Consider the following 72,089-nt stretch of genomic DNA (forward strand, 5'->3'; position numbering starts at 1 on the left):
AGATAGATAGAGAGAGAGAGGGGGGAGCAGAGATAGAGAGAGAGAGAGGGGGAGCAGAGATAGATAGAGAGAGAGAGGGGGGAGCAGAGATAGAGAGAGAGAGAGGGGGAGCAGAGATAGACAGAGAGAGAGGGGGAGCAGAGATAGACAGAGAGAGAGGGGGAGCAGAGATAGACAGAGAGAGAGGGGGAGCAGAGATAGACAGAGAGAGAGGGGGGAGCAGAGATAGACAGAGAGAGAGGGGGGAGCAGAGATAGACAGAGAGAGAGAGGGGGGAGCAGAGATAGACAGAGAGAGAGGGGGAGCAGAGATAGACAGAGAGAGAGGGGGAGCAGAGATAGATAGAGAGAGAGAGGGGGGAGCAGAGATAGACAGAGAGAGAGGGGGGGGAGCAGAGATAGATAGAGAGAGAGAGGGGGGAGCAGAGATAGACAGAGAGAGAGAGGGGGGAGCAGAGATAGACAGAGAGAGAGAGGGGGGAGCAGAGATAGATAGAGAGAGAGAGGGGGGAGCAGAGATAGATAGAGAGAGAGGGGGAGCAGAGATAGACAGAGAGAGAGAGGGGGGAGCAGAGATAGAGAGAGAGAGAGGGGGAGCAGAGATAGACAGAGAGAGAGGGGGAGCAGAGATAGATAGAGAGAGAGAGGGGGGAGCAGAGATAGATAGAGAGAGAGGGGGGAGCAGAGATAGATAGAGAGAGAGGGGGGAGCAGAGATAGACAGAGAGAGAGGGGGGAGCAGAGATAGATAGAGAGAGAGAGGGGGGAGCAGAGATAGATAGAGAGAGAGAGGGGGGAGCAGAGATAGATAGAGAGAGAGAGGGGGGAGCAGAGATAGATGGAGAGAGAGGGGGGAGCAGAGATAGACAGAGAGAGAGGGGGGAGCAGAGATAGAGAGAGAGAGAGGGGGGAGCAGAGATAGATAGAGAGAGAGGGGGGAGCAGAGATAGACAGAGAGAGAGGGGGGAGCAGAGATAGAGAGAGAGAGAGGGGGGAGCAGAGATAGACAGAGAGAGAGGGGGGAGCAGAGATAGATAGAGAGAGAGGGGGGAGCAGAGATAGATAGAGAGAGAGGGGGAGCAGAGATAGATAGAGAGAGAGGGGGAGCAGAGATAGATAGAGAGAGGGGGGGAGCAGAGATAGATAGAGAGAGAGGGGGGAGCAGAGATAGACAGAGAGAGAGGGGGGAGCAGAGATAGACAGAGAGAGAGGGGGGAGCAGTGATAGACAGAGAGAGAGAGGGGGAGCAGAGATAGATAGAGAGAGAGGGGGGAGCAGAGATAGAGAGAGAGAGAGAGGGGGAGCAGAGATAGATAGAGAGAGAGGGGGGAGCAGAGATAGAGAGAGAGAGAGGGGGGAGCAGAGATAGACAGAGAGAGAGAGGGGGAGCAGAGATAGATAGAGAGAGAGGGGGAGCAGAGATAGATAGAGAGAGAGGGGGGAGCAGAGATAGATAGAGAGAGAGGGGGGAGCAGAGATAGAGAGAGAGAGAGGGGGGAGCAGAGATAGACAGAGAGAGAGAGGGGGAGCAGAGATAGATAGAGAGAGAGGGGGAGCAGAGATAGATAGAGAGAGAGGGGGGAGCAGAGATAGAGAGAGAGAGAGGGGGGAGCAGAGATAGATAGAGAGAGAGGGGGGAGCAGAGATAGACAGAGAGAGAGGGGGGAGTAGAGATAGACAGAGAGAGAGGGGGGAGCAGAGATAGATAGAGAGAGAGGGGGGAGCAGAGATAGAGAGAGAGAGAGGGGGGAGCAGAGATAGATAGAGAGAGAGGGGGGAGCAGAGATAGACAGAGAGAGAGGGGGGAGTAGAGATAGACAGAGAGAGAGGGGGGAGCAGAGATAGACAGAGAGAGAGGGGGGAGTAGAGATAGACAGAGAGAGAGGGGGGAGCAGAGATAGACAGAGAGAGAGGGGGGAGCAGAGATAGATAGAGAGAGAGGGGGGAGCAGAGATAGAGAGAGAGAGAGGGGGGAGCAGAGATAGACAGAGAGAGAGGGGGGAGCAGAGATAGATAGAGAGAGAGGGGGGAGCAGAGATAGAGAGAGAGAGAGGGGGGAGCAGAGATAGATAGAGAGAGAGGGGGGAGCAGAGATAGACAGAGAGAGAGGGGGGAGCAGAGATAGACAGAGAGAGAGGGGGGAGCAGAGATAGATGGAGAGGGGGGAGTAGAGATAGATAGAGAGAGAGGGGGGAGCAGAGATAGATAGAGAGAGAGGGGGGAGCAGAGATAGACAGAGAGAGAGGGGGGAGCAGAGATAGATAGAGAGAGAGGGGGGAGCAGAGATAGACAGAGAGAGAGGGGGGAGCAGAGATAGATGGAGAGGGGGGAGTAGAGATAGATAGAGAGAGAGGGGGGAGCAGAGATAGACAGAGAGAGAGGGGGGAGCAGAGATAGATAGAGAGAGAGGGGGGAGCAGAGATAGACAGAGAGAGGGGGGAGCAGAGATAGATAGAGAGAGAGGGGGGAGCAGAGATAGACAGAGAGAGAGGGGGGAGCAGAGATAGACAGAGAGAGAGGGGGGAGCAGAGATAGACAGAGAGAGAGGGGGGAGCAGAGATAGATAGAGAGAGAGGGGGGAGCAGAGATAGACAGAGAGAGAGGGGGGAGCAGAGATAGAGAGAGGGGGGAGCAGAGATAGACAGAGAGAGAGGGGGGAGTAGAGATAGACAGAGAGAGAGGGGGGAGCAGAGATAGACAGAGAGAGAGGGGGGAGCAGAGATAGACAGAGAGAGAGGGGGAGCAGAGATAGATAGAGAGAGAGGGGGGAGCAGAGATAGACAGAGAGAGAGGGGGGAGCAGAGATAGACAGAGAGAGAGGGGGGAGCAGAGATAGACAGAGAGAGAGGGGGGAGCAGAGATAGACAGAGAGAGAGGGGGGAGCAGAGATAGACAGAGAGAGAGGGGGGAGCAGAGATAGATGGAGAGGGGGGGGGAGCAGAGATAGACAGAGAGAGAGGGGGGAGCAGAGATAGATGGAGAGGGGGGGGGAGCAGAGATAGATGGAGAGGGAGGGGGGAGCAGAGATAGATAGAGAGAGAGAGGGGAGCAGAGATAGATGGAGAGGGAGGGAGACGGAGAGGAGGCTGCGGTGTTTGATAAAATGATGCACAGAGAGAGAGGGAGAGATGTGCAGAGAGGCTGAGATACAAAGTGAGATGTCGAGATGAATAGAAAGGGGGGGCTTCGGGAAGACAGAGTGACAAAGTTTCAGAGAGAGTGTGAAAGACAGAGAGAATGAGAGAAAAGGGGAAAGATGCTGCCATTTTGAGAGGCTGGGTGATGCGCGACAATAAGCACATGGAACCAAGGCTTCGGTATTGAAGGCTTTAATAGAGTAACAATGGAACTACTAACACGAATACACCAGTTCAGACTGAAGGGGTCCTGCCGGAGCAGGGGGTCTTATACCTCGCCACCGGAGGCGGGACCCCCCCTGGAATGTGCCATGATAACTCTTATAACAGGTAAACACCCTAACCCAACAACATTGTACAACCCCCACAGTAACAACACCCTAGCCCAACAGTAACATAGTAACAACCCCCAGTGGTGAACCAACGATGGTTCACCACATTCACCCCTCCTTTAAGAACAAAAGGTGGCGGGGTGCACGAAAAACAGGTCATATAAACAGACAAATCACAGGATTCACAAGTCCAGACGGTCTGGAGGACCGCACCGACGCTGCGATCTCCTCAACACCGGTTGCGAAACCGGAGCAGGTGCTTGTGGTGGCGCTCTTTCCAAAGCAACGTCTGGCTGTCCCCTCAAGGACTCCCGGGCCGGCCGGCCCTGGTGAGGCGATGGTGCAGGGGATCCTGGAACGTTTGGTGGTAGTGGTGGTGGTGGTGATGATGGTGGCGCCGATCTCCGAGTCTCAGGCAAGCTGTACATGGGAGTAAAAGTGTTATGCACTGGTCCCGGTGCTGACCGCGCCACGTCTGGGGAAGTAATGAGGAGTAGTGGATTCGTGACTGGGGGAATAGGAGCGACAGGAGTTGCTACGTCCCCTGCGGGCGCCAGGTCTCTAATGGAGACAGTGTCCTCTCGCCCGTCAGGATATGCCACATAGGCATACTGAGGGTTGGCGTGGAGGAGTTGGACCGGTTCGACCAAGGGGTCGGACTTGCGAGCCCTCACATGTCGCCGCAGAAGGACGGGTCCTGGGTACGTCAACCAGGCTGGCAATGAGGTTCCCGAGGACGACTTCCGAGGGAATGAGAACATCCTCTCGTGGGGAGTAGCATTGGTTGCCGTACACAGGAGGGAGCGGATAGAATGGAGCGCATTTGGAAGGACCTCCTGCCAACGGGAGACTGGAAGGCCCCTGGATTTCAGTGCCAGTAGGACAGCCTTCCAGACTGTAGCATTCTCCCTTTCCACCTGTCCGTTACCCCTAGGGTTGTAGCTCGTGGTTCTACTAGAGGCAATCCCGAATGAGAGCAGGAATTGCCTCAAGTCGTTGCTCATGAACGACGAGCCCCTGTCGCTATGAATGTAGCAGGGGTACCCGAACAGGGTAAAAAGTTCACTGAAAACCTTGATGACGGTGGCAGTCGACGTGTCCGCACAGGGGACAACAAACGGAAACCGGGAATACTCGTCTATTATGTTGAGGAAATAGACATTCCGGTCCGTTGAGGGAAGGGGGCCCTTAAAATCCACACTCAGCCTCTCAAAAGGGCGAGTGGTCTTGACCAATTGTGCCCGGTCTGGTCGATAAAAGTGTGGTTTGCATTCTGCGCAAACCCGACAGCTTCTAGTCACTGACCTGACATCCTCCACCGAGTAAGGCAGGTTGCGGGCTTTGACGAAGTGGTAGAGTCTGGTGACTCCAGGATGACACAGATCATTGTGGAGAGCCTTCAAGCGGTCCTCCTGCATGATGGCGCATGTTCCGCGCGAGAGGGCATCCGAGGGCTCATTGAGCTTCCCTGGACAATACATAATATCGTAATTATAGGTGGAGAGCTCAATTCTCCACCGCAAGATCTTATCGTTCTTGATCTTGCCCCTCTGCGTGTTACTGAACATAAACGCCACGGATCGTTGATCCGTGATCAGGGTGAACCGCTTCCCTGCCAGGTAATGGCGCCAGTGTCTGACTGCCTCCACAATGGCCTGAGCCTCCTTCTCCACTGCTGAGTGCCGAATTTCTGGGCCTTGAAGGGTGCGGGAAAAGAACGCGACGGGCCTGCCTGCCTGGTTTAGTGTGGCGGCTAGGGCGAAGTCAGATGCATCACTCTCCACCTGGAAAGGAATGGATTCATCCACCGCGTGCATCGTGGCTTTCGAGATGTCGCTCTTCAAAACCTTGAAGGCCAATTGGGCCTCCGGCATAAGTGGGAAGGTCGTGGACTTAATGAGCGGACGAGCTTTGTCCGCGTAGTTGGGGACCCACTGTGCATAATACGAAAAGAACCCGAGGCATCTCCTCAGTGCTTTCGTGCTAGCGGGCAAGGGAAGTTCAGTGAGTGGGCGCATACGGTCTGGATCAGGGCCAATGACCCCGTTTTCCACCACGTATCCGAGGATGGCTAACCTACGCGTACGGAATACGCACTTCTCCCTGTTATAGGTCAGATTCAGGCGAGATGCAGTGCGCAGAAAGTGTTGGAGATTCGTGTCGTGGTCCTGCTGGTCATGGCCGCAGATGGTGACGTTATCCAGGTACGGGAAGGTAGCCCGCAACCCGTTCTGGTCCACCATTCGGTCCATAGCACGCTGGAAGACCGAGACCCCATTGGTGACACCAAATGGAACCCTGAGGAATTGGTATAGACGACCGCCTCAAAAGCCGTATATTGTCGGTCCTCTGGGCGGATGGGGAGTTGATGGTAGGCGGACTTAAGGTCTATGGTAGAAAACACTCGGTACTGCGCAATCTGATTGACCATATCAGAAATGCGCGGGAGAGGATACGCATCCAGCTGTGTATAACGATTAATGGTCTGACTATAGTCGATGACCATCCGAGGTTTGTTCCCGCTTTTGACTACCACGACCTGCGCTCTCCACGGACTAGCACTGGCCTGTATGATCCCTTCCTTGAGGAGCCGCTGAACCTCAGATCTAATAAAGATCCGGTCCTCAGCGCTGTAACGCCTACTTTTAGTAGCGATGGGCTTGCAGCCAGGAACCAGATTTTTAAAAAGGGATGGTGTAGTAATTTTCAGGGTGGATAGATTGCATGCGGGGCGCTTTGGGCAATTTGGAGGCTGCGGCTGATTCCCTACTGCCAGTGAAGGGAGTGGCCCACCGTACTGTAGGATCACACTCTTCATGTGGGCCATAAAGTTTAGTCCGAGGAGAATTGGCGCGCAAAGGTGAGGTAACACAAGGAGCCTGTATTGCTCGTAAATTGTGCCCTGTACCTCAAGAGTCACCATACATCGTCCTTGGATCGGTACAGACCGGGACCGTGATGCCATGGAAATTGTCTGCTTGGCAGGGAGAACCCGGAGTCCACACCTTTTAGCAGTTTCAGGGTGTATGAAACTTTCGGTGCTCCCACTGTCAAACAGACAATTCACAGTTCTACCACTAACCTTTACATCCATCATAGAATGTTCGAGTCTGTAGTGCCTGGTCTGATCCAGGGAGATCGACGCCACCGTTGGCCCCTGGGCGCCACTGCATGCTGCCGATGTGGATGCTGAGGACCCCTGCTGGTCGCTCCTAGTCGTCGTGGACCATGATGGCCGCCCCCATGAATCGCACGTGGGCGAGGGCGCCAAGCGCAGCGACTCCTGGTGGTCTTCCTCCTCCTCCGTCAGCCACAATGGCGCCGTCCTGGATTCGCACGTGGTCGGACCTCGTGGGTACTGCGATGCTGAAGGAGATTGTCTCCGTTCTGGAGGGTTACAAGCTGCACTGCCGTTTTTAGACTTAGACCAAGCTGCACTGCCGTTTTTAGGTTTGGACCTGCAGACTTTGCCGTAGTGGCCTTTTTTACCGCACTGGCTGCAGATTGCCGTTCTTGCCGGACACTGTTGCCGTGGATGCTTGGCCCCACCACAAAAATAGCATCGCTGGCCACCTGGAGCTGCCGCCGTCGTCGAATCGATCTGGGAGCGCGGGTTAGCGGGGCGAGGAGGGAGCTGAGCTTGCTCCAACCACGTTGACTGCACGTGGTCCTCGGGGTACAGCGCCAAGCTCTTCGACGCCGCCTCCAACCTCACGGCCATCTCCATTGCCTGGGTCAAGTTGAGTTTCCCCTTTTCCAGCAATTTAAGCCTGATGTACGAGGACCCTACCCCTGCTACGAACGCGTCTCGGGCGAGGTCGTACATATACTGTTCGGCTGATACGTCCTTACAATCGCAACCCCTGGCAAGCTGCAGGAGCTCATTGGCATAGTCCTCCATGGTTTCGCCCGACTGCCGACGTCGTGTAGCGAGGAGGTAACGAGCATGTATCTCGTTGGGTGGCTTCGTGTATCTTTTTTTTAGGAGCTCGACAGCACCCAGGTAAGTGGGAGCTGCACGAATGGCTAGGTAAATCGTGTCGCTTACCCTCGCGTGGAGGACCTGGAGTTTATCACTGTCTGTAGTGATAGCTACCGAGGCTGCCAGGTAGTCCTCAAAGCACTTCCACCAATGGTCGAATGTGTTAGCTGCACCGACCGCACGTGGGTCCAGCGTCAGACGATCCGGTTTTAGAATCTGTTCCATATTCTCTGTTTTTTTTCTTTTCTTGTTGTACAGCTGTGAGTTTTCTGTTTACTCTATTAAATTGATGCGCGACAATAAGCACATGGAACCAAGGCTTCGGTATTGAAGGCTTTAATAGAGTAACAATGGAACTACTAACACGAATACACCAGTTCAGACTGAAGGGGTCCTGCCGGAGCAGGGGGTCTTATACCTCGCCACCGGAGGCGGGACCCCCCTGGAATGTGCCATGATAACTCTTATAACAGGTAAACACCCTAACCCAACAACATTGTACAACCCCCACAGTAACAACACCCTAGCCCAACAGTAACATAGTAACAACCCCCAGTGGTGAACCAACGATGGTTCACCACACTGGGGTACAAAGGATGGGGAGAGACCGGGATTGGAAAGATGTGGAGAAACAGTTCTGAGGATGGGGTAGCTGCACAGACAGAGCTTCAGGGAGAGGGATTGAAATCTGTGGGATTACATTGGAGCAGGGATCACTGGGAATACCCCCTCCCCCTGACACACAGACCACTAACCCTCAGTGTAAAAGCCCCACCAGTCTATCTGTGTATAAAAATGAACGACAAAGACACAGGGACTTTTATTAATATTTTTCTCCCTGGGTATAGCCTCTTATCCGTGGATTCCTCACGGCAAAACGATTCGCTCCCTGCATTGTCAAAGTTTCAAACGGAATTCTCCTTGGAAGAGAGAAAGAGAAGATAATGTGAAATTTGATTAGACACAAAACAAAAGCTGATTAAAAACAATAAAAGGCACAGCAAGATCCCAGGACTTGCTGAAATTCACAATCTCACTGGGGGAGGGTGGGGGAAACATTCATTTTCACCTCCTCATTATTAAACCCTGACAAAATGGGAACACGTTTCAAATGAAATAAACTTCCAAATGCCTCGTGACTGTCCCGATATTTAATTTATTAAACACATCAAAGCATTCTGTGGGGGAGCGGGTGGGGGCTTTACTCCAGAGAAAGGCCAGTGAGGCAACACAGGAGCCCCCAATGAAGTTCCCACTTCTATCAGTCACCTCTCCACTCCGCCCCTCTGTTTCTCCCTCTCTGTCTCTTACACACTTCCCCCAGATCTATATCTGTCCAATACCCCGTCTCTGCTCCTGTCTCTGGATAACCTGCCCTGATCTCTGCTCTGTTCCTCTATCTCAGGATGAATCTGGATTGAAATGCTCTCTCTAACTTTCTGTCTGGCCGTTCAAAATAAAACCTCGCAATTAAAAGAGAAATGAGAGGGGGGCGGGGGCAGGAAAATCCACAATCCCACCCTGAAGCGGCTGCTGCACATTTTATTGAACCAATGAATCCAGACACTCAAACCTCGTTGGGGAATTAAGCGAATGCAAAAGTGCTCCTGAGATTTAGGCCGTGAAGTGAGGCCTAGTCACAGAGGCTGCGTTATACCTCAGCTCGAAAGAACACATCTCCCTCTTCCCCCCCCCCCGAGTTAACCAGAACAATCCTCTCCATCCACACCCACAAGTCCCAGCGCCCTGTCTAAAAACACAAGCAGGACTCTGGGATTGAGAACAAGCCTTTCCCCCAGGCCCAGGAATTTGAATTTCAGCTAACCTGCACATCTTTGGACACTAAGGGGGCAATTTAGCATAGCCAATCCACTCAACCTACACATCTTTAAAAACTAAGGGGCAATTTAACATGCCAATCCACCTAACCTGCACATCTTTGGACACTAAGGGGGCAATTTAGCATAGCCAATCCACTCAACCTACACATCTTTAAAAACTAAGGGGCAATTTAACATGCCAATCCACCTAACCTGCACATCTTTGGACACCAAGGGGGCAATTTAGCATGGCCAATCCACCTAACCTGCACATCTTTGGACACCAAGGGGGCAATTTAGCATGGCCAATCCACCTAACCTGCACATCTTTGGACACTAAGGAGCAATTTAGCATGGCCAATCCACCTAACCTGCGCATCTTTGGACACTAGAGGGGCAATTTAGCATGGCCAATCCACCTCACCTGCACATCTTTGGACACTAGAGGGGCAATTTAGCATGGTCAATCCACCCAACCGACATATCTTTGGACATTAAGGGGCAATTTAGAATGGCCAATCGACCCAACCTACTCATCTTTGGACACTAAGGGACAATTTATCATGGCCAATCCACCTAACCTGCACATTTTAGAACACGAAGGGGCAATTTAGCACGGCCAATCCACCAAACCCATACGTCTTTCGGAATGTGGGAGGAAATGGGAGCACCCGGAGGAAACCCACACAGACACGGGGGGAGAGTGTGCAAACTCCACACAAACATTGACTCAAGCCAGGAATCGAACCCGGGTCCCTGGCGCTGTGAGGCAGCAGTGCTAACCGCCGTTTCATTGGCTCAGGAGAGCGCGGGAGGTTGTATCGTGGCCACTGGCGGGCCACGGATTCATCAGACTGGCCAATCCCTTGGCTCAAGTCTAGCGGGTGGTGGGCTTTGGCACCTCCCTGCGACCACACCTTGTTGAACTGTAACCCAGTGACGGTGTTGGCCAGAGGATAGGGAACAAGAGGTCCCTTCACTGAATGAATTTGTTTATCGCACTGAACAAAGAACAAAGAACAAAGAACAATACAGCACAGGAACAGGCCCTTCGGCCCTCCAAGCCCGCGCCGCTCCCTGGTCCAAACTAGACCATTCTTTTGTATCCCTCCATTCCCACTCCGTTCATATGGCTGTCTAGATAAGTCTTAAACGTTCCCAGTGTGTCCGCCTCCACCACCTTGCCTGGCAGCGCATTCCAGGCCCCCACCACCCTCTGTGTAAAATACGTCCTTCTGATATCTGTGTTAAACCTCCCCCCCTTCACCTTGAACCTATGACCCCTCGTGAACATCACCACCGACCTGGGGAAAAGCTTCCCACCGTTCACCCTATCTATGCCTTTCATAATTTTATACACCTCTATTAAGTCTCCCCTCATCCTCCGTCTTTCCAGGGAGAACAACCCCAGTTTACCCAATCTCCTCATAACTAAGCCCCTCCATACCAGGTAACATCCTGGTAAACCTCCTCTGTACTCTCTCCAAAGCCCCCACGTCCTTCTGGTAGTGTGGCGACCAGAACTGGACGCAGTATTCCAGATGCGGCCGAACCAACGTTCTATACATCTGCAACATCAGACCCCAACTTTTATACTCTATGCCCCGTCCTATAAAGGCAAGCATGCCATATGCCTTCTTCACCACCTTCTCCACCTGTGACGTCACTTTCAAGGATCTGTGGACTTGCACACCCAGGTCCCTCTGTGTATCTACACCCTTTATGGTTCTGCCATTTATCATATAGCTCCTCCCTACATTATTTCTACCAAAATGCATCACTTCGCATTTATCAGGATTGAACTCCATCTGCCATTTCTTTGCCCAAATTTCCAGCCTATCTATATCCTTACATAGAACATAGAACAGTACAGCACAGAACAGGCCCTTCGGCCCACGATGTTGTGCCGAGCTTTATCTGAAACCAAGATCAAGCTATCCCACTCCCTATCATCCTGGTGTGCTCCATGTGCCTATCCAATAACCGCTTAAATGTTTCTAAAGTGTCTGACTCCACTATCACTGCAGGCAGTCCATTCCACACCCCAACCACTCTCTGCGTAAAGAACCTACCTCTGATATCCGTCCTGTATCTCCCACCACGAACCCTATAGTTATGCCCCCTTGTAATAGCTCCATCCACCCGAGGAAATAGTCTTTGAACGTTCACTCTATCTCTCCCCTTCATCATTTTATACACCTCTATTAAGTCTCCCCTCAGCCTCCTCCGCTCCAGAGAGAACAGCCCTAGCTCCCTCAACCTTTCCTCATATGACCTACCCTCCAAACCAGGCAGCATCCTGGTAAATCTCCTCTGCACTCTTTCCAGCGCTTCCACATCCTTCTTATAGTGAGGTGACCAGAACTGCACACAATATTCCAAATGTGGTCTCACCAAGGTCCTGTACAGTTGCAGCATAACCCCACGGCTCTTAAACTCCAACCCCCTGTTAATAAAAGCTAACACACTATAGGCCTTCTTCACAGCTCTATCCACTTGACTGGCAACCTTTAGAGATCTGTGGATATGGACCCCAAGATCTCTCTGTTCCTCCACAGTCTTCAGAACGCTACCTTTGACCCTATAATCCACATTTAAATTTGTCCTACCAAAATGAATCACCTCACATTTACCAGGGTTAAACTCCATTTGCCATTTTTCAGCCCAGCTTTGCATCCTATCTATGTCTCTTTGCAGCCTACAACAGCCCTCCACCTCATCCACTACTCCACCAATCTTGGTGTCATCAGCAAATTTACTGATCCACCCTTCAGCCCCCTCCTCTAAGTCATTAATAAAAATCACAAAGAGCAGAGGACCAAGCACTGATCCCTGCGGCACACCGCTAGCAACCTGCCTCCAATCCGAAAATTTTCCATCGACCACCACCCTCTGTCTTCGGTCAGACAGCCAGTTACCTATCCAATCGGCCAACTTTCCCTCTATCCCACACCTCCTCACTTTCATCATAAGCCGACCATGGGGGACCTTATCAAACGCCTTACTAAAATCCATGTATATGACATCAACTGCCCTACCTTCATCAACACACTTAGTTACCTCCTCAAAAAATTCTATCAAATTTGTGAGGCACGACTTGCCCTTCACGAATCCGTGCTGACTATCTCGGATTAATCCGCATCTTTCTAAATGGTCGTAAATCCCATCCCTAAGGACCCTTTCCATCAATTTACCAACCACCGAAGTAAGACTAACCGGTCTATAATTACCAGGGTCATTTCTATTCCCTTTCTTAAACAGAGGAACAACATTCGCCATTCTCCAGTCCTCTGGCACCATCCCCGTGGACAGCGAGGACCCAAAGATCAACGCCAAAGGCTCTGCAATCTCATCCCTTGCCTCCCACAGAATCCTAGGATACATTTCATCAGGCCCAGGGGACTTATCGACCTTCAGTTTATTCAAAACTGCCAAGACATCCTCCCTCCGAACATCTATTTCCTCCAGCCTATTAGCCTGTAACACCTTCTCTTCCTCAAAAACATGGCCCCTCTCCTTGGTGAACACTGAAGAAAAGTATTCATTCATCACCTCGCCTATCTCTACTGACTCCATACACAAGTTCCCACTACTGTCCTTGACCGGCCCTAACCTCACCCTGGTCATTCTTTTATTCCTCACATAAGAGTAAAAAGCCTTGGGGTTTTCCTTGATCCGACCCGCCAAGGACTTCTCATGTCCCCTCCTAGCTCTCCTAAGCCCCTTTTTCAGCTCATTCCTTGCTAACTTGTAACCCTCAATCGAGCCATCTGAACCTTGTTTCCTCATCCCTACATAAGCTTCCCTCTTCCTTTTCACAAGACATTCCACCTCTTTTGTGAACCATGGTTCCCTCACTCGGCCATTTCCTCCCTGCCTGACAGGAACATACCTATCAAGGACATCCAGTATTTGTTCCTTGAAAAAGTTCCACTTTTCATTAGTTCCTTTCTCTGACAGTTTCTGTTCCCAACTTATGCCCCCTAATTCTTGCCTAATCGCATCATAATTACCCCTCCCCCAATTGTAAACCTTGCCCTGCCGTACGGCCCTATCCCTCTCCATTGCAATAACAAAAGACACCGAATTGTGGTCACTATCTCCAAATTGCTCTCCCACAACCAAATCTAACACTTGGCCCGGTTCATTTCCCAGTACCAAATCCAATGTGGCCTCACCTCTAGTCGGCCCATCCACATATTGTGTCAGGAAACCCTCCCGCACACACTGCACAAAAACTGCCCCATCCAAACTATTTGACCTACAAAGGTTCCAATCAATATTTGGAAAGTTAAAGTCCCCCATGACAACTACCCTGTGACCCCCACACATATCCATAATCTGCTTAGCAATTTCTTCCTCCACATCTCTATTACTATTTGGGGGCCTATAGTAAACTCCTAGCAACGTGACCGCTCCTTTCCTATTTCTAACTTCAGCCCATATTACCTCAGTGTGCAGATCCCCCACGAAGTGCCTTTCCGCAGCCGTTAAACTATCCTTGATTAACAATGCCACTCCTCCACCTCTTTTACCAGCTTCCCTACACTTAGTGAAACATCTATACCCCGGAACGTCCAACAACCATTCCTGTCCTTGTTCTACCCACGTCTCCGTAATGGCCACAACATCGTAGTCCCAAGTACCAATCCACGCCCCAAGTTCATCTACCTTGTTCCGGATGCTCCTTGCATTGAAGTAGACACACTTCAACCCACCTTCCTGTCTACCAGTACCCACCCTTGACCCTGATACCTTCCCCAATACCTCACCACCCTCACTGACTTCTGGACTACAACTCCCTTTCCCACTCCCCTGACAAATTAGTTTAAACCCCCCTGAAGAGCGGTAACAAATTTCCCTCCGAGGATATTGGTGCCCCTCTGGTTCAGGTGCACCCCGTCCTGTTTGTACAGGTCCCACCTTCCCCAGAACGTGTTCCAATTATCCACGTATCTGAAACCCTCCCTCCTACACCATCCCTGCAACCACATATTTAACTGCACTCTCTCCCTGTTCCTCAACTCGCTATCACGTGGTACCGGCAACGTACCAGAGATGACCACATGTTTCGTCTTGGCTCTCAGCTTCCAGCCCAGCTCCAGAAATTCCTGCTTTAAATCCCCGTCCCTTCTCTTACCTATGTCATTGGTACCAATGTGCACCACGACTTGTGACTGTTTCCCCTCCCCCTTCAGAATCTGGAAAACATGGTCTGAGACATCACGGACCTTGGCATCCGGTAGGCAACATACCATCCGTGAGTCTCTTTTGCTGCCACAGAACCTCCTATCTATCCCTCTAACTAACGAGTCCCCAATAACTATTGCCCTCCCGCTCTGCCCCTTACCCTCCCGAGCCACAGAGACGGACACAGTGCTGGAGATCCTCTCACTGCGGCTCACCACTGGTATGTCATCCCCCTCAACCGTATCCAAAGCGGAATACTTGTTGCTAAGGGGAACAACCACCGGGGATCCCTGCACGGACTGCTTCCTCCCAGCCCCTCTCACCGTCACCCATCTGTTTTCAATCCTCGGAGTAACTGTATTCCTAAAGCTTGTGTCTATGGCCATCTCTGCGTCCCTGATGATCCTAAGTTCATCCAACTCCAGCTCCAGTTCCCTAACACGGTTTTGGAGGAGCTGCAGATGGGTGCACTTCCCACAGGTGTAATCAGCAGGGACACTGTCGTCGTCCCTCACCTCAAACATAGTGCAAGAGGAACATTGCACTGCCTGCACACCCATCCCCTCTAGATACCTTGCCAGTACCAGGTAGAAAGTGCAAAAATGAATTCAACTCACCCCTGCTCGCCCTTTCAGCCTAAGCCCTGTGAGCCAAAGTCTTATAGCTCACACTCTGCTTCCCACACACTCACTGCCCGCTCCCGACGCTGCCCGCTGTATACTGCAGCCTACCTTTTATACTTCACGCGCTTAAAAAAACCCTTCCCAGACTCCTTTGCTGCCCACTTCTAGTCTTCACTTTAAACTTGAAAAACTGCTGTTAAAGTAAAGGCCAAAAAAATACACACACTAGCTGACTAATTAAATAAATAAACAATTCAATTAATCTCTCACCAGCACTGCTGCCTTCAATCACCCCTCTCAGCTTGCTCCAGTGGATCAATGAGGGGGAACCTCCCAGGTAACTGACTTTTAAAGTTAAAATAAAAACCCTTCCCAGACTCCTTTGCTGCCCACTTCTAGTTTTGTAGCTTCTGACAATGCTCCTCACTATCTGCAAGTCCTGCCAATTTTGTGTCGTCCGCAAACTTACTGATCACCCCAGTTACACCTTCTTCCAGATCATTTATATAAATCACAAACAGCAGAGGTCCCAATACAGAGCCCTGCGGAACACCACTAGTCACAGGCCTCCAGCCGGAAAAAGACCCTTCCACTACCACCCTCTGTCTTCTGTGACCAAGCCAGTTCTCCACCCATCTAGCCACCTCCCCCTTTATCCCATGAGATCCAACCTTTCTCACCAGCCTACCATGAGGGACTTTGTCAAACGCTTTACTAAAGTCCATATAGACGACATCCACGGCCCTTCCCTCGTCAACCATTCTGGTCACTTCTTCAAAAAACTCCACCAGGTTAGTGAGGCATGACCTCCCTCTCACAAAACCATGCTGACACTGAGCTGGGAGTGAACTATTACACGGAGTACGGAATGAGCAGTGAGATGAGGGAGTTTTAGTCTCGAATTAATGAACAGTTGTGAAAGATTTTTTGAAAGGATTGATAATGAGATTCGTGGGGACAATGATGGATTGTATTCATAAAGCGTAGAGGAGTTTACCCAACCACAGTCATTATTCACCACTGAATTCCTTTTGGGTCCAATCTGAGGCAAATCATTAACAGCCTGTGACTCACAATGGGAATTTCCGTAAACTCCAAGATGCAGCACTCACCATGGAGGAAACTCGAACTAGACCCAGGCGCAAGGACGTAACAAGGTCTTTCCTTCAGCACTCATGCTGTAATATACCTTCCGGGGATCGCTGCATGGCATCTTTGGAAGGGAAGTGTGCCGTGCCACTTTAGTCCCACTTTAGCCTTTGGGAAGAACACAGCGCGCACATTTCGGTCGCTGGTCTTTCCAAGCTTTCAAACGTTGTGGGACGAATCTTACCGTCCCGTCCGCCACGGGAATGGGAGCGGGCGAGGGGTGGAGCACGGAAAGGTCTGTTGACCTTGGACGGGATTGTACCGCTTTGGGACGAGCTCCCGCCCTGTATATTTGTACTTTGTCTGAATAAATAAACCCATAACATCTTTACCCAAGCCCTGATGAGCGATTGGTGGCTTTATTTAATCACAAAAACACTAAATACTGATGCCTCACCCCGTGACTCCCCAAAGCCTGTCCACCATCTACAAGGACACAAGTCAGTTGTTGGTGCAGGCTCGATGGGCCGAATAGCCTCTTTCTGCACTGTAACGTTCTATAGATATACACTCCACTTGCAGGGATGGGTGCGGCTCCAACAACACTCAAGAAGCTCGACACCATCCAGGACAAAGCAGCCCCGCTTGATTGGCCCCCCATCCACAAACACCCACTCCCTCCACCACCCACGCACAGTGGCAGCCTGTGTACCGTCTACAAGATGCACCGCAGCGACTCACCAAGGCTCCTTAGACAGCACCTTCCTAATCCTTCCACATTCTTTACGGAGGTGAGCAGTAATGTGAGAACAGAATCCAGAGAATCCCAACAATGCAGAAGGAGGCAATTCGGCCCATCAAGTTTGCACTGACTCTCCATCATACCCAGGTAACACTGTAACACGATATTCTGCACTCTCTCCTTTCCTTCTCTATGAACGGTATGCTTTGTCTGTATAGCGCGCAAGAAATCAAATCAAATCAAAGTCCTCCCTCCCCGCCGTACATGTATACCACCACGCATTTACCATGGCCCCCGAACCTACCCATCTTGGGACACTAAGGGGCAATTTAGCATGGTCAATCGACCAAACCTGTGCATCTTTGGACACCAAGGGGCAATTTAGCACGGCCAATCCACCTAACCTGCACATCTTTGGACACTAAGGGGCAATTTAGCATGGCCAATCCACCTAACCTGCACATCTTTGGACACTCAGGGGCAATTTAGCATGGCCAATCCACCAAACCTACACATCTTTGGACACTCAGGGGCAATTTAGCATGGCCAATCGACCTAACCTACACATCTTTGGACACTAAGGGGCAATTTAGCACGGCCAATCCAACTAACCTTCACATCTTTGGACATTAAGTGGCAATTTAGCATGACCAATCCACCTAACCTACATATCTTTGGACACTAAGGGGCAATTTAGCATGGCCAATCCACCTAACCTACACATCTTTGGACACTCAGGGGCAATTTAGCATGGCCAATCCCCCTAACCTGCACGTCTTTGGACACTAAGGGGCAATTTAGCATGCCCAATCCAACGAACCTTCACATCTTTGGACACTAAGGGGCAATTTAGCATGGCCAATCCACCTAACCTACACATCTTTGGACACTAAGGGGCAATTTAGCATGGCCAAGCCACCTAACCTACACATCTTTGGACACTAAGGGGCAATTTAGCATGGCCAATCCACATAACCTGCGCATCTTTGGACAATAAGGTGCAATTTAGCATGGCCAATCCACCTAACCCACACATCTTTGGACACTAAGAGGCAATTTAGCCTGGCTAATCCAACGAACCTTCACATCTTTGGACACTAAGGGACAATTTAGCATGGCCAATCCACCTAACCTACACATCTTTGGACAGTAAGGGGCAATTTAGCATGGCCAATCCACATAACCTGCGCATCTTTGGACACTAAGAGGCAATTTAGCACGGCCAATCCACCTAACCTGCTCATCGTTGGACACTATGGGGCAATTTAGTATGGTCAATCCACCAAACCTGCGCATCTTTGGACACTCAGGGGCAATTTAGCATGGCCAATCCACCGAACCTACACATACCTGGACACTAAGAGGCAATTTAGCATGACCAATCCACATAACCTGCGCATCTTTGGACAATAAGGGGCAATTTAGCATGGCCAATCCACCTAACCTGCACATCTTTGGACACTAAGAGGCAATTTAGCCTGGCTAATCCAACTAACCTTCACATCTTTGGACACTAAGGGACAATTTAGCATGGCCAATCAACCTAACCTACATATCTTTGGACACTAAGGGGCAATTTAGCATGGCCAATCCACCTAACCTACACATCTTTGGACACTCAGGGGCAATTTAGCATGGCCAATCCAACGAACCTTCACATCTTTGGACACTAAGGGGCAATTTAGCATGGCCAATCCACATAACCTGCGCATCTTTGGACACTAAGAGGCAATTTAGCATGACCAATCCACATAACCTGCGCATCGTTGGACAATAAGGGGCAATTTAGCATGGCCAATCCACCTAACCCGCACATCTTTGGACACTAAGTAGCAATTTAGCATGGCCAATCCACCTAACCCGCACATCTTTGGACACTAAGGGGCAATTTAGCATGGCCAATCCACCGACCCTAGACATCTTTGGACATGAAGGGGCAATGTAGCATGGCCAATCCACCTAACCCGCACATCTTTGGACACTAAGGGGCAATTTAGCATGGCCAATCCACCTAACCTACACATCTTTGGACACTAAGGGGCAATTTAGCATGGCCAATCCACCGACCCTAGACATCTTTGGACATGAAGGGGCAATGTAGCACGGCCAATCCACCTAACCTACAGATCTTTGGACACTAAGAGGCAATTTAGCATGGCCAATCCACCTAACCTTCACATCTTTGGACAGTAAGGGGCAATGTAGCATGGCCAATCCACCTAACGAGCACATCTTTGGACACTAAGGGACAATGTAGCATGGCCAGATCACCAAACCTACACATCTTTGGACATTACACAGCACACAGACCCCGTATTCAATGTTCGGCCTAACCGGTCTAGCTGTTGAACCGACGGGACTTTACCCTGGTGCCGTGTGGATGTCCCGGGGCTCTGAGTTGTTGGCTTGATGACCGCTGCCATTGGGGTGGTGTCTTGTTGAGTTCCCGGTGCCCTTGTCGATCTCCGCATGTTGGCATCACCCTCAAGCCTCACTGGTCCGGTTCCCGCTGGCACCTTGACAGTCGGGGCTCTGCCTTTCTCACCCAGCTGTGGTTTTGTGGTGGCTTTAATGGAGCCTGTTTGAAATCATAGAAACCCTACAGTACAGAAAGAAGCCTTTCGGCCCATCGAGTCTGCACCGACCGCAATCCCACCCTGGCCCAACCCTCATGTCCCTACATATTTACCCACTAATCCCTCTAACCTACACATCTCAGGACTAAGGGCAATTTCAGCATGGCCAATCAACCTCACCAGCACATCTTTGGACTGTGGGAGGAAACCGGAGCACCCGGAGGAAACCCACGCAGACACGAGGAGAATGTGCAAACTCCACACAGACAGTGACCCAAGCTGGGAATCGAATCAAGGTCCCTGGAGCTGTGAAGCAGCAGTGCTAACCACTGTGCTACCGTGCCGCCCTCCACTGTGCTACCGTGCCGTTTGGGGTGAAGGAGAGAGACAGAGAGAGAGAGAGACGGGGTCAGAGAGATGAGAAAGCATTAGAACACTAGAGAGAGAAAGAGAGAGGAACACTTAACCCGTTTGGTGAACAGTTCCTGGTACGGCCCCAATTGGGGCATTGCACCCAATTCTGGGTACCGTCCCCTCGGAGGACGGGAAGGCATTGGAGAGAGTGCACCAGAATGATTCCAGGGGCCAGGAATTTCAGTTGCGGAGATGGATCGGATAAGCTGCGGGTGGCACGGTGGCACACTGGTTAACACTGCTGCCTCACAGCGCCAGGGACCCGGGTTCGATTCAAATCCAAAAATTCAAATCTCCTGACACTTAGAAAGCAAAATGAGGCACAGTGTGATTCTCGCCAGTAGGGGGAGCAGATGGAGTATATTCATGCCGGGAAGCCAGCTGCTGACTGCTAGCGTGTGCTATTGCGCGTGTGCCTGATCTCCCAATGCACTACATACAATAATGTCATACCCCCACTCCCCCAGACATTGCCTCCTGCATCTCCCCGATTGCCTCCCCGATCGTGGCCCCCCACCCAATCACGACCACCCCCTGATCTTTACTACCACCCCCGCCCCCCCGATTGTGCCCCCCTACAGTGACGCCCACCTGGCTGATCGCCAATCCCCGTTAACCCCACCCCACAGCCGATCGTTGCCCCCATTCACCTCCCTGCCCCTCCAAGTCGACCGTCGCTGTGGCGATGCCCGGTTGTAGAGTGCATAGCTCCCCATGCACAGCCTCCCGTTCAGGCCCTGGCCCTTCCCCTTAGGCTCCGGCCCCTCTACTTCGACCCCAGGCCCCTCTCCATAAGCACTGGCCCCTCCCCTTTAGCACCAGCCCTTCCCCTTAGGCCCCGACCTTCCCCTTAGGCTCCAGGCCTGCCCCTTAGGCCCTGGCCCCTCCTGTTAGGTCCTGGCCCATCCCCTTAGGCCACAGCCATCCCTTTAGGCCCCAGGCCCTCCCCTCAGGCCCTGGCCCCTCCCCTTAGGCCCCGGGCCCTCCCCTTAGGCCCCGGCCCTCCCTTTAGGCCTCATGTGAGGAGCCAGGAAGATCGTCCTCGCTGAATCGCACTCGCGGTCCACTGTGCCACCCGTGCTGCCCCTAACTCTCTGATTAACCCTCTGATCGTCACCCATACGGTTGGCACGATCGCCATGGCGTCGGACCCACACCTCACACGAACATTGCGGGAAAAGTAAGATATTCCCACAAAAACCAACCACGATCGGTGACAGTCACTGGGGACGTCGGGATGGCAGCAGGTCGGCCATGATCGTATGGATTGGCAAACAGGCTCGCGGGCCTACTCCAGCTCTCAATCCTTACGATCCCACGCGCCACAACGACGCAAACTCCCCATTTTCAACATGGAGGGAAGACCAGAACCAATGGAAATGTGGCTTGAAAGGGCTGCAAATTGCAAGCAAAAAAAGATCACACATTCTCAATCCAACTCCAAAATCTTCACAGAATTGAGACAGGGGGATACCTCGATCGATCCGTTTCATTAGCAGCTTAGCCCAGGCTTTCTGTGGGTCCACACACATCTTCCTCCCATCCTTCAAGTTAAATCTGTGGACAAATCCAACAGCTGGAGTCAGGATCAGTCAAAGCCCAGGAAAAGGTCACCTTCCACTGTCCTGGGAGTGTTTTATGGGGGACAGTGTAGAGGGAGCATTACTCTGTATCTAACCCCGTGCTGTACCTGTCCTGGGAGTGTTTGATGGGGACAGTGTAGAGGGAGCTTTACTCTGTATCTAACCCTGTGCTGTACCTGTCCTGCGAGTGTTTGATGGGGGACAGTGTAGAGGGAGCTTTACTCTGTATCTAACCCCGTGCTCTACCTGTCCTGGGAGTGTTTGATGGGGGACAGTGTAGAGGGAGCTTCACTCTGTATCTAACCCCGTGCTGTACCTGTCCTGGGAGTGTTTGATGGGGGACAGTGTAGAGGGAGCTTCACTCTGTATCTAACCCCGTGCTGTACCTGTCCTGGGAGTGTTTGATGGGGGACAGTGTAGAGGGAGCTTTACTCTGTATCTAACCCCGTGCTGTACCTGTTCTGGGAGTGATTGATGGGGACAGTGTAGAGGGAGCTTTATTCTGTATCTAACCCCATGCTGTACCTGTCCTGGGAGTGTTTGATGGGGACAGTGCAGAGAGAGCTTTACTCTGTCTCTAACCCTATGTTGTTTTAGCTGAACACAGTAAGAAGTTTAACAACACCAGTTTAAAGTCCAACAGGTTTATTTGGTAGCAAAAGCCACACAAGCTTTCGGAGCTCCAAGCCCCTTCTTCAGGTGAGTGGGAATTCTGTTCACAAACAGGGCATATAAAGACACAGACTCAATTTACATGAATAATGGTTGGAATGCGAATACTTACAGCTAATCAAGTCTTTAAGAAACAAAACAACGTGAGTGGAGAGAGCATCAAGACAGGCTAAAAAGATGTGTATTGTCTCCAGACAAGACAGCCAGTGAAACTCTGCAGGTCCACGCAACTGTGGGGGTTACAGATAGTGTGACATGAACCCAATATCCCGGTTGAGGCCGTCCTTGTGTGTGCGGAACTTGGCTATCAGTTTCTGCTCAGCGACTCTGCGCTGTCATGACGGCGCCGACGGGTAAGCGTTCTCCAAGGCGGCCTTCGCGACACACGACGGCGCAGAGTCACTGAGCAGAAACTGATAGCCAAGTTCCGCACACACGAGGACGGCCTCAACTGGGATATTGGGTTCATGTCACACTATCTGTAACCCCCACAGTTGCGTGGACCTGCAGAGTTTCACTGGCTGTCTTGTCTGGAGACAATACACATCTTTTTAGCCTGTCTTGATGCTCTCTCCACTCACGTTGTTTTGTTTCTTAAAGACTTGATTAGCTGTAAGTATTCGCATTCCAACCATTATTCATGTAAATTGAGTCTGTGTCTTTATATGCCCTGTTTGTGAACAGAATTCCCACTCACCTGAAGAAGGGGCTTGGAGCTCCGAAAGCTTGTGTGGCTTTTGCTACCAAATAAACCTGTTGGACTTTAACCTGGTGTTGTTAAACTTCTTACTGTGTTTACCCCAGTCCAACGCCGGCATCTCCACATCATGTTTTAGCTGAAGGCAGCAGTGGGGGAAGGGAATGGGGGAGGGGGCGAGAGGCTGGATATGAGGACATTGTAATGTGACACTCTAATCTGATAGATCTGGGAGACACTCACACGACCGCTTCCCTCAGGCTGCCACAGATTTCGGATGTTTGATAACTTTTCTTGAAGTGATTGAAGAATTTTGGGTTGATATCACTTTTCTCGTATCGCTGGCAACAAGGCGAGGGACGTCCGGGCTTTCCCGAGTAGCCTGTGAAGGGAACATAACCAATCAGTTGACGTTAACTCCGAGGGGATTGTTCCCTGCCTCCTCGGGATTTTTAGGGACCTTTCCCAACAGTTAAGAGCAGCGGGAGATCATCAGACGCTGAGTCAAGACAAGGAAGTAGACGATGAAAGCTCTGACGCTGGGAAGGTTCGAAGAACAAAGGGACCTTGGCGTGTTTGTCCTCTGGAGGCAGAAAGGCAGGTTAATAGGGTGGTGAAAACGGCACACGGCACACTCACCTGATAGAATCCTAGGAATCCCGACAGTTCAGAAGGAGACCATTCGGCCCATCGAGTCTGCACCGACCACAATCCCACCCAGGCCCTATTCCCATAACCCCCCTGCATTTACCCGGGCTCAGTGCTTCCCAAACTTTTTTCACTGGTCCGCCCTTTAGGAATAAAAATTTGCCCGCCCCACACCGAATTATTCTTGATAAGAAATACATTCAAAAACACAAAGAAACAACTCCTGGCAGCGCTTGATTCATAACATAGAACACAACTGCTTTATAATATGATCCTGGGACATCCAGAAAGGATCAAACAATCACTTTGGAAAAATATCTAATCCATGTTTAAATGTTTCTTTGATTGTCCTTGAATCTTCCCGCCACACTTGCCATCCTCTCTCAACGCACCAGTGTGGCGCGCCGCACCCTTTGGGAACCAGTGCCCGAGCTGGTCCCCCTGACACTAAGGGGCAATTTAGCATGGCCAATCCACCTAACCTGCTCATCGTTGGACACTATGGGGCAATTTAGTATGGTCAATCCACCAAACCTGCGCATCTTTGGACACTCAGGGGCAATTTAGCATGGCCAATCCACCGAACCTACACATACCTGGACACTAAGAGGCAATTTAGCATGACCAATCCACATAACCTGCGCATCTTTGGACAATAAGGGGCAATTTAGCATGGCCAATCCACCTAACCTGCACATCTTTGGACACTAAGAGGCAATTTAGCCTGGCTAATCCAACTAACCTTCACATCTTTGGACACTAAGGGACAATTTAGCATGGCCAATCAACCTAACCTACATATCTTTGGACACTAAGGGGCAATTTAGCATGGCCAATCCACCTAACCTACACATCTTTGGACACTCAGGGGCAATTTAGCATGGCCAATCCAACGAACCTTCACATCTTTGGACACTAAGGGGCAATTTAGCATGGCCAATCCACATAACCTGCGCATCTTTGGACACTAAGAGGCAATTTAGCATGACCAATCCACATAACCTGCGCATCGTTGGACAATAAGGGGCAATTTAGCATGGCCAATCCACCTAACCCGCACATCTTTGGACACTAAGTAGCAATTTAGCATGGCCAATCCACCTAACCCGCACATCTTTGGACACTAAGGGGCAATTTAGCATGGCCAATCCACCGACCCTAGACATCTTTGGACATGAAGGGGCAATGTAGCATGGCCAATCCACCTAACCCGCACATCTTTGGACACTAAGGGGCAATTTAGCATGGCCAATCCACCTAACCTACACATCTTTGGACACTAAGGGGCAATTTAGCATGGCCAATCCACCGACCCTAGACATCTTTGGACATGAAGGGGCAATGTAGCACGGCCAATCCACCTAACCTACAGATCTTTGGACACTAAGAGGCAATTTAGCATGGCCAATCCACCTAACCTTCACATCTTTGGACAGTAAGGGGCAATGTAGCATGGCCAATCCACCTAACGAGCACATCTTTGGACACTAAGGGACAATGTAGCATGGCCAGATCACCAAACCTACACATCTTTGGACATTACACAGCACACAGACCCCATATTCAATGTTCGGCCTAACCGGTCTAGCTGTTGAACCGACGGGACTTTACCCTGGTGCCGTGTGGATGTCCCGGGGCTCTGAGTTGTTGGCTTGATGACCGCTGCCATTGGGGTGGTGTCTTGTTGAGTTCCCGGTGCCCTTGTCGATCTCCGCATGTTGGCATCACCCTCAAGCCTCACTGGTCCGGTTCCCGCTGGCACCTTGACAGTCGGGGCTCTGCCTTTCTCACCCAGCTGTGGTTTTGTGGTGGCTTTAATGGAGCCTGTTTGAAATCATAGAAACCCTACAGTACAGAAAGAAGCCTTTCGGCCCATCGAGTCTGCACCGACCGCAATCCCACCCTGGCCCAACCCTCATGTCCCTACATATTTACCCACTAATCCCTCTAACCTACACATCTCAGGACTAAGGGCAATTTCAGCATGGCCAATCAACCTCACCAGCACATCTTTGGACTGTGGGAGGAAACCGGAGCACCCGGAGGAAACCCACGCAGACACGAGGAGAATGTGCAAACTCCACACAGACAGTGACCCAAGCTGGGAATCGAATCAAGGTCCCTGGAGCTGTGAAGCAGCAGTGCTAACCACTGTGCTACCGTGCCGCCCTCCACTGTGCTACCGTGCCGTTTGGGGTGAAGGAGAGAGACAGAGAGAGAGAGAGACGGGGTCAGAGAGATGAGAAAGCATTAGAACACTAGAGAGAGAAAGAGAGAGGAACACTTAACCCGTTTGGTGAACAGTTCCTGGTACGGCCCCAATTGGGGCATTGCACCCAATTCTGGGTACCGTCCCCTCGGAGGACGGGAAGGCATTGGAGAGAGTGCACCAGAATGATTCCAGGGGCCAGGAATTTCAGTTGCGGAGATGGATCGGATAAGCTGCGGGTGGCACGGTGGCACACTGGTTAACACTGCTGCCTCACAGCGCCAGGGACCCGGGTTCGATTCAAATCCAAAAATTCAAATCTCCTGACACTTAGAAAGCAAAATGAGGCACAGTGTGATTCTCGCCAGTAGGGGGAGCAGATGGAGTATATTCATGCCGGGAAGCCAGCTGCTGACTGCTAGCGTGTGCTATTGCGCGTGTGCCTGATCTCCCAATGCACTACATACAATAATGTCATACCCCCACTCCCCCAGACATTGCCTCCTGCATCTCCCCGATTGCCTCCCCGATCGTGGCCCCCCACCCAATCACGACCACCCCCTGATCTTTACTACCACCCCCGCCCCCCCGATTGTGCCCCCCTACAGTGACGCCCACCTGGCTGATCGCCAATCCCCGTTAACCCCACCCCACAGCCGATCGTTGCCCCCATTCACCTCCCTGCCCCTCCAAGTCGACCGTCGCTGTGGCGATGCCCGGTTGTAGAGTGCATAGCTCCCCATGCACAGCCTCCCGTTCAGGCCCTGGCCCTTCCCCTTAGGCTCCGGCCCCTCTACTTCGACCCCAGGCCCCTCTCCATAAGCACTGGCCCCTCCCCTTTAGCACCAGCCCTTCCCCTTAGGCCCCGACCTTCCCCTTAGGCTCCAGGCCTGCCCCTTAGGCCCTGGCCCCTCCTGTTAGGTCCTGGCCCATCCCCTTAGGCCACAGCCATCCCTTTAGGCCCCAGGCCCTCCCCTCAGGCCCTGGCCCCTCCCCTTAGGCCCCGGGCCCTCCCCTTAGGCCCCGGCCCTCCCTTTAGGCCTCATGTGAGGAGCCAGGAAGATCGTCCTCGCTGAATCGCACTCGCGGTCCACTGTGCCACCCGTGCTGCCCCTAACTCTCTGATTAACCCTCTGATCGTCACCCATACGGTTGGCACGATCGCCATGGCGTCGGACCCACACCTCACACGAACATTGCGGGAAAAGTAAGATATTCCCACAAAAACCAACCACGATCGGTGACAGTCACTGGGGACGTCGGGATGGCAGCAGGTCGGCCATGATCGTATGGATTGGCAAACAGGCTCGCGGGCCTACTCCAGCTCTCAATCCTTACGATCCCACGCGCCACAACGACGCAAACTCCCCATTTTCAACATGGAGGGAAGACCAGAACCAATGGAAATGTGGCTTGAAAGGGCTGCAAATTGCAAGCAAAAAAAGATCACACATTCTCAATCCAACTCCAAAATCTTCACAGAATTGAGACAGGGGGATACCTCGATCGATCCGTTTCATTAGCAGCTTAGCCCAGGCTTTCTGTGGGTCCACACACATCTTCCTCCCATCCTTCAAGTTAAATCTGTGGACAAATCCAACAGCTGGAGTCAGGATCAGTCAAAGCCCAGGAAAAGGTCACCTTCCACTGTCCTGGGAGTGTTTTATGGGGGACAGTGTAGAGGGAGCATTACTCTGTATCTAACCCCGTGCTGTACCTGTCCTGGGAGTGTTTGATGGGGACAGTGTAGAGGGAGCTTTACTCTGTATCTAACCCTGTGCTGTACCTGTCCTGCGAGTGTTTGATGGGGGACAGTGTAGAGGGAGCTTTACTCTGTATCTAACCCCGTGCTCTACCTGTCCTGGGAGTGTTTGATGGGGGACAGTGTAGAGGGAGCTTCACTCTGTATCTAACCCCGTGCTGTACCTGTCCTGGGAGTGTTTGATGGGGGACAGTGTAGAGGGAGCTTCACTCTGTATCTAACCCCGTGCTGTACCTGTCCTGGGAGTGTTTGATGGGGGACAGTGTAGAGGGAGCTTTACTCTGTATCTAACCCCGTGCTGTACCTGTTCTGGGAGTGATTGATGGGGACAGTGTAGAGGGAGCTTTATTCTGTATCTAACCCCATGCTGTACCTGTCCTGGGAGTGTTTGATGGGGACAGTGCAGAGAGAGCTTTACTCTGTCTCTAACCCTATGTTGTTTTAGCTGAACACAGTAAGAAGTTTAACAACACCAGTTTAAAGTCCAACAGGTTTATTTGGTAGCAAAAGCCACACAAGCTTTCGGAGCTCCAAGCCCCTTCTTCAGGTGAGTGGGAATTCTGTTCACAAACAGGGCATATAAAGACACAGACTCAATTTACATGAATAATGGTTGGAATGCGAATACTTACAGCTAATCAAGTCTTTAAGAAACAAAACAACGTGAGTGGAGAGAGCATCAAGACAGGCTAAAAAGATGTGTATTGTCTCCAGACAAGACAGCCAGTGAAACTCTGCAGGTCCACGCAACTGTGGGGGTTACAGATAGTGTGACATGAACCCAATATCCCGGTTGAGGCCGTCCTTGTGTGTGCGGAACTTGGCTATCAGTTTCTGCTCAGCGACTCTGCGCTGTCATGACGGCGCCGACGGGTAAGCGTTCTCCAAGGCGGCCTTCGCGACACACGACGGCGCAGAGTCACTGAGCAGAAACTGATAGCCAAGTTCCGCACACACGAGGACGGCCTCAACTGGGATATTGGGTTCATGTCACACTATCTGTAACCCCCACAGTTGCGTGGACCTGCAGAGTTTCACTGGCTGTCTTGTCTGGAGACAATACACATCTTTTTAGCCTGTCTTGATGCTCTCTCCACTCACGTTGTTTTGTTTCTTAAAGACTTGATTAGCTGTAAGTATTCGCATTCCAACCATTATTCATGTAAATTGAGTCTGTGTCTTTATATGCCCTGTTTGTGAACAGAATTCCCACTCACCTGAAGAAGGGGCTTGGAGCTCCGAAAGCTTGTGTGGCTTTTGCTACCAAATAAACCTGTTGGACTTTAACCTGGTGTTGTTAAACTTCTTACTGTGTTTACCCCAGTCCAACGCCGGCATCTCCACATCATGTTTTAGCTGAAGGCAGCAGTGGGGGAAGGGAATGGGGGAGGGGGCGAGAGGCTGGATATGAGGACATTGTAATGTGACACTCTAATCTGATAGATCTGGGAGACACTCACACGACCGCTTCCCTCAGGCTGCCACAGATTTCGGATGTTTGATAACTTTTCTTGAAGTGATTGAAGAATTTTGGGTTGATATCACTTTTCTCGTATCGCTGGCAACAAGGCGAGGGACGTCCGGGCTTTCCCGAGTAGCCTGTGAAGGGAACATAACCAATCAGTTGACGTTAACTCCGAGGGGATTGTTCCCTGCCTCCTCGGGATTTTTAGGGACCTTTCCCAACAGTTAAGAGCAGCGGGAGATCATCAGACGCTGAGTCAAGACAAGGAAGTAGACGATGAAAGCTCTGACGCTGGGAAGGTTCGAAGAACAAAGGGACCTTGGCGTGTTTGTCCTCTGGAGGCAGAAAGGCAGGTTAATAGGGTGGTGAAAACGGCACACGGCACACTCACCTGATAGAATCCTAGGAATCCCGACAGTTCAGAAGGAGACCATTCGGCCCATCGAGTCTGCACCGACCACAATCCCACCCAGGCCCTATTCCCATAACCCCCCTGCATTTACCCGGGCTCAGTGCTTCCCAAACTTTTTTCACTGGTCCGCCCTTTAGGAATAAAAATTTGCCCGCCCCACACCGAATTATTCTTGATAAGAAATACATTCAAAAACACAAAGAAACAACTCCTGGCAGCGCTTGATTCATAACATAGAACACAACTGCTTTATAATATGATCCTGGGACATCCAGAAAGGATCAAACAATCACTTTGGAAAAATATCTAATCCATGTTTAAATGTTTCTTTGATTGTCCTTGAATCTTCCCGCCACACTTGCCATCCTCTCTCAACGCACCAGTGTGGCGCGCCGCACCCTTTGGGAACCAGTGCCCGAGCTGGTCCCCCTGACACTAAGGGGCAATTTAGCATGGCCAATCCACCTAACCCGCACATCTTTGGACGCTAACGGGCAATTTAGCATGGCCAATCCACCTAACCAGCACGTCTTTCGAACTGTGAGAGGAAGCCGGGGCACCCGGAGGAAACCCACGCAGACACGGGGAGAACGTGCAAACTCCACACAAACAATCACCCCAAGCTGGAATCGAACCCGGGTCCCTGGTGCTGTGAGGCATGAGTGCTAACCACTGTGCCACTGTGCCGGCCCCCTATAAGGAACTACATTGATGAGGGACGATCCTCAACAGGCAACACTAGAGTCTCGTTCCAAGCAAGGGAATCGAAGCCTATACACAGAGTGAGACCTTTCCTTACCTTGCTCTCCTGGGAACGTTGTGAGGGGGTGTGTTGCCTCTCTCGGTACGGCTGCCATCGAAGTGGGCGCCGCAGTTCCGGGTGCCCCTGTTGGGTTGACCTTGTTGGCATCTCCCTCGGCGATCGTTGGGCTCCCGGTGGTTTGTCCCTCGGAGGTTGGGAAGCCCATGCCTTCAGCCTGGACAGTGTTAGTGGAGGTTTTGCTGCTGTCTGTTTTGTTGGGGGGACGGGGGAAGAAGGGGGAGGAGAGGTTAAAATTCTCCCTGAGATGAGAAAGAGTTTGAAGCCAAAGACCGACGTTAGTTGGTCTTCCCGCAATCCCACAAACAAGACATGTTCTGACGTCCCACAACTCACCATCAGATATCTCGAAAGAATTTATAGTTCTATTATTTACACTTAAATATGCAAATTTAATATTGAATATCTAAAATATTAAATGTAATGTTTATACAAATTCCCACTGAATCTGTGGAACGCGTTTCCCCAGGGGGCGCGACAGGCCGGATAGATTCTTGGCCAACAAGGAGGGGGGGGGGGGTTAAAGGTTATCAAGGAATTGTGGGATTGAGGCCATAGTCAGGTCAACCACAATCACATCGAATGGGGGAGCAGCCTCAAGGTGGGCCGAATGGCCTACTCCTGCTCCCAAACAGTGTGTTCGGAAGGACATACGGTCAGGGAAACACCTATTTTGAAATGTATGTTGGAATTTCACCAGTATGCCGGCCCGAGGCTCGTAAGATCCCCCGGCTCCCCCCCCCCCCCCGTGCTCCCCCACCCCCCCCCCCCCACACCCCCTGCCCCACCCCCCCGACCCCGAGGTCAGCGGAGAATGCCATTCTGTGATTCCGGGGCTGGCGCGCTGGTAAGTCTCAGGGGGAGGCAAAGTTGACAATCTGCGCACAGAAAGCTCCCACAGTGGGTTAGCACTGCTGCCTCACAGCGTCAGGGACCCGGGTTCGATTCCCGGCTTGGGTCACTGTCTGTGTGGAGTCTGCACATTCTCCCCGTGTCTGCGTGGGTTTCCTCCGGGTGCTCCGGTTTCCTCCCACAGTCCGAAAGACGTGCTGGTTAGGGTGCATTGGCCGTGCTAAATTCTCCCTCAGTGTTACCCGAACAGGCGCCGGAGTGTGGCGACTGGGAGATTTTCACAGTAACTTCATTGCAGTGTTAATGTCAGCCTACTTGTGTCACTAATAAATAAATAAATAAGAACACGCAAGTGGGAGGCTGGAAATCCTGAAGGGATTAATGTCCCCCCACCCCCGCCGTCCCCCCACCACTCCCGCCCGACTCCCAAAGCCTGTTCGCCATCCACGAGGCACAAGTTTGTTCCTTATAAGGGCTCCCTTCGACAGCACCGACCAAACCTCCATCGTGGGCGGCTCAGTGGCACAGGGGTTAGCACTGCCGCCTCAACGCGCCAGGGACCCGGGTTCGATTCCCGGCTTGGGGTCACTGTCTGTCTGGAGTCTGCACGTTCTCCCCCGGTGTCATAGAATCATAGAATCCCTCCAGGGCAGAAGGAGGCCATTCAGCCCATCGAGTCTGCACCAACAACAATCCCACCCAGGCCCTATCCCCATAACCACACATATTTACTCTTCAAATCCACCAGACATTAGGGGCAATTTAGCATGGCCAATCCCCCTAACCTGCACATCTTTGGACTGTGGGAGGGAACCGGAGCACCCAAAGGAAACCCACGCAGACACGGGGAGAACGTGCAGACTCCACACAGACAGTGACCCAAGCCGGGAATCGAACCCGGGTCCCTGGAGCTGTGAGGCAGCAGTGCTAACCACTGCGCCACCGTGTCGCTCCATCGTATCTACATGGCTTTCCTCCGGGTGCTCAGGTTTCCTCTCACAGTCCAAAGATGTGCAGGTTAGGTGGATTGGCCATACTAAATTGTCCCTTCGTGACCACAGATGTGTAGGTCAGGTGGATTGGCCATGCTAAATTGCCCCTCAGTGTCCAAAGATGTGCAGGTTATGTGGATTGGCTGTGCTAAGTTGTCCCTCAGTGTCCAAAGATGTGCGTGTTGGGTGGATTGGCCATGCTAAATTGTCCCTTAGTGTCAGGGGGATTAGCAGGGTAAATATGTGGGGTTACGGGGTCGGGCTTGGGTAGGATTGTTGTCGCTGCTGGCTCAATGGGCCGAATGGCCCCTTTCTGCACTGTCGGGATTCTATGATTCGGTGATTAGTGGGTGGCGGGGGCGAAACTCCACCTCTAACATCGAGATGGACAAAAGCTGCAGACACATGGGGAGCACACCACCTCGAAGTTGACCTCCAAGTCACTCACCACCCAGATTTGTAAATATATCGGCCGTTCCTTCAGTGTCGCTGGGTCAAAATCCTGGAACTCCCTCCCTAACAGCCTACCCACGGCACACAGACCCCCTATTCAATGTTCGGCCTAACCGGTCTAGCTGTTGAACCGACGGGACTTTACCCTGGTGCCGTGTGGATGTCCCGGGGCTCTGAGTTGTTGGCTCGATGACCGCTGCCATTGGGGTGCTGTCTTGTTGAGTTCCCGGTGCCCTTGTCGATCTCCGCATGTTGGCATCACCCTCAAGCCTCACTGGTCCGGTTCCCACTGGCACCTTGACAGTCGGGGCTCTGCCTTTCTCACCCAGCTGTGGCTTTGTGGTGGCTTTAATGGGGTTTGTTTGGGGTGAGGGAGAGGGAGAGAGAGACGGGGTCAGAGAGATGAGAAAGCATTAGAACACTAGAGAGAGAAAGAGAGAGGAACACTTAACCCGTTTGGTGAACAGTTCCTGGTACGGCCGCAATTGGGGCATTGCACCCAATTCTGGGTCCCGTCCCCTCGGGAGGACGGGAAGGCATTGGAGAGAGTGCACCAGAATGATTCCAGGGGCCAGGAATTTCAGTTGCGGATATGGATCGGATAAGCTGCGGGCGGCACGGTGGCACACTGGTTAACAGCGCTGCAAAATGAAGCAAAGTGTGATTCTCACCAGTAGGGGGAGCAGATGGAGTCTATTCACGCCGGGAAGCCAGCTGCTGACTGCTAGCGTGTGCTATTGTGCGTGCACCTGATAGCCCAATGCACGACATACAATAATGTCATACACCCACTCCCCCAGACATTGCCTCCCGCATCTCCCCGATTGCCCCCCCGATCGTGGCGCTCCCCGATCACGACCAACCCCCGATCTTTACTACCCCCCCGCTCCCGATTGTGCCCCACTACAGTCACGCCCACCTGGCTGATCGCCAATCCCCATTAACCCCACCCCACAGCCGATCGTTGCCCCCATTCACCTCCCTGCCCCTCCAAGTCGACCGTCGCCATGGCGATGCCCGGTTGTAGAGTGCATAGCTCCCCATGCACAGCCCCCCCTCAGGCCCCGGCCCCTCCTCTTAGGTCCAAGGCCCCTCCCCTTAAGCACTGGCCCCTCCCCTTTAGCACCAGCCCTTCACCTTAGGCCCCGGGCCTTCCCCATAGGCTCCAGGCCGGCCCTTTAGGCCCCGGCCCCTCCCCTTAGGCCCCGGCCCTCCCTTTAGGCCTCGTGTGAGGAGCCTGTAAGATCGTCCTCACTGAATCGCTCTCGCGGTCCACTGTGCCACCCGTGCTGTCCCTAACTCTCTGATTAACCCTCTAACCATCGCCCATACGGTTGGCACGATCGCCATGGCGTCGGACCCACACCTCACACGACCTTTGCGGGAAAAAGTAAGATATTCCCACAAAAACCAACCACGATCGGTGACAGTCACTGGGGACGTCGGGATGGCAGCAGGTCGGCCATGATCGTATGGATTGGCGAACAGGCTCGCGGGCCTACTCCAGCTCTCAATCCTTACAATCCCACGCGCCACAACGACGCAAACTCCCCATTTTCAACATGGAGGGAAGACCAGAACCAATGGAAATGTGGCTTGAAACGGCTGCAAATTGCAAGCAAAAAAAGATCACACATTCTCAATCCAACTCCAAAATCTTCACAGAATTGAGACAGGGGGATACCTCGATCGATCCGTTTCATTAGCAGCTTAGCCCAGGCTTTCTGTGGGTCCACACACATCTTCCTCCCATCCTTCAAGTTAAATCTGTGGACAAATCCAACAGCTGGAGTCAGGATCAGTCAAAGCCCAGGAAAAGGTCACCTTCCACTGTCCTGGGAGTGTTTGATGGGGGGACAGTGTAGAGGGAGCTTAACTCTGTATCTAACCCCGTGCTGTACCTGTCCTGGGAGTGTTTGATGGGGACAGTGTAGAGGGAGCATTACTCTGTATCTAACCCCGTGCTGTACCTGTCCTGGGAGTGTTTGATGGGGGACAGTGTAGAGGGAGCTTTACTCTGTGTCTAACACTGTGCTGTACCTGTTCTGGGAGTGTTTGATGGGGACAGCGTCGAGGGAGCTTTACTCTGTATCTAACCCCGTGCTGTCCCTGTCCTGGGAGTGTTTGATGGGGACAGTGTAGAGGGAGCTTTACTCTGTATCTAACCCCGTGCTGTACCTGTCCTGGGAGTGTTTGATGGGGACAGTGTAGAGGGAGCTTTACTCTGTATCTTCCCCGCGCTGTACCTGTTCTGGGAGTGTTTGATGGATGACAGAGTAGAGGGAGCTTTACTCTGTATCTATCCCCGTTCTGTACCTGTCCTGGGAGTGTTTGATGGGGGACAGAGCAGAGGGAGCTTTACTCTGTATCTAACCCCGTGCTGTACCTGTCCTGGGAGTGTTTGATGGGGGGACAGTGTAGAGGGAGCTTTACTCTGTATCTAACCCCGTGCTGTACCTGTCCTGGGAGTGTTTGATGGGGGGACAGTGTAGAGAGAGCTTTACTCTGTATCGAACCCCGTGCTGTACCGGTCCTGGGAATGTTTGATGGGGGACAGTGTAGAGGGAGCTTTACTCTGTATCTAACTCCGTGCTGTACCTGTCCTGGGAGTGTTTGATGGGGGACAGTGTAGAGGGGGCTTCACTCTGTATCTAACCCTATGTTGTTTTCGCTGAAGGCACAGTAAGAAGTCTCACAACACCAGGTTAAAGTCCAACAGGTTTATTTGGTGCCAATACCATAAGCTTTCGGAGCACTGCTCCTTCGTCAGATGGAGTGGATATCTGCTCTCAAAAAGTGCCCAGGCACAGAAATCAAGTTACAGAATACTAATTAGAATGCGAATCTCTACAGACAGCCAGGTCTTAAAGGTACAGACAATGTGGGTGGAGGGAACATTAAACACAGGTAAAAGAGATGTGTATTGTCTCCAGACAGAACAGCTAGTGAGATTCTACAAGCCCAGGAGGCAAGCTGTGGGGGTTCCTGATAATGTGACATAAATCCAACATCCCGGTTTAGGCCGTCCTCATGTGTGCGGAACTTGGCTATCAGTTTCTGCTCAGCGACTCTGCGCTGTCGTGTGTCGTGAAGGCCGCCTTGGAGAACGCTTACCTGAAGATCCAAGGCTGAATGCCCGTGACTGCTGAAGTGCTCCCCCACAGGAAGAGAACAGTCTTGCCTGGTGATTGTCGAGCGGTGTTCATTCATCCGTTGTCGTAGCGTCTGCATGGTTTCCCCAATGTACCATGCCTCGAGACATCCTTTCCTGCAGCGTATCAGGTAGACAACGTTGGCCGAGTTGCAAGAGTAGGTACCGTGTACCTGGTAGATGGTGTTCTCACGTGAGATGATGGCATCCGTGTCGATGATCCGGCACGTCTTGCAGAGGTTGCTGTGGCAGGGTTGTGTGGTGTCGTGGTCACTGTTCTCCTGAAGGCTGGGTAGTTTGCTGCGGACAATGGTCTGTTTGAGGTTGCGTGGTTGTTTGAAGGCAAGAAGTGGGGGTGTGGGGATGGCCTTGGCGAGATGTTCGTCTTCATCAATGACATGTTGAAGGCTCCGGAGGAGATGCCGTAGCTTCTCCGCTCCGGGGAAGTGCTGGACGACGAAGGGTACTCTGTCCACCGTGTCCCGTGTTTGTCTTCTGAGGAGGTCACTGCGGTTTTTCGCTGTGGCGCGTCGGAACTGTCGATCGATGAGTCGAGCGCCATATCCTGTTCTTATGAGGGCATCTTTCAGCGTCTGGAGGTGTCTGTTGCGATCCTCCTCATCCGAGCAGATCCTGTGTATTCGGAGGGCTTGTCCGTAGGGGATGGCTTCTTTAACATGTTTAGGGTGGAAGCTGGAGAAGTGGAGCATCGTGAGGTTATCCGTGGGCTTGCGGTACAGTGAGGTGCTGAGGTGACCGTCCTTAATGGAGATGCGTGTGTCCAAGAATGCAACCGATTCCGGAGATTCCGGACTACTCTCCGGAATCGGTTGCATTCTTGGACACACGCATCTCCATTAAGGACGGTCACCTCAGCACCTCACTGTACCGCAAGCCCACGGATAACCTCACGATGCTCCACTTCTCCAGCTTCCACCCTAAACACGTTAAAGAAGCCATCCCCTACGGACAAGCCCTCCGAATACACAGGATCTGCTCGGATGAGGAGGATCGCAACAGACACCTCCAGACGCTGAAAGATGCCCTCATAAGAACAGGATATAGCGCTCGACTCATCGATCGACAGTTCCGACGCGCCACAGCGAAAAACCGCACCGACCTCCTCAGAAGACAAACACGGGACACGGTGGACAGAGTACCCTTCGTCGTCCAGTACTTCCCCGGAGCGGAGAAGCTACGGCATCTCCTCCGGAGCCTTCAACATGTCATTGATGAAGACGAACATCTCGCCAAAGCCATCCCCACACCCCCACTTCTTGCCTTCAAACAACCGCACAACCTCAAACAGACCATTGTCCGCAGCAAACTACCCAGCCTTCAGGAGAACAGTGACCACGACTCCACACAACCCTGCCACAGCAACCTCTGCAAGACGTGCCGGATCATCGACACGGATGCCATCATCTCACGTGAGAACACCATCTACCAGGTACACGGTACCTACTCTTGCAACTCGGCCAACGTTGTCTACCTGATACGCTGCAGGAAAGGATGTCCCGAGGCATGGTACATTGGGGAAACCATGCAGACGCTACGACAACGGATGAATGAACACCGCTCGACAATCACCAGGCAAGACTGTTCTCTTCCTGTGGGGGAGCACTTCAGCAGTCACGGGCATTCAGCCTTGGATCTTCAGTAAGCGTTCTCCAAGGCGGCCTTCACGACACACGACAGCGCAGAGTCGCTGAGCAGAAACTGATAGCCAAGTTCCGCACACATGAGGACGGTCTAAACCGGGATGTTGGATTTATGTCACATTATCAGGAACCCCCACAGCTTGCCTCCTGGGCTTGTAGAATCTCACTAGCTGTTCTGTCTGGAGACAATACACATCTCTTTAACCTGTGTTTAATGTTCCCTCCACCCACATTGTCTGTACCTTTAAGACCTGGCTGGCTGTAGAGATTTGCATTCTAATCAGTATTCTGTAACTTGATTTCTGTGTCTGGGCACTGTTTGAGAGCACATTTCCACTCCATCTGACGAAGGAGCTGTGCTCCGAAAGCTAATGGTATTTACTACCAAATAAACCTGTTGGACTTTAACCTGGTGTTGTGAGACTTCTTACTGTGCTTACCCCAGTCCAACGCCGGCATCTCCACATCTTAGCTGAAGGCAGCAGTGGGGGAAGGGAATGGGGGAGGGGGCGAGAGGCTGGATATGAGGACATTGTAATGTGACACTCTAATCTGATAGATCTGGGAGACACTCACACGACCGCTTCCCTCAGGCTGCCACAGATTTCGGATGTTTGATAACTTTTCTTGAAGTGTTTGAACAATTTTGGGTTGAAATCTCTTTCCTCGTATCGTTGGCAACAAGTCGAGGGACGTCCGGGCTTTCCCGAGTAGCCTGTGAAGGGAACATAACCAATCAGTTGACGTTAACTCCGAGGGGATTGTTCCCTGCCTCCTCGGGATTTTTAGGGACCTTTCCCAACAGTTAAGAGCAGCGGGAGATCATCAGACGCTGAGTCAAGACAAGGAAGTAGACGATGAAAGCTCTGACGCTGGGAAGGTTCGAAGAACAAAGGGACCTTGGCGTGTTTGTCCTCTGGAGGCAGAAAGGCAGGTTAATAGGGTGGTGAAAACGGCACACGGCTCACTCACCTGATAGAATCCTAGAATCCCGACAGTTCAGAAGGAGACCATTCGGCCCATCGAGTCTGCACCGACCACAATCCCACCCAGGCCCTATTCCCATAAACCCCCCTGCATTTACCCGGGCTCAGTGCTTCCCAAACTTTTTTCACTGGGCCGCCCTTTAGGAATAAAAATTTGCTCGTGCCACACCGAATTATTATTGATAAGAAATACATTCAAAAACACAAAGAAACAACTCCTGGCAGTGCTTGATTCATAACATAGAACACAACTGCTTTATAATATGATCCTGGGACATCCAGAAAGGATCAAACAATCACTTTGGAAAAATATCTAATCCATGTTTAAATGTTTCTTTGATTGTCCTTGAATCTTCCCGCCACACTTGCCATCCTCTCTCACCGCACCAGTGTGGCGCGCCGCACCCTTTGGGAACCAGTGCCCGAGCTGGTCCCCCTGACACTAAGGGGCAATTTAGCATGGCCAATCCCCCTAACCCGCACATCTTTGAGCTTTAAGCGGCAATTTAGCATGGCCAATCCACCTAACCCACACATCTTTGAAGTGTGGGAGGAAACTGGGGCACCCGGAGGAAACCCACGCAGACCCAGGGAGAATGTGCAAAGTCTACACAGACAGCGACCCAAGCCAGGAATCGAACTCAGGTCCCTGGCGCTGTGAGGCAGCTGTGCCAACCACCGTGCCACCTTTATCAACCGGGGTATAGATTACAAAAAACAGAGAGGTCGCGATGGAGTTGTAAAGAACTTTGGTGAGGCCACAGCTGGAGTATTGTGTGCAGTTCTGGTCGCCACATTATAGGAAGGATATGATTGCACTGGAGGGGGTGCAGAGGAGATTCACCAGGATGCTGCCTGGGATGGAGCGTTTAAATTATGGAGAGAGTTTGGATAGGCTTGGGTTGTTTTCTCTGGAGCAGGGAAGACTGAGGGGCGACCTGATCGAGGTGTTCAAGATTATGAGGGGCATGGACAGGGTGGATAAGGAGCAGCTGTTCCCCTTAGTTGAAGGGTCAGTCACGAGGGGACACAAGTTAAAAGTGAGGGGTGGGAGGTTTAGGGGGGGAGGTGAGGAAAAACATTTTTACCCAGAGGGTGGTGAGGGTCTGGAATGCACTGCCTGGGAGGGTGCTGGAAGCCTCACATCCTTTCAAAAGTACCCGGATGGGTACTTGGCACATCGTAACATTCAGGGCTGTGGGCCAAGTGCGGGCGAGTGGGATTAGGTGGGCAGGTCAGGGCATTTCATGCCTCGGTGCAGATTCGATGGGCCGAAGGGACTCTTTCTGCACTGTAGGATTCTGTGAAAACACTGGGATGGTGGAAAGTCCAGGAAGAATCGTGTAAAAGAATCCCGACAGTGCAGAAGGAGGCCATTCAGCCCATTGCATCTGCACCGACTCCTCCCCCCAGACCCTCTGCTAAAGGGACACCTTCGTGAACCCAGATGGGTTTTTACCACAATTGACAAATCGTTTTTTTAAAGTTTATTTATCAGTGTCACAAGTAAGGCTTACATTAACACTGCAATGAAGTTACTGTGAAAATCCCCTCGTCGCCACACTCCGGCGTCTGTTCGGGTAACACTGAGGGAGAATTTAGCATGGCCAATGCACCCTAACCAGCACGTCTTTCAGACTGTGGGAGGAAACCGGAGCACCCGGAGGAAACCCACGCAGACACGGGGAGAATGTGCAAACTCCACACAGACAGTGACCCAAGCCGGGAATCGAACCCGGGACCCTGGCGCTGTGAGGCAGCAGTGCTAACCACTGCGTCACTGTGTCGCCCTCACATGGTCATCATTAGACTTTTAATTCCAGATTTTTATTGGATTGAGATTTCACCATCTGCTGTGGTGGGATTCGAACCCGAGTCCCCAGAGCATAACATAGAAACAGGAGGAGGCCATTCGGCCCTTCAAGCCTGCTCTGCCACATTTAGTGTTGAATGGACCGACCTTGCATTAAGTTGATCTTTCTCTACACCCTAGCTATGACTGTAACACTACATTCTGCACTCTCTCCTTTCCTTCTCTATGAACGGTATGCTTTATCTGTATAGCGCGCAAGAAACAATACTTTTCACTGTATCCCAATACATGTGACAATAATAAACCAAATCCTTCTCCCCTATGTACTCTATGAACAGTATGCTTTGTCTGTATAGCGCGCAAGAAACAATACTTTTCACTGTATCCCAATACATGTGACAATAATAAATCAAATCCTTCTCCCCTATGTACTCTATGAACAGTATGCTTTGTCTGTATAGCGCGCAAGAAACAATACTTTTCACTGTATCCCAATACATGTGACAATAATAAATCATAAAGCGAGAGAGAGAGAGAGAATCACAAACAGAAACTACTGCTTGATACCCTCCGAGGTCAAGGCTGACTTCGAGCGGGAGTGTGTCCTCATGGATTCGACCTGCACTCGCTCTCGCTGCCACCCCATCCCCCGCGGGCTCCACCACTGACTTAAAGGCTGTCGCAGCTCAGAGAGAAAAGAGGCGACGAGACCTCACGGTGGTCTGGGGAAAAAAGACAGCAGCAATTTCCGTTTGCAAGGGAGCTGCCAGAGATGTTACACTCCTCCAGCAACATCTGCTCCTGCGGCAGAGGGGGTTATCTTAACCCCTGAGGAAGGAGGGCGCGCTCGCTCACCCACTCTCCGCTGTCGGGGGGTGTTTTAAATTTCATCACTGTCCAGTTCCATGGACAACCATCTGTTTTACTCTGGACGGGACTGAGTCATTGAGTAAAATCCCGGGTTTTCCCTAACAACATAGGACTAAAATTGGGAGAGCTGTCTTGCAGACTGGACAAGCAACAGGTCGACATTTGAATTAGGTTTATTATTGTCACATGTATTGGGATACAGTGAAAAGTATTGTTTCTTGCGCGCTATACAGACAAAGCATACCGTTCATAGAGAACATAGGGGAGAAGGATTTGATTTATTATTGTCACATGTATTGGGATACAGTGAAAAGTATTGTTTCTTGCGCGCTATACAGACAAAGCATACCGTTCATAGAGTACATAGGGGAGAAGGATTTGATTTATTATTGTCACATGTATTGGGATACAGTGAAAAGTATTGTTTCTTGCGCGCTATACAGACAAAGCATACCGTTCATAGAGTACATAGGGGAGAAGGATTTGATTTATTATTGTCACATGTATTGGGATACAGTGAAAAGTATTGTTTCCTGCGCGCTATACAGACAAAGCATACCGTTCATAGAGTACATAGGGGAGAAGGAAAGGAGAGAGGGGAATCAGGAAACCGCTCCCTTTTGGGAAAATCAATCCTTTTTACTCAGACACTGAACACTGGGTTTAATATATTGAAAGATTTCACTATTCCTTCCCCTTGAATGGAATTGTGGAAGAGGTTGAGCAAAAAGCCACCTGCTTACGGTTTGTGGGACTCAGACTTATAAATTAATTAGAAATGTAACGTCCCCAGAAACTCTGGATACTCAGTCTTTAGGTGACCTTGCGGCTTTGATGAGGGGTCATTATAAACCTAGACCATTTGTCAGCGTGCAGCCAGGAGTGGCACGGGTGGCACAGCGGGTTAGCACCGCTGCCTCACAGCGCCAGGGACCTGGGTTCGATTCCCGGCTCGGGTCCACTGTCTGTGTGGAGTCTGCACGTTCTCCCCCCGTGGTCTGCGTGGGTTTCCTCCGGGTGCTCCGGTTTCCTCCCACAGTCTGAAAGATGTGCTGGTTAGGGTGCTAAACTCTCCCTCAGTGTTACCCCGAACAGATACCGGAGTGTGGCGACTAGGGGGATTTTTCACAGTAACTTCATTGCAGTGTTAATGTAAGCCTACTTGTGACACTGACAGATAAACCAGCTGTAACGCTACATTCTGCACCCTCTCCTTTCCTTCTCTATGAACGGTATGCTTTGTCTGTATAGCGCGCAAGAAACAATACTTTTCACTGTGTCCCAATACATGTGACAATAATAAATCAAATCCTTCTCCCCTATGTTCTCTATGAACGGTATGCTTTGTCTGTATGGTGCGCAAGAAACAATACTTTTCACTGTATCCCAATACATGTGACAATAATAAATCAATTCCACTCAGTTAGAGTCAGTAATTTGCCAGTTAAATGGAATGTGAGCCTTCATTGCAAGGCTCAGAGGAGGCAAAGCTTGGGACAGCTTTACAGGGTGTTGTTCGGAACACACCGAGAGTATTATTGTTCTAATTCCTTATTTGGAAGAGTTATATTTAGAATCAAAGGATCATAGAATGCCTACAGTGCAGAAAGAGGCCATTCGGCCCATCGAGTCTGCACCGAGCACAATCCCACCCAGGCCCTATCTCCATAACCCCATGCATTGACCCAAGCTCGTCCCCCTGACACTAAGGGGTGATTTAGCATGGCCAATCCACCTAACCCACACAACTTTGGACTGTGAGAGGAAACCGGAGCATCCGGAGGAAACCCACGCAGACACAGGGGAGAACGTGCAGACTCCACACAGACAGTGACCCGAGCCGGGAATCGAACCCGGGTCCCTGGCGCTGTGAGGCAGCAGTGATAACCACTGTGCCGCCGCGTTGCCCCTTACACCCGAGATGATCACATTTCACCTTCCAGAACCCTGGAGATTCACCAGATTCACCCTCCGGGGAAGAAGGGGATGGGGGGTGGGAGGGGGGGCGGTGGGGGTAAGGGAAAGGTCGAGTAGGAATCTAGAAATAGGGGTGGGTGGTGGGGGGAAGAATCGGTTTAAAAATAAGGGGGTCTCCCACTGGAGACGGAGATGAAGAGGAATTCCTTCCGTCTGAGTGTTTGGAATTTCCCCCCAAGCGACTAGGTCACTGGATATTCCAAAGGCGGGGTTAGGCTGGTTTTTGATTGACAGTCGAGACAAGGTTTCTGGGGGATTGAGGGGGGAGGGAGGAAAACGGAATTCAAGCCTCAATGACATCAGCCAAGATCCTATCAAATGGTAGAGCAGGCTTGAGGGGCTTAATCGTCTCCTCCTACCTTTTTATGCCCTTTACATCGACCAATACCAACCTCCACCCCTTCAGCAACAACCCCCTCCCTCCCCCCCCCCCCTCACACACAACCTTCTCTCCCTGACACTCCCCCCTCAACACATGCCCGACCTGCCATCATTGTGTTGTGGGATCTTGTTGTGTGCCGATCGATGGCGTTGCAACGGTGACCCCCAGTTGAGAAGGAAACGGCCACTTCACTGGCCGTGAAGTGTGTCCGCCGGCTGTCCCATAAGGCCATAAGATATAGGAGCAGAATTAGGCCACTCGGCCCATCGAGTCTGCTCTGCCATTCAATCATGGCTATTTTTCTCATCCCCATTCTCCTGCCTTTTCCCCATAACACCTGATCCTCTTATTAATCAAGAACCTATCTATCTCTGTCTTAAAGACACTCAATGACCCGGCCTCCACTGCCTTCTATGGCAAAGAGTTCCACAGATTCACCACCCTCTGGCTGAAGAAATTCCTCCTCATCTCAGTTCTAAAGGAGCGTCCCTTCACTCTGAGGCTGTGCCCTTGAGTTCTCATCTCTCCCACTCGTGGAAACATCCTCTCCACGTCCACTCTATCCAGGCCTCTCAGTATCCTGTAAGTTTCAATAAGATCCCCCCCTCATCCTTCTAAACTCCGAGTACAGACCCAGAGTCCTCAACCGTTCCTCAAACGACAAGCTCTTCATTCCAGGGATCTTTCGTGTGAACCTCCTTTGGACCCCCAGAAAGGCCAGCACATCCTTCCTTAGGTACGGGGCCCAAAATTGCTGACAGTGTTCTGTGCCTGGGAGAGGTGCTATGAAAATGCAGAGCCTACATCTCGTCCCCACCCCCCCGAAAGTGCCCCTGCCCCAGAGACCTGGTTAGCACTGCTGCCTCACAGTGCCAGGGACCCGGGTTCGATTCCTGGCTTGGGGTCACTGTCTCTGCCGAGTCTGCATGTTCTCCCCGTGTCTGCGTGGGTTTCCTCCGGGCGCTCCAGTTTCCTCCCACAGTCCAAAAGACGTGTGGGTGCGGTGGATTGGCCGTGCTAAATTGCCTCTTAATGTCAAGGGGGTGAGTAGGGTAAATAATTAGGGTTGCGGGGATAGGGGCTGGGTGGGATTCTGCTCAGTGCAGACTCGATGGGCCGAATGGCTTCCTTCTGCGCTGTCGGGGTTCTATGTGGCAGTCGGGTGAATTCAGCTCCGTACGTTGGGCATTGCCAATGTGGGATTGGCGGGGGGGGAGGGGGGGAGATCGAGCTGGACAAACAGAAAGTAATAATTAAAGTATAAAATCCATAAAACAAAGGGGCGGGAGGGTGAGAAGGAGAGTTGGCACTTACCAGGCACGGGCAGCAGGAGGGTCAAACTCATCAATGCCAACAGGGTTGGCATGCCAAGCTGACTATCTCTCCCCAACAACAATCCGTACATTTCTCCCGCAGACGGACTGAATCCCTTCCTTCAGAGGGACAGCGAATTCTTTAAAACAACTCAGGGCAAGAACAGCACTTTATATCAGCAGACCGGCCAATCAGGGAATTTCCAAAATATCTGCTGCTTGTCATAGGATCTGGCTGAGCGAGTCAGCACACTCTCCGGAACGAGGGTGAGACTTAGAGGATTCAAACAGGAAAGTAATTCCAGTGAAATCAATCACAGGCTTGTGTCAGGGTGACAGCAGCATGGTTAGTGAACCGGGCTTGTTCTAACCCACTTCACTGGGCTAATCAGACCAGTGTACACTCTAATCAGCACCGTGCACACTCTAATCAGCACCGTGTACATTCTAATCAGCACCGTGTACACTCTAATCAGCACCGTGTACACTCTAATCAGCACCGTGTACACTCTAATCAGCACCGTGTACACTCTAATCAGCACCGTGTACATTCTAATCAGCACCGTGTACATTCTAATCAGCACCGTGTACACTCTAATCAGCACCGTGTACATTCTAATCTGCACTGTGTACATTCTAATCAGCACCGTGTACACTCTAATCAGCACCGTGCACACTCTAATCAGCACCGTGTACACTCTAATCAGCACCGTGTACATTCTAATCAGCACCGTGTACATTCTAATCAGCACCGTGTACACTCTAATCAGCACTGTGTACATTCTAATCATGATGTGGAGATGCCGGCGTTGGACTGGGGTAAACACAGTAAGAAGTTTAACAACAACAGGTTAAAGTCCAACAGGTTTATTTGGTAGCAAAAGCCACACTGTGTGGCTTTTGCTACCAAATAAACCTGTTGGACTTTAACCTGGTGTTGTTAAACTTCTTACTGTACATTCTAATCAGCCCAGTGTACATTCTAATCAGCACCGTGTACATTCTAATCAGCACCGCGTACACTCTAATCAGCACTGTCTACATTCTAATCAGCACCGTGTACATTCTAATCAGCACCGTGTACATTCTAATCAGCCCAGTGTACATTCTAATCAGCACCGTGTACATTCTAATCAGCACCGTGTACATTCTAATCAGCACCGCATACACTCTAATCAGCATTGTCTACATTCTAATCAGCACTGTGTACATTCTAATCAGCACCGTGTACATTCTAATCAGCACCGCATACACTCTAATCAGCACTGTCTACATTCTAATCAGCACTGTGTACATTCTAATCAGCACCGTGTACATTCTAATCAGCCCAGTGTACATTCTAATCAGCACCGCATACACTCTAATCAGCACTGTCTACATTCTAATCAGCACTGTGTACATTCTAATCAGCACTGTGTACATTCTAATCAGCACTGTGTACACTCTAATCAGCACCGTGTACGCTCTAATCAGCACTGTGTACATTCTAATCAGCACTGTGTACATTCTAATCAGACCAGTGGACACTCTAATCAGCACGGTGTAAACTCTAATCAGCACCGTGTACATTCTAATCAGACCCGTGTACACTCTAATCAGCACCGTGTACACTCTAATCAGCACTGTGTACATTCTAATCAGCACTGTGTACATTCTAATCAGCACCGTGTACATACTAATCAGCACTGTGTACATTCTAATCAGCCCAATGTACACTCTAATCAGCACCATGTACATTCTAATCAGCCCAGTGTACACTCTATTCAGTAACGTGTACATTCTAATCAGCCCAGTGTACACTCTATTCAGTAACGTGTACATTCTAATCAGCACTGTCTACATTCGAATCAGCACCGTGTACACTCTAATCGGCACCGCGTACACTCTAATCAGCACTGTCTACATTCTAATCAGCACCGTGTACATTCTAATCAGCACCGTATACATTCTAATCAGCACCGTGTACATTCTAATCAGCCCAGTCTACATTCTAATCAGCACCGTGTACATTCTAATCAGCCCAGTGTACATTCTAATCAGCCCAGTGTACATTCTAATCAGCCCAGTGTACATTCTAATCAGCACCGTGTACATTCTAATCAGCACCGCGTACACTCTAATCAGCACCGTGTACATTCTAATCAGCACCGCGTACATTCTAATCAGCACCGTGTACATTCTAATCAGCACCGTGTACATTCTAATCAGCACCGCGTACATTCTAATCAGCACCGTGTACATTCTAATCAGCACCGTGTACACTCTAATCAGCACCGTGTACATTCTAATCAGCACCGCGTACATTCTAATCAGCACCGTGTACATTCTAATCAGCACCGTGTACATTCTAATCAGCACTGTCTACATTCTAATCAGCCCAGTGTACACTCTAATCAGCACTGTCTACATTCTAATCAGCACCGCGTACATTCTAATCAGCACTGTGTACATTCTAATCATGATGTGGAGATGCCGGCGTTGGACTGGGGTAAACACAGTAAGAAGTTTAACAACAACAGGTTAAAGTCCAACAGGTTTATTTGGTAGCAAAAGCCACACTGTGTGGCTTTTGCTACCAAATAAACCTGTTGGACTTTAACCTGGTGTTGTTAAACTTCTTACTGTACATTCTAATCAGCCCAGTGTACATTCTAATCAGCACCGTGTACATTCTAATCAGCACCGCGTACACTCTAATCAGCACTGTCTACATTCTAATCAGCACCGTGTACATTCTAATCAGCACCGTGTACATTCTAATCAGCCCAGTGTACATTCTAATCAGCACCGTGTACATTCTAATCAGCACCGTGTACATTCTAATCAGCACCGCATACACTCTAATCAGCACTGTCTACATTCTAATCAGCACTGTGTACATTCTAATCAGCACCGTGTACATTCTAATCAGCACCGCATACACTCTAATCAGCACTGTCTACATTCTAATCAGCACTGTGTACATTCTAATCAGCACCGTGTACATTCTAATCAGCCCAGTGTACATTCTAATCAGCACCGCATACACTCTAATCAGCACTGTCTACATTCTAATCAGCACTGTGTACATTCTAATCAGCACCGTGTACACTCTAATCAGCACTGTCTACATTCTAATCAGCACTGTGTACATTCTAATCAGCACCGTGTACATTCTAATCAGCCCAGTGTACATTCTAATCAGCACCGCATACACTCTAATCAGCACTGTGTACATTCTAATCAGCACCGTGTACATTCTAATCAGCACCGCATACACTCTAATCAGCACTGTCTACATTCTAATCAGCACCGTGTACACTCTAATCAGCACTGTCTACATTCTAATCAGCACTGTGTACATTCTAATCAGCCCAGTGTACATTCTAATCAGCACCGCGTACACTCTAATCAGCACTGTCTACATTCTAATCAGCACTGTCTACATTCGAATCAGCACCGTGTACACTCTAATCAGCACCGTGTACATTCTAATCAGCCCAGTGTACATTCTAATCAGCACCGCATACACTCTAATCAGCACCGTGTACATTCTAATCAGCCCAGTGTACATTCTAATCAGCACCGTGTACATTCTAATCAGCACTGTCTACATTCTAATCAGCACCGCGTACATTCTAATCAGCACTGTGTACATTCTAATCATGATGTGGAGATGCCGGCGTTGGACTGGGGTAAACACAGTAAGAAGTTTAACAACACCAGGTTAAAGTCCAACAGGTTTATTTGGTAGCAAAAGCCACACTGTGTGGCTTTTGCTACCAAATAAACCTGTTGGACTTTAACCTGGTGTTGTTAAACTTCTTACTGTACATTCTAATCAGCCCAGTGTACATTCTAATCAGCACCGTGTACATTCTAATCAGCCCAGTGTACACTCTAATCAGCACCGTGTACATTCTAATCAGCACCGTGTACATTCTAATCAGCCGAGTGTACATTCTAATCAGCACTGTGTACATTCCACTCAGCACCGTGTACATTCTAATCAGCCCAGTGTACATTCTAATCAGCACCGTGTACATTCTAATCAGCACGGTGTACATTCTAATCAGCACTGTGTACATTCTAATCAGCACAGTGTACATTCTAATCAGCACCGTGTACATTCTAATCAGCCCAGTGTACATTCTAATCAGCACTGTGTACATTCTAATCAGCCCAGTGTACATTCTAATCAGCACCGTGTACATTCTAATCAGCCCAGTGTACATTCTAATCAGCACTGTGTACATTCTAATCAGCCCAGTGTACATTCTAATCAGCACTGTGTACATTCTAATCAGCACAGTGTACATTCTAATCAGCACCGTGTACATTCTAATCAGCCCAGTGTACATTCTAATCAGCACTGTGTACATTCTAATCAGCCCAGTGTACATTCTAATCAGCACCGTGTACATTCTAATCAGCCCAGTGTACATTCTAATCAGCACAGTGTACATTCTAATCAGCACCGTGTACATTCTAATCAGCCCAGTGTACACTCTAATCAGCACCGTGTACATTCTAATCAGCCCAGTGTACACTCTAATCAGCACTGTGTACATTCTAATCAGCACCGTGTACATTCTAATCAGCACCGTGTACATTCTAATCAGCCCAGTGTACATTCTAATCAGCACCGTGCACATTCTAATCAGCCCAGTGTACATTCTAATCAGCCCAGTGTACATTCTAATCAGCACCGTGTACACTCTAATCAGCACCGTGTACACTCTAATCAGCACCGTGTACACTCTAATCAGCACCGTGTACATTCTAATCAGCACCGTGTACATTCTAATCAGCACCGTGTACACTCTAATCAGCACCGTGTACATTCTAATCAGCACCGTGTACATTCTAATCAGCACCTTGTACATTCTAATCAGCACCGTGTACATTCTAATCAGCACCTTGTACATTCTAATCAGCCCAGTGTACATTCTAATCAGCACCGTGCACATTCTAATCAGCCCAGTGTACATTCTAATCAGCCCAGTGTACATTCTAATCAGCACCGTGTACATTCTAATCAGCACCGTGTACACTCTAATCAGCACCGTGTACATTCTAATCAGCACCGTGTACATTCTAATCAGCACCATGTACATTCTAATCAGCACCGTGTACACTCTAATCAGCACCGTGTACATTCTAATCAGCACCTTGTACATTCTAATCAGCACCGTGTACATTCTAATCAGCATCGTGTACATTCTAATCAGCACCGTGTACATTCTAATCAGCACCGTGTACATTCTAATCAGCACTGTCTACATTCTAATCAGCCCAGTGTACATTCTAATCAGCCCAGTGTACATTCCAATCAGCCCAGTGGACATTCTAATCAGCCCAGTGTACATTCTATTCAGCCCAGTGTACATTCTAATCAGCCCAGTGTACATTCTAATCAGCACCGTGTACATTCTAATCAGCACCGTGTACATTCTAATCAGCACTGTCTACATTCTAATCAGCCCAGTGTACATTCCAATCAGCCCAGTGGACATTCTAATCAGCCCAGTGTACATTCTAATCAGCACCTTGTACATTCTAATCAGCACCGTGTACATTCTAATCAGCATCGTGTACATTCTAATCAGCACCGTGTACATTCCAATCAGCCCAGTGTACATTCTAATCAGCCCAGTGTACATTCCAATCAGCCCAGTGGACATTCTAATCAGCCCAGTGTACATTCTAATCAGCACCTTGTACATTCTAATCAGCACCGTGTACATTCTAATCAGCATCGTGTACATTCTAATCAGCACCGTGTACATTCTAATCAGCACCGTGTACATTCTAATCAGCACTGTCTACATTCTAATCAGCCCAGTGTACATTCTAATCAGCCCAGTGTACATTCTAATCAGCCCAGTGGACATTCTAATCAGCCCAGTGTACATTCTATTCAGCCCAGTGTACATTCTAATCAGCCCAGTGTACATTCTAATCAGCACCTTGTACATTCTAATCAGCACCGTGTACATTCTAATCAGCATCGTGTACATTCTAATCAGCACCGTGTACATTCTAATCAGCACCGTGTACATTCTAATCAGCACTGTCTACATTCTAATCAGCCCAGTGTACATTCTAATCAGCCCAGTGTACATTCCAATCAGCCCAGTGCACACTCTAATCAGCCCAGTGTACATTCTATTCAGCCCAGTGTACATTCTAATCAGCCCAGTGTACACTATAATCAGCACGGTGTACATTCTAATCAGCACCGTGTACATTCTAATCAGCCCAGTGTACAAAGAACAAAGAACAATACAGCACAGGAACAGGCCCTTCGGCCCTCCAAGCATGCGCTGCTCATGTGCCCACGAGACCATTCTTTTGTATCCCTCTATTCCCAGTCTGTTCATGTGGCTATCTAGATAAGTCTTAAACAATCCCAGCGTGTCCGCCTCAATTACCTTGCTTGGGAGTGCATTCCAGGCCCCCACCACCCTCTGTGTAAAATACGTCCCCCTGACATCTGTGTTGAACCTTGCCCTCCTCACCTTGAACCCGTGACCCCTTGTGTTTGTCACCTCTGACCTGGGAAAAAGCTTCCCACCGTTCACCCTATCTATGCCCTTAATAATTTTATACACCTCTCTTAGGTCGTCCCTCATCCTCCATCTTTCCAGGGAGAACAACCCCAGTTTACCCAATCGCTCCTCATAGCTGAGACCCTCCATACCAGGCAACATTCTGGTAAACCTTCTCTGCACTCTCTCCAAAGCCTCCACGTCCTTCTGGTAGTGCGGCGACCAGAACTGGACGCAGTACTCCAAATGTGGCCTAACCAGCGTTCTATACAGCTGCATCATCAGACTCCAGCTTTTATACTCTATACCCCGTCCTATAAAGGCAAGCATGCCATGTGGGTTTGATTTATTATTGTCACATGTATTGGGATACAGTGAAAAGTATTGTTTCTTGCGCGCTATATAGACGAAGCATACCGTTCATAGAGTACATAGGGGAGAGGGATTTGATTTATTATTGACACATGTATTGGGATACAGTGAAAAGTATTGTTTCTTGCACGCTATACAGACAAAGCATACCATTCATAGAGTACATAGGGGAGAAGGATTTGATTTGATTTATTATTGTCACATGTACTGGGATACAGTGAAAAGTATTGTTTCTTGCGCGCTATACAGACAAAGCATACAGTTCATAGAGTACAGAGGGGATAAGGATTTGATTTATTATTGGGATACAGTGAAAAGTATTGTTATTCGTTAAGAGTGACCACCGCACAGTCGTTGGAGACCAGGTCCCGCCTTCACGTTGAGAATAACCTCCATCGTGCTGTGTGGCCCTATCACCGTGCTAATTGGCGCAGACTTCGAACCGATCTAACTGTTCGGTGAGCACTTGGAACTTGGTTGGAGGTCGGTCACCTCAGCTCCAGGACATCACTGCAGGAGTCCGTCAGCGTTAACATCCGAGGCCCAACCATCTTCCGCCACTTCATCAATTACCTTCCTTCCATCATATCCCATCACAGTCTCCCCTCATGTCTGAGCTGGTTTCCTCCGGGTGCTCTGACTTCCTCCCACAGATGTGCAGGCTGGGTGGATTGGCCGTGCTAAATCGCCTCTCAGTGTCCAAAGATGTGCAGGTTAGGGGGATTGGCAATGCTAAATTGCCCCTTAGTGTCCAAAGATGTGCAGGTTAGGTGGATTGGCCGTAGCACAGTGTTTAGCACTGCTGCTTCACAGCTCCAGGGTCCCGGGTTCGATTCCCGGCTCGGGTCACTGTCTGTGTGGAGTTTGCACATTCTCCTCGTGTTTGCGTGGGTTTCCTCCGGGTGCTCCAGTTTCCTCCCACAGTCCAAAGATGTGCGGGTTAGGTTGATTGGCCAGGTTAAAATTGCCCCTGAGTTGCGTAGGTTAGAGGGATTAGCGGGTAAATATGTGGGGGGTAGGGCCTGGGTGGGATTGTGGTCGGTGCAGACTCGATGGGCCGAATGGCCTCCTTCTGCACTGTAGGATTTCTATGATTCTATGATATGCAGGTTAGGTGGATTGGCTGTGCTAAATTGCCCCTTTATGTCAGTGGGATTAGCAGGGTAAATACATGGGGTTACATAGATAGGGCCTGGGTGGGATTGTTGTTGGTATAGACTCGATGGGATGAATGGCCTGCTTCTGCACTGTAGGGATTCTATGATAAGGTCAGACGTGGGGATGTTACCCGATGATTGTACAATGTCCAGTACCATTCGCGACTCCTCAGATACTGAAGCAGCCCGTGTCCCAGTGCAGAAAGATCTGGGCAATATCCAGGCTGGGGGTGACAAGCGACAAGTAACATTCACGCCACGCAAATGCCAGGCAATGACCATCACCAATCAGAGACACTCCAACCACCGCCCCTTGACATTCAATGGTGTAACCATCACTGAATCCCCCACTGTCATCATCCTGGGGGCTCCCATTGACCCGAAACTCAACTGGACCCAGCCACATAAACACAGTGGCTCCCAGAGCAGGTCAGAGGCTGGGAATCCTGCGGCGAGTAACTCACCTCCTGACTCCCCCTGTCCGCCATCTACAAGGACACAAGTCAGGAGTGTGATGGAATACTCCCCACTTGCCTGGATGGTGCGGCTCCAACAACACTCAAGAAAGTCGACACCATCCAAGACAAAGCAGCCCCGCTTGATTGGGCCCCCATCCACAAACACCCACTCCCTCCACCACCCACGCACAGCGGCAGCCGTGTGTACCATCTACAAGATGCACCGCAGCGACTCACCAAGGCTCCTTAGGCAGCACCTTCCAAACCCACCACCTCCACCATCTAGAGGGACAATGAGTAGCAGATACATGGGGAACACCATGACGTGCAAGTTCCCCTCCGAGCCACTCACCATCCTGACTTGGAAATCTATCAGCTGTTCCTTTGATTTGATTTATTATTGTCATAGAGTCAGAGAGGTTTACAGCATGGAAACAGGCCCTTCGGCCCAACTTGTCCATACCGCCCTTTTTTTAAATCCCCTAAGCTAATCCCAATTGCCCGCATTTGGCCCATATCCCTCTATACCCATCGTACCCATGTAACTATCTAAATGCTTTTTAAAAGACAAAATTGTACCCGCCTCTACTACTGCCTCTGGCAGCTCGTTCCAGACACTCACCATCCTCTGTGTGAAAAAATTGCCCCTCTGGACACTTTTGTATCTCTCCCCTCTCACCTTAAACTTATGTCCTCTAGTTTTAGACTCCCCTACCTTTTGGAAAAGATATTGACTATCTAGCTGATCTGTGCCCCTCATTATTTTATAGATCTCTATAAGGTCACCCCTCAGCCTCCTACACTCCAGAGAAAAAAGTCCCAGTCTATCCAGCCTCTCTTTATAACTCAAACCATCAAGTCCCGGTAGCATCCTCGTAAATCTTTTCTGCACTCTTTCTAGTTTAATAATATCCTTTCTATAATAGGGTGACCAGAACTGTACACAGTATTCCATGTGTGGCCTTACCAATGTCTTGTACAACTTCAACAAGACGTCCCAACAATTGTATTAGTGTACGGTGAAAACTATTGTTTCTTGCGCGCTATACAGGCAAGACATACCGTTCAGAGAGAAAGAAAGGAGAGGGTGCAGAATGTAGTGTTACAGTCATAGCTAGGGTGTAGAAAAAGATCAACTTAATGCGAGGTAGGTCCATTCAAAAGTCTGACGGCAGCAGGGAAGAAGCTGTTCTTGAGTCGGTTGGTACGTGACCTCAGACTTTTGTATCTTTTTCGCGACGGAAGAAGGTGGAAGAGAGAATGTCCGGGGTGCGTGGGGTCCTTGATTATGCCGGCTGCTTTTCCCGAGGCAGCGGGAAGTGTCGACGGAGTCAATGGATGGGAGGCTGGTTTGCGTGATGGATTGGGCTACATTCACGACCCTTTTGTAGTTTCTTGCAGCCTTGGGGGTCAAAATCCTGGAAGTCCCTCCCTAAGAGGGTGTGCCTACACCACACGGGGTTCAAGAAGGGGTCTCACCCACCGCCTTCTCAAGGGGCAATTAGGGATGGGCAATAAACGCTGGCCCAGCCAGTGATGCCCACACAGTTGAGACACTTCACCGCGGTTCCCCAATCACATTCCAACATAATCTCACTTCCACCCTGAATCTCACATTTGGAAACACGAAGTGACTCACCATTGCTCAGGCGTCTTTCCTAATATAGAAATTGAGATGGTGTGAAATGTTCCCCCCCTTGCGACTTCCTGAGCCCCTCTTGGAGAGTCCCTTGAAGGACCTAATTATTCTTGAAGTCATTACTTGTTTCAGAGCTTCCTGTTCGTGACCAGCCTATGATTTATGTCGAAGGCTTCGTATCATTTGTGAACAAGCAGGTTAATGAGCCCGTGTATTGGCTGGAGGCTTCCTTGAAGGAGTTTCAGTGACAGATGAGGAGGTTCTTGTGGGGCAGAGGGTTAGCATCCCTGTCTCTGAGCCCAGCCACTCCGGGTTCGAATCCCACCCCAAGCCTTGACGGCCGAGGAAGGTGCGTCCGTAACTTAGCCAAACAGAATTTCAACCTTCCAAACACGGCAATGGCTGGTGGTGAGAGCGGGAGAGACTCCTGGTCAGCCACAGGATGAAGTAGCATCAGGAATAGGCCACCAGGCGTGACAAGCCTCTCCAAGCCTGTCCCGCCATTCAACATGACCAAGGCTGATTTATTCCGGCCTGGTTCCTTTTCTCTGCCATTTCCCCGGAGCCCTCCATTCCTCGGTCGATCAGACATTTATCCACCTCCACTTTAAATACTTCGAAGGACGGCACGGTGGCACAGTGGTTAGCATCACTGCCACCCAGCGCCAGGGACCCAGGTTCGATTCCCAGCTTGGTGGAGTTTGCATGTTCTCCCGCCAACCGACCGTGTCTGCGTGGGTTTCCTCCGGGGGCTCCGGTTTCCTCCCACAGTCCAAAGATGTGCAGGTTAGGTGGATTGGCCATGCTAAACTGCCCCTTAGTGTCCAAAGCTGTGCAGGTTAGGTGAATTGACCATGCTAAATTGTCCCTTAGTGTCCAATTTGTGTCGGTTAGGTGGATTGGCCATGATAAATTGCCCATTAGTGCAAGGGAGATTAGCAGGGTAAATACATGGGGTTACTGGGATAGGGCTTGGGTGGGATTGTGGTCGATGGGCTGAATGGCCTCCTTCTGCCAAAGGGCCTGTTCCTGTGCTGTATTGTTCTTTGTTCTTTGTTCTATGGCTTTCTATGTTACTAGTTGGAGCCTTTAGTTCTGGTCTCGAGTTGGAGCCAACAAGTTACTAGTTGGAGCCTCGAATCTATCCATAGTTCCAGGTTACAACATGCATGGAAATGTCGCTATCGCAACTTGGACTCCTTTGTGACGGGGGGTTCTCACTGTAGCTCACATGAACTGTGGCACAGTTCATTGATGATGGGCAGCGGGGGGGGGGGGCAACAGGTAGCAGTGGATTCACCCCCTGTTCTGACTGGGGGTAAGTGGGGGACCTTACCCTACCCGTGGTAGAGTCACGGGCCAGAGAGAAGAAGAATAATGGTTGCGGTTTGACTTGCTGCTTGAGTGTGTGGGAGGAAACTTTTAGAAACTGAGACATCCTGAAACGTTTTTCCCCGCTTTCAGAGTCCTGTCTCTGTCACGGAGAGTCCCGAGAAGGGTTATTCTGGAAGTCATTACTCATTTCACTCGGAGGGGTTCCAGAAACAGTTTGTTAATAATATCAAAGGATTCTGATGCAGGACTGTGTACTGTTTTGGTCTCCCGACTTGAGAAAGGATATACTGGCACTGGAGGGGGTGCAGAGGAGAATCACTAGGTTGATTCCGGAGTTGAGAGGGTTGGCTTATGAGGAGAGACTGAGTAGACTGGGGCTACACTCATTGGAGTTCAGAAGAATGAGGGCAGATGTTACAGAAACAAATAAGATTGTGAAGGGAATAGATAAGATAGAAGCAGGGAAGTTGTTTCCACTGGCGGGTGAAACTAGAACTAGGGGGCATGGCCTCAAAATAAGGGGGAGCAGATTTAGGACTGAATTGAGGAGGAATTTCTTCACACAAAGGGTTGTGAATCTGTGGAATTCCCTGCCCACTGAAGCTACCTCGTTGAATGTTTTTAAGACAAGGATAGATAGATTTTTGAACAGTAAAGGAATTAAGGGTTATGGTGAGCGGGTGGGTAAGTGGAGCTGAGTCCACAAAAAGATCAGCCATGATCTTATTGAATGGCGGAGCAGGCTCGAGGGGCCAGATGGCCTACTCCTGCTCCTAGTTCTTATATATCATAGAGTCACCGAGGTTTACAGCATGGAAACAGGCCCTTCGGCCCAACTTGTCCATGCCGCCCAGTTTTTAACCACCAAGCTATTTCCAATTGCCCGCATTTGGCCCATATCCCTCTATACCCATCTTACCCATGTAACTGTTCAAATGCTTTTTAAAAGACAAAATTGTACCCGCCTCTACTACTGCCTCTGGCAGCTCGTTCCAGACACTCACCACCCTCTGTGTGAAAAGAATTGCCCCTCTGGACCCTTTTGTATCTCTCCCCTCTCACCTTAAACCTATGCCCTCTAGTTTTAGACTCCCCTACCTTTGGGAAAAGATGTTGACTATCTACTTATCTATGCCCCTCATTATTTTATAGACCTCTATAAGATCACCCCTCAGCCTCCTACGCTCCAGGGGAAAACGTCCCAGTCTATCCAGCCTCTCAAACCATCAAGTCCCAGTAGCATCAAAGTAAACTATTTCTGCACTTTTTCTAGTTTAATAATATTCTTTCTATAATAGGGTGACCAGAACTGTACACAATATTCCAAGTGTATCCTTACCAGTATTGTACAACTTCAACCAGACTTCCCAACTCCTGTATTCAATGTTCTGACCAATGAAACCAAGCATGCCGAATGCCTTCTTCACCACTCTGTCCACCTGTGACTCCACTTTCAAGGAGCTATGAACATGCACCCGAGATCTCTTTGTTCTATAACTCTCCCCAACGCCCTACCACTAACTGAGTGAGTCCTGCCCTGTTTCGATCGATCAAAATGCATCACCTTGCATTTATCTAAATTAAACTCCATCTGCCATTCGTCAGCCCACTGGCCCAATTGACCAAGGTCCCTTTGCAATCCTCGATAACCTTCTTCACTGTCCACTATGCCACCATTCTTGGTGTTATCTGCAAACTTACTAACCATGCCTCCTAAATTCTCATCCAAATCATGAATATAAATGACAAATAACAGTGGACCCAACACTGACCCCTGAGGCACACCGCTGGTCACAGGCCCCCAGTTTGAAAAACAACCCTCGACAACTACCCTCTGTCTTCTGTCATCAAGCCAATTTTATATCCAATTGGCTACCTCACCCTGGATCCCGTGAGATTTAGGTTTTTAGCACTGCTGCCTCACTGCATCAGGACCTGGGTTCGATTCCCAGCTTGGGTCACTGTCTGTGCGGAGTCTGCACGTACTCCCCATGTCTGCTTGGGTTTCCTCCGGGTGCTCCGGTTTTTCTCCAAGGCAACATCTCAACCCATCTCCCAACAAATCAGCACCCTTGTCTCATAAGCATGAATGGTTGGTCCCTTCGAAGTGAGGCGTTCTTGCAACTGTCCTGAAGAGTACCAGGTGAAAAACTTTGACAACCTTTCTCCTTTTTTCAGCCAGGTGTTAGCAAGCCGATGTTTGTTGACATTTCCAGCGGGCAGGATTGGTGGAGGCAGAAGTCGGGGAAGGATTCATGGCGGATGAACATTTCTAAGTGTTCTGGGGTGTTAGGACGATGCGGCAACAGGGACGGAGCGAGGCCACTCGGGGAAAGGATGAAAATTTTAAAACCGCCTCCCCCCCAGCCACTTAACTGACCCCTGACCCCAGTGGGGCAATGCCCACAACTACCAAGCAAGCATCACCAACTCAACAGCTGGTGACTACATCGGGGCATTTCATAGAACCATAGAATCCCTACAGTGCAGAAGGAGGCCATTCGGCCCATCGAGTCTGCACCGACCACAATCCCACCCAGGCCCTATCCCCATAATCCAACGTGTTTACTCTGCTAATCCCCCTGACACTAAGGGTTAATTTAGCACAGCCAATCCATCTAACCCGCACATCTTTGGACACTAAGGGACAATTTAGCACAGCCAATCAACGTAACCCTCACATCTTTGGACTGTGGGGCGAAACCGGAGCAGACGCAGGGGGAGAACGTGCAGACTCCGCACAGACAGTGACCCGAGGCCGGAATCGACCCCGGGTCCCTGGAGCTGTGAGGCAGCAGTATTAACCATGCCATTTGTGTGGCCCTTTCCCCGGTAAAACTGGACAATGTGGTGGATTATTCTGATCTTCATCCGGTTCCAAGGCTTCCTGTCCTTTCCGAGGGCTCTCGGGGAGAGTGGTTAGAGTCTCAGTTCCTGAGACAGGAAGAATGAGATCGCCCCGGTGAACACATCGAAAGGCCAACTTCCGTGTTTTAAACACTGGCCAAGATGCAGAATTGAAGAGCGGGGGTGAGAGAGAGGCAGATCTCTGTAAAGGGACGATCCTTTCTGGGTGTATCACAGCTTGGTCTGGGCTCCTGCTCTGACCAGGACCCCAAGGAACTACAAAGGGTCGTGAATGTAGCCCAATCCATCACGCAAACCAGCCTCTCATCCATTGACTCTGTCTACACTTCCCGCTGCCTCGGGAAAAGCAGCCGGCATAATGAAGGAACCCACACACACCGGACATTCTCTCTCCCACCTTCTTCCGTCGGGAAAAAGATACGAAAGTCTGAGGTCACGCACCAACCGACTCAAGAACAACCTCATAGAATCCCTACAGTGCAGAAAGAGGCCGTTCGGCCCATCGGGTCTGCACCGACCACAATCCCACCCAGGCCCTATCTCCATAACCCCATGCATTTACCCTAGCTAGTCCCCCTGACATTAAGGGGCAATTTAGCATGGCCAATCCACCTAACCCGCACATCTTTCGGGCTGTGGGAGGAAACCGGAGCACCCGGAGGAAACCCACACAGACACGGGGAGAGAACGTGAAAACTGTGCACAGACACCGCACCGTCAGAGGGTCAGTGCTGAGGGAGTGCCGCACTGTCAGAGGGTCAGTGCTGAGGGAGTGCCGCACTGTCAGAGGGTCAGTGCTGAGGGAGTGCCGCACTGTCAGAGGGTCAGTGCTGAGGGAGTGCCGCACTGTCAGAGGGTCAGTGCTGAGGGAGTGCCGCACTGTCAGAGGGTCAGTGCTGAGGGAGTGCCGCACTGTCAGAGGGTCAGTGCTGAGGGAGTGCCGCACTGTCAGAGGGTCAGTGCTGAGGGAGTGCCGCACTGTCAGACGGTCAGTGCTGAGGGAGTGCCGCACTGTCAGAGGGTCAGTACTGAGGGAGTGCCACTTTGTCAGAGGGTCAGTGCTGAGGGAGTGCCGCACTGTCAGAGGATCAGTTCTGAGGGAGTGCCGCACTGTCAGACGGTCAGTACTGAGGGAGTGCTGCACTGTCAGAGGGTCAGTACTGAGGGAGTGCCGCACTGTCAGAGGGTCAGTGCTGAGGGAGTGCCGCACTGTCAGAGGGTCAGTGCTGAGGGAGTGCCGCACTGTCAGAGGGTCAGTGCTGAAGGAGTGCCGCACTGTCAGAGGGTCAGTGCTGAGGGAGTGCCGCACTGTCACAGGGTCAGTACTGAGGGAGCGCCGCACTGTCAGAGGTTCAGTACTGAGGGAGTGCCGCACTGTCAGAGGGTCAGTGCTGAGGGAGTGCCGCACTGTCAGAGGGTCAGTGCTGAGGGAGTGCCGCACTGTCAGAGGGTCAGTGCTGTGGGAGTGCCGCACTGTCAGAGGGTCAGTGCTGAGGGAGTGCCGCACTGTCGGACAGTCAGTGCTGAGGGAGCGCCGCACTGTCAGAGGGTCAGTGCTGAGGGAGCGCCGCATTGCCAGAGGGTCAGTGCTGAGGGAGTGCCGCACTGTCAGAGAGTCAGTGCTGAGGGAGTGCCGCACTGTCAGAGGGTCAGTGCTGAGGGAGTGCCGCACTGTCGGAGGGTCGGCGCTGAGGGAGTGCCGCACTGTCAGAGAGTCAGTGCTGAGGGAGTGCCGCACTGTCGGAGGGTCAGTACTGAGGGAGCGCCGCACTGTCAGAGGGTCAGTGCTGAAGGAGTGCCGCACTGTCCGAGGGTCAGTGCTGAGGGAGTGCCGCACCGTCTGAGGGTCAGTGCTGAGGGAGTGCTGCACTGTCAGAGGGTCAGTACTGAGGGAGCGCCGCACTGTCAGAGGGTCAGTACTGAGGGAGTGCCGCACTGTCAGAGGGTCAGTACTGAGGGAGCGCCGCACGGTCAGAGGGTCAGTGCTGAGGGAGTGTCGCACTGTCAGAGGGACAGTGCTGAGGGAGTGCCGCACTGTCCGAGGGTCAGTGCTGAGGGAGTGCCGCACTGTCCGAGGGTCAGTGCTGAGGGAGTGCCGCACTGTCAGAGGGTCAGTGCTGAGGGAGTGCCGCACTGTCAGAGGGTCAGTACTGAGGGAGTGCCGCACTGTCAGAGAGTCAGTGCTGAGGGAGTGCCGCACTGTCAGAGGGGCAGTGCTGAGGGAGTGCCGCACTGTCAGAGGGTCAGTGCTGAGGGAGTGCCGCACTGTCAGAGGGTCAGTGCTGAGGGAGCGCCGCACTGTCCGAGGGTCAGTGCTGAGGGAGTGCCGCACTGTCAGAGGGTCAGTGCTGAGGGAGTGCCGCACTGTCAGAGGGTCAGTACTGAGGGAGTGCCGCACTGTCAGAGAGTCAGTGCTGAGGGAGTGCCGCACTGTCAGAGGGTCAGTGCTGAGGGAGTGCCGCACTGTCAGAGGGTCAGTGCTGAGGGAGTGCCGCACTGTCAGAGGATCAGTGCTGAGGGAGCGCCGCACTGTCAGAGGGTCAGTGCTGAGGGAGCGCCGCACTGTCAGAGGGTCAGTGCTGAGGGAGCGCCGCACTGTCAGAGGGTCAGTACTGAGGGAGCGCCGCACTGTCAGAGGGTCAGTACTCTTTCTCTCCCTCTTTATCATTCCCTCTCTCCTTTTTCTCTCTCTTGTTTCCCCCATCTATCTATTTCTCCTTCTCTCTTTTCTCCCCACTGCCCCCTTGAGGAATGAATGTTTGCTGAGGTCAGCACTTGATTTAAAGTTTATTTATCCGTGTCACAAGTCGGTTTACATTAACACTGCAATGAAGTTACTATGAAAATCCCCCTAGTCGCCACACTCCGGCACCTGTTCGGGACAATGCACCCTAACCAGCACGTCTTTCGGACTGTGGGAGGAAACCGGAGCACCCGGAGGAAACCCACGCAGACACGGGGAGAACGTGCAGACTCCGCACAGACAGTGACCCAAGCCGGGAATCGAACCCGGGTCCCTGGCGCTGTGAGGCAGCAGTATTAACCATGTCATTTGTGTGTCCCTTTTACTGGTAAAACTGGACAATGTGGCGGATTATTCTAATCTTCAGCCGGTTCCAAGGCTTCCTGTCCCTTCCGAGGGCTCTCGGGGAGAGTGGTTAGAGTCTCAGTTCCTGAGACAGGAAGAATGAGATCGCCCCGGTGAACACATCGAAAGGCCAACTTCCGTGTTTTAAACACTGGCCAAGATGCAGAATTGAAGAGCGGGGGTGAGAGAGAGGCAGATCTCTGTAAAGGGACGATCCTTTCTGGGTATATCACAGCTTGGTCTGGGCTCCTGCTCTGACCAGGACCCCAAGAAACTACAAAGGGTCGTGAATGTCACCCAGTCCATCACGCAAACCAGCCTCCCATCCATTGACTCTGTCTACACTTCCCGCTGCCTCGGGGAAAAGCAGCCAGCATAATTAAGGACCCCACGCACCCCGGACATTCTCTCTTCCACCTTCTTCCATCGGGAAAAACATACAAAAGTCTGAGGTCACGTACCGACCGACTCACGAACAACCTCATAGAATCCCTACAGTGCAGAAAGAGGCCATTCGGCCCATCGCGTCTGCACCGACCACAATCCCACCCAGGTCCTATCTCTATAACCCCATGCATTTACCCTAGCTAGTCCCCCTAACACTAAGGGGCAATTTAGCATGGCCAATCCAGCTAACCAGCACGTCTTTCTGGCTGTGGGAGGAAAGCGGAGCACCCGGAGGAAACCCACGCAGACACGGGGAGAACGTGCAGACTCTGTACGGACAGTGACCGGAAGCCGGGAATTGAACCCGGGTCCCTGGTGCTGTGAGGCAGCAGTGCTAAGCACTGTGCCACCCCACCTCCACCCTGGGGAAAAAACCTCTGACTATCCACCCTGTCTGTGCCTCTGTTCATTTTGTAGACCCTCTATCAGGTTTCCCCTCAGCCTCCGTCTTTCCACCTCCACTTCTCCAGCTTCCACCCTAAACACGTGAAAGAAGCCATCCCCTACGGACAAGCCCTCCGAATACACAGGATCTGCTCGGATGAGGAGGATGGCAACAGACACCTCCAGACGCTGAAAGATGCCCTCATAAGAACAGGATATGGCGCTCGACTCATTGATCAACAGTTCCAACGCGCCACAGCGAAAAACCGCACCGACCTCCTCAGAAGACAAACACGGGACACAGTGGACAGAGTACCCTTCGTCGTCCAGTACTTCCCCGGAGCGGAGAAGCTACGGCATCTCCTCCGGAGCCTTCAACATGTCATTGATGAAGACGGACATCTCGCCAAGACCATCCCCACACCCCCACTTCTTGCCTTCAAACAACCGCACAACCTCAAACAGACCATTGTCCGCAGCAAACTACCCAGCCTTCAGGAGAACAGTGACCATGACACCACACAACCCTGCCACAGCAACCTCTGCAAGACGTGCCGGACCATCGACACAGATGCCATCATCTCACGTGAGGACACCATCCACCAGGTACACAGTGCATACTCTTGCAACTCGGCCAACGTTGTCTACCTGATACGCTGCAGGAAAGGATGTCCCGAGGCATGGTACATTGGGGAAACTATGCAGACGCTGCGACAACGGATGAATGAACACCGCTCGACAATCACCAGGCAAGACTGCTCTCTTCCTAATGGGGAGCACTTCAGCGGTCACGGGCATTCGGCCTCTGATATTCGGGTAAGCGTTCTCCAAGGTGGCCTTCGCGACACACGACAGCGCAGAGCCGCTGAGCAGAAACTGATAGCCAAGTTCCGCACACACGAGGACGGCCTCAACCGGGATATTGGGTTCATGTCACACTATTTGTAACTCCCACAGTTGCCTGGACCTGCAGAGTTTCACTGGCTGTCTTGTCTGGAGACAATACACATCTCTTTATGTCTTGATGCTCTCTCCACTCACGTTGTTTTGTTTCTTAAAGACTTGATTAGCTGTAAGTATTTGCATTCCAAACATTATTCATGTAAATTGAGTCTGTGTCTTTATATGCCCTGTTTGTGAACAGAATTCCCACTCACCTGAAGAAGGGGCTTGGAGCTCCGAAAGCTTGTGTGGCTTTTGCTACCAAATAAACCTGTTGGACTTTAACCTGGTGTTGTTAAACTTCTTTCTATGGCTAAGCCAGTTCTCCACCCATCTAGCTAGCTCACCTTTTATCCCGTGAGATTTAACCTTTTGCACCAGCCTGCCATGAGGGACCTTGTCAAACGCTTTACTAAAATCCATATAGACTACATCCACGGCCCTTCCCTCGTCAATCGCTTTTGTCACCTCCTCAAAAAACTCAACCAAATTTGTGAGGCATGACCTCCCTCGTACAAAACCATGCTGTCTATCGCTAATGAGATTATTCAGTTCTAAATGCGCATATATCCTATCTCTAAGAATCTTCGCCAACAATTTCCCTACCACGGACGTCAAGCTCCCTGGCCTATAATTACCCGAGTTATCCTTGCTACCCTTCTTAAATAACGGGACCACATTTGCTATCCTCCAATCCTCTGGGACCTCACCTTTGTCCAGTGAAGAGACAAAGATTTCTGTTCGAGGCCCAGCAATTGCATCTCTCGCCTCCCTGAGGAGTCTAGGATAGATGCCATCCGGCCCTGGGGATTTGTCTGTCTTAATGTTTCCTAAAAAAACCTAACACTTCCTCCCTTGTAATTGAGATTTTTTTTAACGGCTCAACACCTCTCTCTAAGACACTACCAATCAACATGTCCCTCTCCTTTGTGAATACTGATGCAAAGTATTCATTTAGGATCTCGCCTACTTCCTTTGGTTCTAAACATAATTCCCCTCCTTTGTCCCTGAGAGGTCCGATTCTTTCCCTAACAACCCTCTTGTTCCTAACGTATGTATAAAATGCCTTAGGATTCTCCTTAATCCTGTCTGCCAAGGACATTTCGTGACCCCTTTTTGCCCTTCTTAGTCCCTGTTGAGTTCTTTTCTACTTTCTCTGTATTCCTCCAGTGCTCCATCTGTTTTTAGCTCCCTGGACCTCATGTATGCCTCTTTTTTCTTTTTGACTGGACCCACAATTTCACTGGTTATCCATGACTCCCGAATCCTACCTTTCCTATCCTTCCTCTTTACAGGCACATGCCTGCCCTGCAGTCCTATCAACTGCGCCTTAAAAGACTCCCACATGCCAGATGTGGATTTACCCTCGAACAGCCTCTCCCAATCAACAGCCACCAAATCCTGCCTAATCCAGCTGTAGTTAGCCTTCCCCCAATTCAGCACCTTACCCATAGGACAACACTCATCTTTTTCCATTACTATCCTAAAGTTAACAGAATTGTGGTCACTATTTGCCACATGTTCCCCTACTGAAACTTTGATGACCTGACCGGGCTCATTCCCCAGTACTCGGTCCAGTATAGCCCCCTCTCTAGTTGGACTGTCAACATATTGTTCCAAAGAACCTTCCTGTACGCATTTTATAAATTCTTCCCCGTCCAGGCCCCCAGCCCTAAGTGATTTCCAGTCTATATGAAGGAAATTAAAGTCTCCCACTACAACAACCCTATTTTTTCTGCACCTGTCCAGAATCTCCTGACATATCCATTCCTCAACTTCCCGTGGGCTGTTGGGAGGCCTGTAGTTTACCCCCAGCATAGTGACTGCACCCTTCCTGTTTCTGAGCTCCACCCACAGTGACTCGTTACCTGACCCTTCCATATTGTCCACCCTCTGTACCGCTGTAATATGCTCCCTAACCAGCATTGCTACTCCCCCACCTCTCCTCGCCCCTCCTCTATCTCGCCTAAAACACTTATACCCCGGAATATTCAGCTGCCAGTCCTGTCCTTTTAACCAAGTCTCCGTCACTGCAGCCACATCCAAGTTCCGCATAAGCATTAAGGCTCTAAGCTCGTCTGTCTTAGGGACAATTTAGCAATTTAGCATGGCCAATCCACTTAACCTGCACCTCTTTGGACACTAAGGGTACAATTTAGCATGGCCAATCCACCTAACCTGTACACCTTTGGACACTAAGGGGCAATTTAGCATGGCCAATCCACCTAACCCGCACATCTTTGGACACTAAGGGTACAATTTAGCATGGCCAATCCACCTAACCCGCACATCTTTGGACACTAAGGGTACAATTTAGCATGGCCAATCCACCTAACCCGCACATCTTTGGACACTAAGGGTACAATTTAGCATGGCCAATCCACCTAACCCGCACATCTTTGGACACTAAGGGTACAATTTAGCATGGCCAATCCACCTAACCTGCACATCTTTGGACACTAAGGGTACAATTTAGCATGGCCAATCCACCTAACCTGCACATCTTTGGACACTAAGGGTACAATTTAGCATGGCCAATCCACCTAACCCGCACATCTTTGGACACTAAGGGGCAATTTAGCATGGCCAATCCACCTAACCTGCACATCTTTGGACACTAAGGGTACAATTTAGCATGGCCAATCCACCTAACCTGTACACCTTTGGACACTAAGGGGCAATTTAGCATGGCCAATCCACCTAACCCGCACATCTTTGGACACTAAGGGTACAATTTAGCATGGCCAATCCACCTAACCCGCACATCTTTGGACACTTAGGGACAATTTAGCATGGCCAATTCACCTAACCTACACATCTTTGTGAATTATTGAGCCCTTTGCGCAGTCGGACAAGGAGAGAGAGAGAGAGAGAGACAGAGAGAGAGACAGAGAGAGAGAGAGAGAGAGACAGAGAGCGAGACAGAGAGAGACAGAGAGAGAGACAGAGAGAGAGAGAGAGACAGAGACAGAGAGAGAGAGACAGAGAGAGACAGAGAGGCTGAGACAGTGACATTCTCTCCCTGGCACCCTCAGAATTTAAAGTGGAGTCCCTGTCCCTCACTGCAGCTCCCTCTCGGAGTCTCTGCCGTGTCTGCAATCTCTGTGTCTCTGTTGAGATGTTCGTGTGGAGCAGGAATCCAGTCTGCAAGTTGCTGCCTTGAGTTTTTTTTTAAAACAGTTCATTCGAAACCTGAGTGGGAAATTAAAAGTGAGCAGAGATTTGCCCAGCTGTGTCCACCCGATACAGACAGCAATGTGTCTGACAGGGTGTCAGTGCGGCTGATATAGTCCAGAATCTGCACAGTGTCTGTCCCCTTATTGTGACAATATGAACCCCCTAACTCCCACCCCCACAGCCTGCACATTTCTGTACAGTGTCAGCCAGTCTACCTGTTATAATACTTCACTGAGTTTACAATAAACCCTCAGTTTTCTGTCTGATAAACACAATCAGTTTGCAGTCTGTCTGAGGAGGGGGGGAGGAGGAGGGGGGGGGGAATGTGCAGGCCACAGCCAGGTATTAGCCATCGAATTGGGGGCAATGATTCCAGGTAGATTGTTGTGATGTTCTCACACAGAGAGGGGAGGGAGAATGGGATTGAGGAGGAGAGGGGGGCAGCTTCAGTCTTCATTGTGCGTCCCACTCCTCTTTTGCAAATTGGCAGCAGTGGGGGGATTATTGCAAAGTCAGGGGGAAAGATTGAAGCTCAGAATATATCTGCTTGCAATCCTGCACTGGCAGGTGGGATAAGCAAGTTCAAATCCACAAAAGCTGCAGACACTCACACACACAGAAACTGGTTTGACACTGGTTCCCCAATCTCTGCAGCTTCCCATGTGGCCCAGGGTTTGAATTGAAATTTTAAAACCACGTGGAGAGACTGTCGGATTTTGAGTTGAGTTTCTCCCCCGCCTCACCCTGTAAAATATAAAATAGAAATTCCTGGATTGAAAACATTCCCTTGGACAGAGCAGAGGGAATGTGTGAGTGGTGTGTGTGTGTGTGTGAGAGCCAGGCTGGATTTGGGAATATCTGCCTGCTGAACAGGGTCAGTGAAACCATCCTGGCTGAATATCTCATCCCTAAAGAGTCACAGAGAGAGAGTGTAAGAGATAATCATTATCTGAAAAGCTCTCACATGAATGTATCCTGTTATGCATATACGCTATTAAGTGTATATTTGTATCCTATTAAGTATACATTATCTTATCAAACCAGCACACATATATATTATCTATAATCAATGGAAAAACCTGGGAGCTGAATAGTTTAAAGGAAGCACTTGGGAACTGAGAATAGTTTCACAGACAAATACAATAAGGAAGAGGAAAACATGAATCCTCAAACATGACTTAGCTCAGCAAGCTGCCCCAGAATGGTTGAGTAGATAACAGGCATGGTTGTGACAAAAGTCACAAACCCAGTGACAAAAGCGGCCGCAATGCAGCAAACCGTGCAATGCTGCAGCACCCTTGCAGCAGGGGAAGCAGCAGCACCAATGCAGTAGCTGTGCCTGTCACTGGGTGTAGCACCGCCAATGCAGTTGGAATACAGCAGCAGTGCACCACCACCAATGCAGCGCCAACGCAGCAGAAATGCGGCAAAATTTGCATTGCGGCAGCACCAATGCAGCTGGGGAAACTGTATCAATGGAGCAACCCTGTACCGGTCACTGGCAGAAGCAGCTCCAATGCCGTTGGAACGCAACAACTCCAATGCAGCAGCAATGCAACAGGCCTGTACCACTCACTTGTAGCTGCGGTACCAATGCAGCAGCAGTGCAACATTCCAGCAACAGTGCAGCATTCCTGTGCCAATAACTGGGTGCACCACCACCAATGCGACACCACTTTGTGACCCAGCACCAATGCAGCACGAGAAACGCAGCACCACCAACGCAGCAAAGGCAGCAGCAATGCAGCACGAATGCAGCCACAGCGCCACAGCACCAGTGCAGCTCAAATCTCCCAATGCAGCAGCACCAATGCAGCAGCCCTGTGCCAGTCACGGAAAGCAGTGGCACCAATGCAGCAGCGCCAATGCAGGGGAGCAATGCAGCAGCAATCATGCAGCCCTGTGCCAGTTACTGGGAGCAGCACCACCAATGCCATTGGAATGCAGCAGCAGCACTAATGCCTCAAACAGCAGCAATGCAGCACCAATGCCACCGCTGCAATGCCACAGCACCAAATGCAGCAAAATCTTGCAATGCAGCACCACCAATGCAGTAGCACAATGCAGCAGCAATGCAGCCGCCCTGTACCAGTCACTGGTTGCAGTAGCATCAATGCAGCATTCCAGCACCAGTCAGTGGGCGCAGCAGCACCAATGCAGCAGCACCAATGCAGCAAAACGCAGCAGCAATGCAGCACAATGCAGCAGGAATCCAACATTCCTTTGCCAGTTACTGGGTGCAGCAGCGAGTTTATCTGCATTGGTACTTGCATTGCCGCTCACACTGCTGCATTGGTGCTGCTGCATTGCAAAGTTTTGGTGAATTGGTGCTGCTGCATTGAGGCTGCTGCATTGGTACTGCTGCTTTTCAACTGCATTGGTGGCGCTGCTCCCAGTGACCGGCACAGGGCTGCTGCATTGGTGCTGCTGCTTTCCCCTGCTGCATTGGTCCTGCAGCATTTGATGAGTTTAGTCGCATTGTTGCCGCTGCGCTGCATTGGCACTGCTGCATTCGTTCTGCTGTATTGCTGCTGCACCCCAACGGCATTGGTGGCGCTGCTCCCAGTGACCAGCACAGAGCTCCTTTCCCCTGCTGCCTTTGGCGTTGCTGCAGTTGAGAAAGTTTAGCGGCATTGGTGCTCATGCGCTGTGGCTGTATTGGCGCTGTACTGATGCGTTGGTGCTGCTGCATTCCTCATGTTGCATTGGTGCTGGATTACAACTGGGTGCTGAAATGTTGGCGCTGCATTGCTGCATCATTCAAAATGCATTGGTGATGGCTAGCACGGGGCTGCTGCATTGGAACTGCCGCATTGGGAAATTGTAGCTGCATTTGTGCTGCGGCTCCATTGGTGTTGTTTTTGTTGCTGCATTGGTGCTGGATCACAAAGGGGTGCTGCATTGATGGTGGTGCATTGCTGCTGTGTTCGAACTGCATTGATGGTGCTGCCGCAATTCACCGGCACAGGGCTGTTGCATTGGTGCTGCTGCCTTCCCCTGCTGCATTGGTGCTGCAGCATTTCGCACGATTGGTTGCATTGGTACTGCTGCACTCGGGCAGCATTAGTGCTGCGTTACTGCTGTGTTTGAGGCATTGCTGCGTCTTCATTCATCCAGCTGCGTTGATGCTATCTCACAAATGGGTGCTGCATTTGTGCTGCTGCGCCCGGTGACTGGCACAGGAATGCTGCATTACTGCTGCGCTATTGCTGAATTGATGCTGCTGCCGCCAGTGACTGGTACAGGGCTGCTGCATTGGTGCGGACCTGGTGCTGCTGCATTGGTGTTGCTGCATTGCTGCTGCACTCCAACTGCATTGGTGGTGGTGCTCCCACTGACTGGCACATCGCTTCTGCTGCACTGGTGCTGATACCTGCACCTGCTGCATTGGTGCTGCTGAATTTGAAGAGATTAGCTGCACTTGTGCCACTGAGCTGCGCCTGCATTGCTGTAGCATTTGGTGCTGCTGAAGCCAGTGTCTGGTACAGGGATGCTGCATTGCTGCTGCGTTGGTGCTGCATTGGTGCTGCCTCATTGGTGCTTCTGCATGCCAACTGCATTGGCTGTGCTGCTTCCGATGACTGGCACAGGGCTGCTGCATTGACGCTACTTTTTGCTGCATTGGTGCTGCTGCATTCCTCCTGCTGCATTTGGTGCTGGATCACAATGGTGCTGCATTCGTTCTGCGGCATCCAATGACTGGTGTGGGAATGCTTCATTGCTGCTGCACTGCTGCAGCGCTGCTGCTGCACTGGCGCTGCTGCTCCCCGCTGCGGCATGTTTAGGTTTTGTGGCATTGGTGATGCACTGCTGCTGCATTGCTGCTGCGTTTTTGTTGCATTGGTCCTGCTGCGTTCCTCCTGCTGAATTGGTGCTGGATCACACAGGGTGCGGCATTGGTGCTGCTGCAGCCAGTGACTGGTACAGCGCTGCTGCATTGCTGTTGCATTGGTGCTGCTGCATAACTGGTGCATTCCAATGTATTTCAGTGATTGCAACAGGGCTGCTGCGTTGCTGCTGCAGCATTGTCGCTGCTGCAGTGGGGATAATGCATTCCAATGGCATTGGTGGCACTGCTCCCAATGCAGTGGTGACATTTTCTGCTTCCTTGGTGCTGCTGCATTCCTCCTGTTGCATTGGGGCTGGATCACAATGGTGCTGCATTGGTGCTGCTGCACCCAGTGACTGGCAAAGCAATGCTGCTTTGATGCTGCACTGGTGCTGCCGCCTCCCCGCTGCATTGTTGTTGTGGCATTGTTAGGTTTTTGACATCAGTGCTGCATTGGTGTTGCAGATGCTGCTGCATTGGTGGTGCATTCCTGCAGCTTTTGTCTGCATTGGTCCTGCTTCATTCCGCCTGCTGCGCTGATTCTGGATCACAAGGGGGTGCTGCATTGGTGCTGCTGCAGCCAGTGACTGGTAGAGGGCTGCTGCACTGCTGCTGCATTGGTACTGTTGCATTTTGGTGCATTTCAACTGCATTGGTGGTGGTGTGTCCGGTGACTTGCACATTGCATTTGTGCTGCGGCATTTCTGCTGCTGAATTGCTGCTGTGGCGCACAGTGACTGCAACAGGGCTGCTACGTTGCTGCTGCAGCATTGTTGCTAATGTAGTGGTGCTGCTGCATTTCACATTAATTGGCGGTACCCCTTCCAATGACGGCTGCTGCATTGGTGCTGTGGCATTGCAAGTTTTTGATGCATCGCTGTTGCGTTAGCGCTGCAGCGTGGTGGTGCACTGGTGCTGCTGCATTCCAACTGCATTGGTGGCGGTGCTACCTGTGACCGGCACAGTGCTGCTGCATTGGTGCTACTGAATTCCCCGGTTGTATTTTTTGGTGCTACATTTGGGGTTCAGCTGCATTGGTGCTGCCGCACTGCTGCTACGTTTTACAGCATTGGTGCTGCTGCATTCCATACACTGCAATGGTGCTGGATCAGACCTGGGTTGCTGCACCCTGCGACTGGCAGAGAAATTCTGCATTGCTGCCGCCGCACTGATTGGTACAGGGCTGCTGCATTGCTGCATTCGTGCTGCTGCATTGGTGCTGTTGGATTCCAACTGCATTGG

General features: G+C 50.8%; 1 protein-coding gene across 1 annotated transcript; it reads right to left on the minus strand.

Annotated features, from left to right (window-relative positions):
- Positions 1-7,771: 7,771 nt before the first annotated feature.
- Positions 7,772-44,767, minus strand: LOC144487623 (uncharacterized). The gene is made up of 10 exons (XM_078205707.1): positions 44,623-44,767; positions 37,857-37,995; positions 34,153-34,235; positions 32,614-32,814; positions 30,151-30,360; positions 28,935-29,073; positions 27,214-27,296; positions 23,099-23,237; positions 21,378-21,460; positions 7,772-8,369 (listed from the first exon to the last, which is right to left on the minus strand). Exons 1-10 carry the CDS (start codon positions 44,711-44,713, stop codon positions 8,347-8,349), a joined length of 1,191 nt encoding a protein of 396 aa, XP_078061833.1. The 5' UTR covers positions 44,714-44,767; the 3' UTR covers positions 7,772-8,346.
- Positions 44,768-72,089: the final 27,322 nt, after the last annotated feature.

Source organism: Mustelus asterias, unplaced genomic scaffold, assembly GCF_964213995.1.
Source record: "Mustelus asterias unplaced genomic scaffold, sMusAst1.hap1.1 HAP1_SCAFFOLD_932, whole genome shotgun sequence".
Taxonomy (NCBI): Eukaryota; Metazoa; Chordata; class Chondrichthyes; order Carcharhiniformes; family Triakidae; genus Mustelus; species Mustelus asterias.

What these genes read in the sequence shown, in the direction of transcription:
- LOC144487623 (XM_078205707.1), bottom strand. Translation starts at nt 44,713, where the DNA reads ATGTACGGATTGTTGTTGGGGAGAGATAGTCAGCTTGGCATGCCAACC. An exon ending in AATGAAACGGATCGATCGAG is followed by an intron (nt 32,815 to 34,152) that starts GTATCCCCCTGT and finishes ACCCCATTAAAG; the next exon opens with CCACCACAAAGCCACAGCTG. An exon ending in AATGAAACGGATCGATCGAG is followed by an intron (nt 8,370 to 21,377) that starts GTATCCCCCTGT and finishes CTCTCTTCCAAG; the next exon opens with GAGAATTCCGTTTGAAACTT.